The 66,835-nt window shown below is 44.8% G+C and overlaps 3 protein-coding genes and 1 long non-coding RNA gene across 4 annotated transcripts; all 4 read left to right on the top strand.

Moving 5' to 3' along the window:
- The first annotated feature begins 6,192 nt into the window (after positions 1–6,192).
- Positions 6,193–27,583, top strand: LOC115545320 (beta-galactoside-binding lectin-like). Its single transcript, XM_030358348.1, has 5 exons — positions 6,193–6,280; positions 15,995–16,069; positions 17,097–17,176; positions 26,648–26,816; positions 27,124–27,583. Exons 1-5 carry the CDS (start codon positions 6,269–6,271, stop codon positions 27,268–27,270), a joined length of 483 nt encoding a protein of 160 aa, XP_030214208.1. The 5' UTR covers positions 6,193–6,268; the 3' UTR covers positions 27,271–27,583.
- Positions 27,584–36,022: 8,439 nt separating this feature from the next.
- Positions 36,023–40,171, top strand: LOC115545324 (beta-galactoside-binding lectin). Its single transcript, XM_030358352.1, has 4 exons — positions 36,023–36,346; positions 37,513–37,592; positions 38,878–39,031; positions 39,247–40,171. The coding sequence occupies exons 1-4, from the start codon at positions 36,335–36,337 to the stop codon at positions 39,391–39,393; spliced, it is 393 nt and encodes a 130-aa protein (XP_030214212.1). The 5' UTR covers positions 36,023–36,334; the 3' UTR covers positions 39,394–40,171.
- A 7,538-nt stretch (positions 40,172–47,709) lies between these two features.
- LOC115545329 (uncharacterized) lies at positions 47,710–48,953 on the top strand. The gene is made up of 2 exons (XR_003977073.1): positions 47,710–47,786; positions 48,623–48,953. It is a non-coding gene; the product is annotated as an uncharacterized LOC115545329 (long non-coding RNA).
- An 8,862-nt stretch (positions 48,954–57,815) lies between these two features.
- On the top strand, positions 57,816–63,075 carry LOC115545314 (beta-galactoside-binding lectin). The gene is made up of 5 exons (XM_030358335.1): positions 57,816–57,965; positions 58,871–58,945; positions 60,394–60,473; positions 61,612–61,786; positions 62,883–63,075. The coding sequence occupies exons 1-5, from the start codon at positions 57,954–57,956 to the stop codon at positions 63,027–63,029; spliced, it is 489 nt and encodes a 162-aa protein (XP_030214195.1). The 5' UTR covers positions 57,816–57,953; the 3' UTR covers positions 63,030–63,075.
- The last annotated feature ends 3,760 nt before the right edge of the window (positions 63,076–66,835 follow it).

The following is a 66,835-nucleotide window of genomic DNA, read 5'->3' as shown; positions in this document are numbered from 1 at the left end:
CTTACCCAGCATGTCCAAGGCCCCACTCACTCCCATGGTCACACTCTTGACCTTATCATCACTAAGGGTCTCAGTGTCTCAATGACAATCAAAGATTTGGCCCTATCTGACCATTTCTGTTTATTTTCTGATATATCTATGTCCCCCTGTATTCAGAGTAGCTGCATAATGACTGGGAGGAGTATCATAAATGAAAACACAGCAGCTCTCTTTGAACAAGCTCTCATACAAACTCCAGTTTTCCCTACCTCTGGTGATTCTGTGAATGATCTATCGGAACTTTTTAATTCAAAAATGGAATCCATCATGAATAATGTTGCCCCTCTTAAACTTAAGTCAATTACCGGCAAACAGAAAGCCTCATGGTTAAATAGTCCAACCGTTAAACTCATGAGAAGAGAGTGTAGGTAAAGTGAAAGATAATGGAGGAAAAGTAAACTTCAAGTTAACCTACGGATCCATAAAGAGAATCTCCGCAAATACAATTTTGAGGTATGTAAGGCCAGACAATCTTATTTCTCAGATCTAATAAACAACAACATAAATAATACCCGTACATTATTCCTGATGGTTGGAAAGCTAACAGATCCTCCCTCCAAACTGTCCTCAGAACGGCTCTCAAGCAAGTCATGTGATGAATTTGCCTCATTTTTTAAAAGCAAAATTGAGAACATCAGATCAAACATTGGTTCTCAATTACAGTCCGCTCATTGTTCAGAACTAGCCATCCTAAGGGAAAACAATCCCCTCATGTCAGAGTTCAGTCTGATAGACACTAATACACTAGAAAAAACCTTAAAAAGCCTCAACTCCTCCACCTGCAGTCTAGACACAATCCCTACAAACTTTTTAAAAAATATTTTTCATCTATTATCGGACAGTGTACTCCAAATTGTGAACTTGTCACTTCAGTCAGGAATTTTCCCCGAATCCCTGAAAATGGCTGTTGTAAAGCCCCTGCTCAAGAAGAAAAGCCTAGACCCATCAGTATTAAATAACTACCGACCCGTATCCAACTTGCCCTTTATTGGGAAACTTATTGAGAAAGTGTTTTATAATCAGTTGAACGATTTTTTAACAGCAAATTGCTGCCTTGATCCGTTTCAGTCAGGCTTCCGGGCAAATCATAGTACTGAAACAGCTCTTATAAAGGTCCTGAATGACATACGTCTCAACTCAGACTCTGGTAAAACTTCAGTGCTTGTATTACTGGACCTCAGTGCAGCCTTTGATACAATTGATCATAGCATACTCCTACACCAATTAGAACATGGGGTTGGACTTTCAGGCAGAGTGATCAACTGGCTGAAGTCCTATCTGTAGGAGAGAACTTTCTTTGTTGCCCTTGGTAACTACACCTCAGCTCTAGCACCCTTGACGTCAGGTGTCCCACAAGGGTCAATCCTGGGGCCACTACTTTTTAATCTCTACATGCTCCCACTGGGTCAGATTATAAAGAACACTCAGGTTTCATATCACAGCTACGCAGACGACACACAACTTTATTTAGCCCTGTCACCCACTGATAAGGATCCCCTTGGCTCACTATGTGACTGCCTAGACCAAATAAATAGTTGGTTGTCACAAAACTTTTTACAACTGAACAAAGAGAAGACCGAAGTAATTTTATTTGGGAGGAAGGATGGAAAAGACAAAATGGCTACACTTTTTAGGGCAAAGGGGTTTGAAGTTAGGACTAAGGTCAGAAACCTTGGAGTCATAATCGATAGCGACCTCAACTTTCACAATCATATGAGAGCTGTAGGGATGTGTCGGTCGCGACTGATTCGTTACAACGAACGAATCCCGAACGTGAACGACAAGAACTGGTTCCCCAAAACAAGAAGAACTGGTTCTTTGATTATTTTTTTTAACATAAACCAAACATATGGTCACGTAAATAAAATATACAAACGAACAGAGCTCCGTCTCCCCGCGACTCATATTGATTGAATCTACAACTTCCTCAAAGATTCAGCCAATGAGAGGTAGCAATGGTGTTGGAATGGCACCTGGGTAAACCAATGACAAGGCGGTACCGTCGAATATGCGCGCTTTCTCTGTCTGACGTATCTTGGGTCATACCATTCGACGTGGGGCCACTCATATATCCCCCTACATTTTTTCGAAAATAGACTTGACCTCCAGCGTTTATTGGATAAACGCATTTCCCAATCCCAGGAGTCTTTGCTCCATTCTACGTCAATTTAAGAACAAACAAAGAAATTAAACTGTAGTTCGTATTTTTTATTTATGACCATGCAAGTTCTGTAATGCCTGAACAATGAAGAATTAAATGTAAAGTAAAATAAAATTATAAATGTAAAACCATGAATGAAATATAGAGAGTAAGTAAGTGGTATAAATATTGGTGGGACGTTCGATTTACTATATAGCAGGCATCTCCAAACGGCGGACTGCGGTCTTGACGGTCCTATCCGGACCCATGACCAATAAAAAATTATAGAAAAAAGTTTTTTTTATTTTTATTTTTTTTAAGATGTAATCTGACGTAACGAACGAATCAAAACGACCGAATCAAATAAACGAATCGTTATAGTGAACTGAACTGAAAGAACTAGTTCCCGGAAAAGAATCATTTTGCCCATCCCTAGAGAGCTGTAACTAGGACATCTTTTTATCACCTGAAAAATATTGCCAAGCTGAGAGACCTTATGTCTACCTGGAGTATGAAATGCGCTATATAAATAAATTGCCTTGCCTTGCCTTGCCTTGTATGTGTGTCTGTGTGTGTCTGTGTGTGTATATTTGTGCATGTTTCTTTGTCTGTGTGTGATTGTGTGTGATTGTGTGTGTGTGTGTGTGTGTGTGTGTGTGTGTGTGTGTGTGTGTGTGTGTGTGTGTGTGTGTGTGTGTGTGTGTGTGCATGTATATGTGTTTGTGTGCATGTGTGTGTGTGTGTGCGTGCCGGTGTGTGTGTGTGTTTGTGTGTACTTGTTTTTGCTACTTGGTGGGGACTTGAGCCTGATTGCACACCAAACCCGTGGGGACCTCGTGTGCGGTGGGGACCTGAGTCCAGGTCCCCAGAGGCACAAGCATTGCAAATGATAGAAAACACCATTTTAACATGCTTGGCAATGTACCCTTCAAAATCCCTGTAGGTCCATGTCGGGTAGGTTTCACCGGACTTAAAGTGTGTGTGTGTGTGTGTGTGTGTGTGTGTGTGTGTGTGTGTGTGTGTGTGTGTGTGTGTGTGTGTGTGTGTGTGTGTGTGTGTGAGTGCACCCCTAGTGGTCATTGCTAGAATAACTGTGTGAACTGTGTGTGCACCTGACATATCAGGTCCCCACCACACCCACCCCGCCCCCTTCCACGCCCACCCCTAACCCGCATCGACAACACAGACCGTACTACCCTCCCCCCTTTCTAGACCTCAGTCCCAACGTAATGTCGACCTTTGTCCTCGGCTATGGAATTGATGCAAACTAAGGAGGGCGCATGCTAACGGCAGGGGCCCTCCCCCCCCCTGCACGTGCTGCTGCCAGCAGACTTAAAATATGAAAAATAAGAAAAAATATGACTTAAAATAGTTAATCAATCTATTAGAAGTATGAAAATATCTTCCCGGTGGCGTAACAGGGCGAACAAGGTGTCCTTTGACATCTACGTTTCGAGGCGATTGCAACGGTGCCACACATGACCATATCTGAATATGTTTCGGGGTAGTAATTAGCTGTCGATTTTGGAGGCCTTTATCAATAATGACCAGCTATAGATTTGCTTCCCAAAGGAGATTTTTGACAAATGACATGTGGTTTAACATCTACACGTTGCGCTGAGTCCAATGAGACCAAGCTCGACCTTGTGCCACACCGAGATCATGTCCTAGACCATAGGTATACCATGTAAAATACATGTACCTTTTTGCTAGAGTGTCATGCTTGGTGCCATTGGACTCAACTCAACACGTAGATGCTAAATAACATGTCATTTGTCACAAATTTCTATCGGGAAGCAAATCAATAGCTGATCATTATTGATTAAGGCCTCAGATTTCGACAGCTAATTACTACCACTAAACATGTTCGAATATGCTCATGTGTGGCATCGTTGCAATCGCCTGGAAGCGTTGTTCGCCCTCTTACGCCACCGGGAAGATATTTACATACTTCTGATTGACTAATGAATTGATTCAGCTATTTTAAGAGACCGCTGTTGGGTCAGGCAGCAGCAGTCCAGGTGCAGGGGGGGAGGGGCCCTCCCCTTGATGGGCCATCAATTAAGGCTGAGCTGAAGGGAGAGATGCACCACAGTATTCTCCAGTGCTGAACTCTGACTCACAGGCCCAGTCCAGTGTTGAAAATACATAAATTGTATTGATATCATTATCACATATCATTATCAACCTGGGGATTTCAGCCCAACAAGAATTGACTCAGCAAGTGCTCCATCTCGTTGCACCTCACCCAGCGGCTCGCTTGCAAGATCTTGGCCTGAAGTTCTTCCCAGACCTACACCCTAGCCATCTAACATGCATATCTGAGAATCAGGCCTCTCTTTAATAATGACAAAAGGTTATGAAAGAAATACACATACATTTTTTGTTGTCTCATAAGCGGCGTGGTGCCGGCTCCTTTTGACCTTTTGACCCCAGACTTCAAAAACGTGGCCACAGGCCAGCTGTGTCTACACACCTTAAGCCACAAATGTACACCTCCATCCCACAAAAAATGGAGACCTCTGTCTTATGTACATTTACTATACTGTTGGAGGTCACGCCCCTTTTCCGGCCGTTTCGAGATAGCTAGGGATGCTATAATGTTTACACACATTTCGCGGGGCCCAGAGAACGACATATCCGAGATTTGGAGTTTTAGCCCTTAGAAAAAAAAATGTTTTCCCAAATGGACTGTCATTTGGGCAAAGCCCCTCAGAAGTGTTGCCTGCAAGACCTAATGGTTCAGAATGTGGTGGAAAACCTGTTTTTGAGATAGGAAGGTCCTACTGCCCTGAAATTTGAATACCTTATTCTAGGGCCTAACTGGGACCCCCGCACCGAAACTTGGCCCGGTCGGTCCCCGAGGGCAGGAAGGGGGGGCCTGCCCTCGGGGTCTGATCGGGCCAAGTTTCGGGCAGGAAAGACGTCGTTGAAACATGCGAACGAGCCGATAAAATCTTCCTAATAACTATAAAACTAAAGATCATACACAATCACTGACTGAAGATTATTCAAGGAAAAAGTAAATTTCTCGCTAGAAATGTCATTAGAAACACGTTTAATGGTGAATCTGTCCTAAAATATTGCATTTCCCATTCAGGTAAGAAAGATTAATAAAGATCATACACATTCACTTATTATGCAAGGAAAAGGTATATTTCTCGCTAGAAAGGTTATTAGAAACACGTTTAATGGTGTATCTGTCCTAAAATATTGCATTTTCATTCAGATAATAAAGATTAATATAGGCTACGTAACAATTTCACCAAATGCTAGGAGAACGTTTCGCCCCCGGTTGGTGCTATTCCTCCATTCATTTAGAATGGAGGAACGCGTGTTCAGGGTCAGGCAAAGCTTGACCCTGAACACGCCTTGCGATGTGGACCAACGTATCTATTTCACGCCTTGGCTTGGTACTGGGTTGGTGCATGTGTGTGTCCACTGCCCAACCCCGCGCATCCTCTGGTTTTTAATAGTTCTGACTGAGTTTTCAAGAAGATTATACAATACATATTACACCCCAACTGTTTCTGCGCTGGGTTTTGAATACCCAAGAAAACCGTTACCCGTACTGGCAGCGATGGGACGTTTCCAAATAATTATAAATCATGTATTGTAGGCCTATGTAACCAGGAATTGATGTATTTTATAACCTTGTTGGTTGTTCAATAAAATACGTTAAATGAAACGTTCCCCAAAAGGGAAATATGCCTTAATGACAATAATGTGATATACGTTGACATTTAACATATCTGGGATACGTTTCAACCAAACATAATCCCAGAGGTAAATAAATTGCAAAAAATTGGCTGAGAACGAACGTATTTGCGATACATTAAATAAAACGTTATCACGGACAAAATACATTTTTTGACAAACGTAATTGAGAATGCCGAATACATAATTTTGATGAGACAGGGTTGCGACACAGGTCGCTTGAATGTCTGCTGGGTAGGATTATTTTTTCTGAATATCTTCCTGAATACGTCACTCAGCGCGTCTCTCTATAAATACCCTCCCAGCAGGCAGGACTCTGATCTGCTGCCTCCTCTCCTCCCTGCGCGTAAACTCAACCGATAAGACGGCAACATGGGTGGAAATGTAAGTATAAAGAAACTAGCGTTTCCACTGATCCCTGCAGTGTTTCTCTGGACATCAGTTGTGTTTGTTTCACTCCGTGTGGTTTTACTGCTGCTCTGCTCTGAATGGAGTGACAGCTGTCATTACGTGTGTCATTACACCTGGTTTAAATGTGGGCACCTCTCCAGACGCGCGGATCAGAACCAATAGTTGTCTTTTGAGGTGATGGGATCACTACTCGGGGCATCATTCATAACTTTTCATAACCTGGTGTGCTTTTGTGAACTTGTTTTATTCCCTTATCGTCAAAGTATTTGCTGGCTTGGCAATTGATCGAGACATCCAATCTTATCATTGGTTCGACAGCTTAAACATGGGATATTAGATATTATGTATATTCACCTGAAAACTCTGAACACGTTTGTGCGACTCTTTAAAGATAGTTTGAGAAAGTTATATTTAAACTGTTACGTATTTTAAGTGAGTGTAGTTTTTATCTACCACTGTAAAAAACATGCCACACCTTTTCGTTCTCATGTCGATATGAAGGGGGTCGCCGGCCCTCCGCTGCGCGTCGGGGCCGGACAACGCCCCTTAACAGTGGTATAATGAGCACATACCACAGCCTGGCGTGATCTATTGCTTAACTATACAATACTAAATACTATCTCTGTACCTGTACTATAACTATACTATCTCTGACACAATGGACCTCCGATCATATTCTGTAAGTCAATTTATTTGAAGTGCTCTCTCTCTCTCTCTCTCTCTCTCTCTCTCTCTCTCTCTCTCTCTCTCTCTCTCTCTCTCTCTCTCTCTCTCTCTCTCTCTCTCTCTCTCTCTCTCTCTCTCTCTCTCTCTCTCTCTCTCTCTCTCTCTCTCTCTCTCTCTCTCTCTCTCTCTCTCGGACTATTCCATTGTATTCACGCATGTAGAAATTCTAAATCACATTTTTGCAAAACTCTAAGCTAAAATCTCCTCATTTAGCCCACTTGGTTCACCACGAGAACACTGGCCTTCCAAACGCCACACCCAATTACCAATTGGTCTCACTCAGCTCTCAACTATTCAAACTCAACTGGAAAAACACTGCAGTCATGTGGGAGAGCATGAAGAGGCCTCAGGTGAGCTCTGCTGGGTTGTAGATGAGCTCCTACTGATCAGGATCAGAGGTGGGATACAGACTGATGTACATGTAGACCTGTTTCACCTCATTGATATTCTTTTTTTTTTTTTTTTGGCCTACGAAAAGCTTTTTTTGCAGTCAGTTCAGCTGAACATTTTACTGTATTACAGTAACAAATAAACATTTGCTTTGTTACCGTTTTGGACTTGTGCAGTGAATTCATAATTACATCCCCCGAAAGAGAGTCTAAACATTTTATAACTGTTGGGTTTTTCATTTAACTTATCTGTCCAATTACTGTACTGTGAGTTTTGCCAACATAGGTGTCATTGGTATATTCTCAGAACTCCAACAATGTTGCAGTTTCAACTATAGGTGTACACAGTATGACTCTGGGAATCTGGGATCCTGAGTTTAGCCCATTGGAGCTCATTGGATTGACAAATAAGCATTGTAACCTATTCTGATATGATTGTCTCAATGCAATATTTATATGATATATTCACAGTATTGTGAGATTTTGCTCACTTTGCAAGAGATTCGTGGAGTTTTGACAAAATGGTAAACTTTTTTTAGTTAGTTTTGAGAAATTTAGCCATAGTTGCAGGAAACGTCTTTAAACGATTGAGAAAAACTGTAAAATATTACCCATAAAGATTTTACGTGAACTCAAATAGTAAACAACACACAACACTTTACAGTAACAACAAATACTGTAATTGTACCCTAAATGTGCAGTCATGATGATCTGCCGCATGTCCTGCCAAATAATCCAATGTCAGGCGAGGAAGAAACAGGTCTTCATGCCACCGAACATCGGCCTCCGCAGTGCCAGTGTAATCCTCAGCCCTCCCCTCCAGTGATTAAGTTATGATTGCCCATCTTATCTTAGCTCATCTTGTGTTATCTTAAAGACCATACGACAACATTGTTCTTACCACAGTTGCCACTACAGAGCGTTACACACGTTTTTTGCAAAACTTGTCTCATTGCGTCAAAACTCAACACACAAGCAAATAAGACACAACACTGTGAAAATACTATTCACATCTACTGTATGTCAAATTTAAACTCTGCTATCGAAACCCAACAATCCTTTGTCAAAATCTCACTCTGATGACAAAATGATCCACACTTGCATCATACGAATACACTTTCAGACCAGCAGCCACACACTAGTCTACTTTATATGACTTATGGGTGGTGAAGCAGTACCGGACCAGAACAGCCCAATGGAAACTAACCATCCCCCTCCCCTAACCCTAACCTTCCCCTCTCCCTTACTCTCTCTCTCTCTCTCTCTCTCTCTCTCTCTCTCTCTCTCTCTCTCTCTCTCTCTCTCTCTCTCTCTCTCTCTCTCTCTCTCTCTCTCTCTCTCTCTCTCTCTCTCTCTCTCTCTCTCTCTCTCTCTCTCTCTCTCTCTCTCTCTCTCTCTCTCTCTCTCTCCCTCTCTCTCCCCCCTCTCTCTCTCTCCCCCTCTCTCCCCCCCCCCCCCCTCCCCCTCCCCCTCCCCCTCTCCCTCTCTCTCTGGGGAATGGTCATTCGAGGACAACTTCTTTGAACTTTTAACCGAAAAGGATGACAATGTAATAACAGAACTTCATCAACCCAGCTCGTTATAATATGTCAATATTTCAGATTTTTTAAGCAGACCTTCTCAAAAACTCAGACGAATGTGCTCCACAGAACGTGCATTTCTCAGACAATTAACGTGCTCCACAAAACGAAACGAGAGAGAGAGAGAGAGAGAGAGAGAGAGAGAGAGAGAGAGAGAGAGAGAGAGAGAGAGAGAGAGAGAGAGAGAGAGAGAGAGAGAGAGAGAGAGAGAGAGAGAGAGAGAGAGAGAGAGAGAGAGAGAGAGAGAGAGGCTGCAGAATGGTTCGCGCAGACAGTACAGTACACCCTCTAGTTATTTATGTGTCAATATTTCCGATTTCTACGTGCGGATGCGCATCTAATATTTTTTAACTATCTGTCGACGCAACGGAGACGGCAAGGGCTGTGATAGGTCCCCTAACAAAATCATTTCCAGAATCACTCTTCATTACTTCGGAGGCTCGAGGGGTCTCCGTGGTTATGGAGTCAGAATACGGATTACTGACACCTGCACGTGCGCACCGATTGACCCCCCCCCCATAAATTCTTCGAATCTGCACGAACCACACAGGTCCCCAAAATGTATGATAACAAAGTGACTCGCGGCAAAAAGCGCTCCGCTTGCATGTCTGAATGTTGAGCTGGATAGATCTGTCTATAATATTTGTTTAGTTATTAATACTCTAAATCAAGCATTAATACTCTTCAACAAAAGACAAATGTCAGGGTATAAAGTGCAATATTCAAAACATTATTTTGTAGTAGGCCCTACATCTTCTTTAAAGAAGAACAACATTTTAATTTCATTTTTGGTCGCTTTATTGGGACCAAAACCCCCCCCAGTCCTGGCGGGTGCATGTTTCAGGGGTAAACTCATGGCTACTTGGATTTCTGTATCTGTGGTCTTGTAATTTGATCTCTTCACAGCAGCTGGAAAGAAGGAACAACAAAAAACTGATATTCATCTCAACAGAGCACGTCTTCTGATGATGGAGCATGTTTAGTCTGTCAACCCCCAAAACAAAGATTTCCTGCCATCGATAATCTTGTGCATGAAAACACCAGTACCAGGATGGGGAAGGGTGAGAAGTTTGACTGCCAAAATACACAAGGGTTTGTCAATAAGCCCCACAGAGGACACTCTTAATAATTCCATTTGAACTATAACATACGTTGACTAGTCTATGTACGTACAGGCTTGACTTTGAAATCTGTAATTAACTATTTGGAGCTTTATCAGCTGAAAAATAAAAACGGAATAATTTCTCACTAGAATTTTCTGCAATAGCGAAGATTGTTATGGAAGCCAGAAGCCAGTTCTCTCTCTCTCAGACCCACACTTTAGCCTGGAGCTGCCGTTTACTAAAGACCACTGTAGGCCTTATCTGTAGTTGGAGAGCGATGGGCGGTATCCCCCCCCCCCCCCCCCCATGAAGCCATTGTCACAGATACCACCGAGTCACCACTTGTTCATTTGAACAACACACTGGTGCTAGGCTCAGTGGACGAAGACACAGTCTCAACATCTAGGCCCCCAGCCTAAAGGGCTAACTGGTGCTAGGCTCAGTGGACGAAGACACAGTCTCAACATCGAGGCCCCCAGCCTAAAGGGCTAACTGGTGCTAGGCTCAGTGGACGAAGACACAGTCTCAACATCGAGGCCGCCAGCCTAAAGGGCTAACTGTTGGCTACATCAAGTCCATTTAGCTAGCAACATCAGAAACTATCACCGCTCTCGCTATGAATAATCACCGGAAAAATAGAAGAATGGGTCCCAAAATTAACTTCACAGGATTAATGCACGGAAATAGTGCTTTCCACCCGACTATTCACGTGTTTTATTTTCAACAACGCACAGCTAACATAGCATCCCTAGACGGGATGTTGCAAGTAGCTGCGTCCCTTTTCGGGTCTAAGCTAATGTTAGCGTGCTAGCTTTCCGAGCCATGCAATGATAGCAGCTACTGCAGTTGCTACACAGTTAAGTACTATAATACAATACAACACAATACAATACAGTGTACAATGGTGGCCAGAAGGGGGAGGGTGGCTATGCAAAGTCTAGGTGGACTCTGAACAGGTGAGTCTTGAGTCTTTTTCGGAAGATAGTGAGCAACTCTGTGGTCCTGAGAACGGCAGGGAGCTCGTTCCACCACTGAGGTCCCAAAAAGAGAAAAGTTGTGACTTTGCTGATCGACCTTTGCTAGTTCTTAGCGATGGCGGTACCAGGCGTCCAGCTGAGGTAGTTGAGTGGAGGGATCGAGCTGGGGTGTGTGGCTTTACCAATGCTTGGAGGTAGGCAGGGGCAGTTCCATCGACTGCATGGTATGCCAGAGCCATCGTCTTAATTTTGATGCGAGCTACTACAGGGAGCCAGTGGAGGTCCCGGAACAGGGGGGTCACATGGGAGAACTTCGGTAGGTTGAACACGAGGCGCGCTGCCACATTCTGGATGCGCTGCAAGGGTTTAATCGCAGAGGCAGGAAGTCCAGCCAGGAGTGAGTTGCAGTAGTCGAGGCAGGAGATGACCAGTGATTGGACTAGAAGCTGAGCTGCTTCCCTTGTGAGGAAGGGACGGATTCTGCGGATGTTGTAAAGTGCAAATCTGCAGGATCGGGCCACCGCAGTGATGTTTGCGGTGCAGCATAACTGATTGTCCAATACCACACCGAGGTTTCTGGCAGTAGGAGAAGGAGATACAGTGAGGTTCTCAACGGTGACCAGTAAGTCCATGTGTGGGCAATCTTTCTCTGAGATTAGGAGGAGCTCGGTTTTGTTGAGGTTAAGCCTCAGGTGATGGGCAGTTGTCCAGGTGCTAACGTCCGCCAGACCTTCCGATATGCGTGTTGCAATCAGGGCTTTATCAGATGAGGGGAAAGAGAGAAATAGCTGAGTGTCGTCAGCATAGCAGTGATAGCACTTTGTGATAGTGATAGCAGAAATAACACTTTTCAGGGCCGTGCAGCGACCCTTTAAGGGGCAGGGGCTCAAATTCAAAAAAGGGCGCATGCAAAAACCACTACTGTCAGAGACACTGAGACAGAGTAGACATGAAACGGATTTGTCATGTCCAGTGGCGGTTGGTGATCAAAAATGTTGGTTTGGCACAGTAATAGACTGGGGGTCTGTTACTGTGGGGGGTCTGTACCGGGATGACGTGCCCGGTACAAATTTGGTACCCGGTACAAATATGGTGTGACAGCGCCCTGGCGCCCTCTATTGACCCACCGCCACTGGCCATGTCATGTGGCCACGTAGTTACTACAGAGTAGCCTATACAGATTCAATATAACAATGTATGCTTTCCCTTTGCAATTTCAAAAGGTTTCCCAGATAGGTTTGCTGGTAGGCTATAGAAAATAAACCGAGTGGTAGCCACTTTCACAGTCAGTTAAAACGATGCTTGTTGAAAAGCTTTTGCTGGCAAACTTGGGCCTATACTTCAAAATGACGCTACAAAACGAGATAACTGTTACAGTTTATTTAGCATTATCAACTTAATGGTTTTGGAAACAACTGTCTGTGTCTGACTCTGTAGTGATCTTACCCTGCATTGTACCGTCTCTTAAAACAACAAGCGCATCGCGCAGGCAGGCAAAGGTGAAAAGTCACGTCACCCAGCGGCAGCTGCGCACTGAGCGCCGGTAAACGAGGCTACAAAGTACAAACTTTACTTCTCGATTATTACTTTTACACATTTTTATTCTCGAATAATTTATTCACATGTTAATGTTTAATTGTTCATGTGTAATTTTACAAAGCATTGACAATTTAAATGACCACTCAAAAGGGCACTTTGGTCCTTCAGAGGGAAAAGGGCAGGGGCTCGGGCACCCATAGCCCCCCCCTCTGCACGTGCCATAACACAATTCATGTGTAAAACATTACCGTTCACACTGATGTTACAAAGTTATATCTTTGTTAATTGAAACAGTGTTTATTCAGTAAACAGTTATTCAGTTAACACTGTCAAACAAGCTTTCCTCGCAATCACAATTTCCCTAGGCATGTTTTCATGTCGCGCACATGGTTGAAATAAAGTCACATTGTGACTCGACTTACATTAGACTTGTTGGATGCAGACATTTAGCTGTGAGTGTTTATTCAGTTACACCACTCTAAAATTAGTATTCCTTTAAGTCACCATTCCTCTAAGATTATGTTTTCATGTCGGCAAAAGCTTGTCATTAAGTCCTGTTGTGACTCGACGCCTAGTTGGCCTCGACACAGGTCGCATAAATGTTATCTGGGTAGGATTTTTTTTCTGAATATCTTCCTGAATACGTCACTCATTTTGGAAAACAACTGATGGCTACATCAAGTCCATTTAGCTAGCAACATCAGAAACTATCACCGCTCTCGCTATGAATAATCACCGGAAAAATAGAAGAATGGGTCCCAAAATTAACTTCACAGGATTAATGCACGGAAATAGTGCTTTCCACCCGACTATTCACGTGTTTTATTTTCAACAACGCACAGCTAACATAGCATCCCTAGACGGGATGTTGCAAGTAGCTGCGTCCCTTTTCGGGTCTAAGCTAATGTTAGCGTGCTAGCTTTCCGAGCCATGCAATGATAGCAGCTACTGCAGTTGCTACACAGTTAAGTACTATAATACAATACAACACAATACAATACAGTGTACAATGGTGGCCAGAAGGGGGAGGGTGGCTATGCAAAGTCTAGGTGGACTCTGAACAGGTGAGTCTTGAGTCTTTTTCGGAAGATAGTGAGCAACTCTGTGGTCCTGAGAACGGCAGGGAGCTCGTTCCACCACTGAGGTCCCAAAAAGAGAAAAGTTGTGACTTTGCTGATCGACCTTTGCTAGTTCTTAGCGATGGCGGTACCAGGCGTCCAGCTGAGGTAGTTGAGCGGAGGGATCGAGCTGGGGTGTGTGGCTTTACCAATGCTTGGAGGTAGGCAGGGGCAGTTCCATCGACTGCCTTGTATGCCAGTACCATCGTCTTAAATTTGATGCGAGCTACTACAGGGAGCCAGTGGAGGTCCCGGAAGAGGGGGATCACAGGGGAGAACTTCGGTAGGTTGAACACGAAGGGGCGCTGCCACATTCTGGATGCGCTGCAAGGGTTTAATCGCAGAGGCAGGAAGTCCAGCCAGGAGTGAGTTGCAGTAGTCGAGGCGGGAGATGACCAGTGATTGGACTAGAAGCTGAGCTGCTTCTCTTGTGAGGAAGGGCCGGATTCTGCGGATGTTGTAAAGTGCAAATCTGCAGGATCGGGCCACCGCAGTGATGTTTGCGGTGCAGCATAACTGATTGTCCAATACCACACCGAGGTTTCTGGCAGTTGGAGAAGGAAATACAGTGATATTCTCAACGGTGACCAGTAAGTCCATGTGTGGGCAATCTTTCCCTGGGATTAGGAGGAGCTCGGTTTTGTTGAGCTTAAGCCTCAGGTGATGGGCAGTTGTCCAGGTGCTGACGTCCGCCAGACATTCCGATATGCGTGTTGCAATCAGGGCTTTATCAGATGAGGGGAAAGAGAGAAATAGCTGAGTGTCGTCAGCATAGCAGTGATAGCACTTTGTGATAGTGATAGCAGAAATAACACTTTTCAATAACACAATTCATGTGTAAAACATTACCGTTCACACTGATGTAACAGTGTTATATCTTTGTTAATTTAAACAGTGTTTATTCTGTCACAACACTGTCAAACAAGCTTTCCTCGAAATCACAATTTCCCTAGGCATGTTTTTTCCTGTTGCGGACATGGTTGAAATAAAGTCACATTGTGACTCGACTTACATTAGACTTGTTGGATGCAGACATTTAGCTGGGAGTGTTTATTCGGTAAATTTTCCTTAAAGTCACCATTCCTCTAAGATTATGTTTCCATGTCGGCAAAGGCTCGAAATTAAGTCCAGTTGTGACTCGACGTCTAATGGACTTGTTGGCCTCGACACAGGCCCCTTATATGTTTGCTGGGTAGGATTTTTTTTCTGAATAGCTTCCTGAATACGTCACTCATTTTGGAAAACAGATGCGTAGCGCGTCTCTCCATAAATACCCTCCCAGCAGGCAGGACTCTGATCTGCTGCCTCCTCTCCTCCCTGAACCTAAACTCAACCGATCAGACGGCAACATGACTGTAAGTATAAAGAAACAAGCGTTTCCACTGATCCCTTCAGTGTTTCTCTGGACATCAGTTGTGGTTGTTTCACTTTGTGTGGTTTTACTGCTGCTCTGCTCTGAATGGAGTGACAGCTGTCATTACGCGTGTCATTACGCCTGGTTTAAATGTGGGCACCTCTCCAGACGCGCTGATCAGAACCAATAGTTTTCTCTTGCGGTGATGGGATCACTACTCCAGGCATCATTCAGAACTTTTCATAACCTGGTGTGCTTTTGAGCATTTGTTTTATTCCCTTTTATCGTCAAACTATTTGCTGGCTTGGCCATTGATCGCGACATCCAGTCTTATCATTTGTTAGACATCTTAAAAATGGGATATTAAATATTATGCATATTCACCTGGCCGGTGAAAACTCTGGACACATTTGTGAGACTTTTTAAAGAAAGTTTGAAGAAAGTTATATTTAAACTGTAACCTATTTAAAGTGAATGTAGGATTACTCTATCATTGTAAGAGACATGCCACACCTTTTCGTTCTCATGTCGATTTACTGACACACAATTTGTTAAATAATGCTTGTAAAAGTTAACCTTTTATAAAAATGTACAAACCTTAAACTTAACAGAAGGTGTCAACATCTTACTGAGACCAAACTACCTTCCTTCTTCCAGTTCAACCTGAGGAAGTGTGACCAGTAGAACTATAGATTAGCAGTAGTAGAATCAGGAGTAGTTTCAGTATTAGCAGGCCTCAGTTTAGAGGCCAGACCCCACGAGGGAAGCCAGCAGACGGACTGAGAGGGTCCATGTCTGCTGATGGAGAGCATATGTTGGTCTGAGGCGGTGGTGGACACAGGAAGTCTGCTGCTCAAACCATATCTCAACGGTAATAAACCAGTGTATTTATATCAAACAGCTCCTCCTCCTCCTCCTCCTCCTGCCTCCTCTTCTCCCTGCGAGTATGCTCAACCAATCGGACGACAACATGGCAGTAAGTATAAAGAAACGAGCGTTTCCACTGATCCCTGCAGTGTTTCTCTCGACATCAGTTGTGTTTGTATCATTCCGTGTGGTTTTACTGCTGCTCTGCTCTGAATGGAGTGACAGCTGTCATTACGGGTGTCATTAGGCCTGTCATTATGCGTTTCATGAAGCATGGTTTAAGTGTGGGCAAGTCTCCTGACGCACGGATCAGAACCAATAGTTGTCTCTTGCGGTGATGGGATCACTACTCCGGGCATCATTCATAACTTTTCATAACCTGTTGTGCTTTTGTGCATTTGTTCCCTTTTATCGTCAAACTATTTGCTGGCTTGGCCATTGATCAAGACATCCAGTCTTATCATTGGTTAGACAGCCTTAACATGGGATATTAGATATTAGATATATTCACCTGGCCGGTGTAAACTCTGGACACGTTTGTGCGACTTTTTAAAGATAGTTTGAGAAAGTTATATTTAAACTGTAACCTATTTAAAGTGAGTGTAGGATTACTCTATCATTGTAAGAGACATGCCACACCTTTTCGTTCTCATGTCGATTTACTGACACACAATTTGTTAAATAATGCTTGTAAAAGTTATCCTTTTATAAAAATGTACAAACCTTAAACTAAACAGAAGGTGCCAACATCTTACTGAGACCATACTACCGTCCTTCTTCCTATCGAAACCTAACAATCCTTTGTCAAAATCTCACTCTGATGACAAAATGATACACACTTACATCATATGAATACACTTTCACACCATCGGCCACACACTAGTCTACTTTATATGAAACACTTATGGGTGGTGAAGCAGTACCGGAGCAGAACAGCCCAATGGAAACCAACCCTCCCCTAACCTTCGTCCGTCTGTCTGTCTGTCTGTCTCTCCGTCTGTCTCTCCGTCTGTCTCTCCGTCTGTCTGTCTGTCTCTCCGTCTCTCCGTCTGTCTCTCCGTCTGTCTCTCCGTCTGTCTGTCTCTCCGTCCGTCTCTCCGTCTCCGTCTCCCCCTCCCTCCCCCCCTTCCTCACAGGAGATGATGGTGAAGAATATGCCCTTGAAGTTGGGCCACACGTTGACCGTAACCGGGATCCCCAATGCGGGTACAAATCAGTGAGTATCAGTGGATCCACCGTCCCGTCGCGTTAACACTTTCACCCACTAGGGGGCGGTGTCCTCCACGCGCAGATGGCCCATGAATCACTCCTCCTGTACCAGTGGTTCTCAACCTTTTTTGAGCAAACGGCCCCCTGAGCTTACCCCTGACTCTATGGCGCTGTCATGCCAAATTTGTACCGGCTGCCAAATTTGTACCGGGCGCGTCATCCATACGTAATCCACTCCAAATCTGCCTGGCAACAGATGATCGCGCGTCGAATGACGTGAACATTCGCGAACCTTCTATCTAGCGATCCGTTATCTGTATTGTGCTATTTCGTCCTTGACCTGCTTTAAACACTCAGGTTACTTGCAAAATTTGATTAAAGGTTGGGTAGGTGATTTGCGAAACGCCAGCAGATTTTGAAAATACACAACTCAAATGGTCCTACCCCCTCTCCTTCAACGCTGACTCTGACTCCACCCATTCGAAGTACCTGGACGCGCAATCATGCACGAGCGCGAACAGAGATGCGCGAGAGCGAGCCAGGCTAGCGTAGGTTTTCGTTTAACAACATGGCACTACATTCAGCTGTAAGTTGCACCCAGTACCGCGGGAAGTAGGAGTGCTGGGGGTGCTGCAACACCCCCTGTCCGAGGCCCTGTCTTATCACAGAAAACGATCATTTCTAAAAACTCGGGCCAAAGTGGAGATTTCTGAAAACGCCGGTTATGTGTTGTCGTGTCAACGGGGAGAAACGGGATTTTAGGTTCTGAAGCGTCACATTATGCACCAGGAAATGCTTAACGTCATGTGAGCGCCCGCTGTACCGTATTGGTCCGAATATAAACACAAACCCCATTGTAAGACGACCTATATTTGGAAAAAAGATTTGAAGACCAGGGCCCCGTTTCCCGAAAGCGTCGTTAGCCTAAGTGGATCGTGAAGTGCGTCGAAAGGGCATCGTAGAGTTTTCACCGCGTTTCCCGAAAGCATCGTGGGGAACGAACGTCTTGAAAACGCTCGTAGCTAACGAGTACTCCAGGGGTGCTCGTAGGTACTCGTAGGACTCTAAGAGAATCGTCAGCTATAGCCTCAGTGGCGACACCATCGGACATTCCGTCTATTGGATGCGTTTTAGTAAAACGCATTGCGCCTTTATGTTCTTAGTTTGGTAATTAATAAAGATTATTAATTAATTTATTAATAAAGATGTTAAAATGGCCAAAATAAAACGGGACAGTCCAGAAAATGTTGGCGCAGGCAGGGCACTCAAAATGTGTGAGAGAAAGTGGGGGGATTTGTGCAGACTGACATAGGCTACTCATAAAACGTAGCATAAAATAATGTACAAAATAAAATACAATTAAAAAAATTAAAAATAAAGAAATAAAATAAATTATAAAAAACAAGCAAAGGAGCAGGCAAAAGGCTGGGATATGGTGGGGATTGGTCACGTTGACGGGAATGTTTAGTGACATGTGGGAGGGTGGAGGGGGTTAAAAAAAAGTCTCAATCACTCTTCGACGCGCATGAAAACCAGCCGCGTAGTTATGAGGGAGGCCGTCCTCACACCGATCTTCCTCGTCGTCATCGTCCTCAGCGTCCTCCGGTTCAAGCAATGCCACCCCAGCCTTAGCTGCAATGTTGTGCAACATAGCCGTCACACATATCACGGCGCATGACTTGGCCGGCGAAAACTGGAGCCCTCCGCCTGACTTGTGAAGGCATCTAAAGCGCAACTTCCACCTCCCGATCGTGCGCTCAACGATGCACCGGGCCAGACGGTGGGCTTCGTTGTATTCCTCATCAATACATACCTTACCCTATTTCCGGAGGGGCTTTTATAGCCAATCAAATTATCAATCAAGGAAACCCTTATGCGGAATCAGATTAAGTCGGCTCTCTTTGCTGCGCAAAGCATGTTTCAGAAATCAGCCCATTAAGATAAATGTAGTTGTCACACAAGCTATTTTTAATTTTTTGTCATATGGAATTATTTCAGGGGGGAAAATGCCGTGAAACGCACAGTGCATTCAGGATTAGGACTGATATATGTCGGTTTAAGCCTAATCAATTGTGTTTTAATGTCTTTAGCATTCATATAATTGCAGTCTATTTTTTTCGTAGGCTACTCTGCTGTTGTCCTTGATGGGGATATATTTTAACCCTTTTTAACACAATTTTCCTGCGACATTCCTGCGTCTCCCCCTCCTACAGAGCCCATTTAAGCACCGTGTCAGTAGACAGTTACAATCCTACGACGTCGTGAGTGCAGCGAATGCGCGTTCACGTTAAGAGGAGTTTCGGGAAACGCTCCAAAGAAATTATCGATGGATCGCAAGATCCATCGGGAGAATGATCGTACGAGCGAAGATCCATCGTTATCGGGAAACGGGGCCCAGATCCGTTTTTTATGAATAAATAAATTGTATTCATTGAAATAATATACGAAAATAAAAAGGCATCGAATAAAACACTGCATTGCCACTAAACAGTAGTGCAAATAGGCCGTACTGATGTGTACACCAAAGACTATTCCTGACACTCCTCTGCCCCGCTGTGTTCGCTCTGGCTGTGGTCGCTCCGAACTGTTTCGGTCCGTGGCAAAGCGAGTCATCCTCGCTGCTGTCCAAGGCATTTTGAGACGCAGCATTTATTTAATGCTCATATGACCTAGTGCTGAAAAAAGGTTATATGAAAAAGTGTGAGGGTAGCGGTGGTGCGCTAAACTTGTTCTGTGAGCAGCTGGATGTGAACGATCGATTTTCAACTGTCCGCGCATGCACTGGTGTAATTGAGCTGCGCTGCTATACATCTTTTTTTATCAATGTAACGAGTTGCGAGTCTAGTGCAGAGTTTTTTTTTTTCCCAGCACCCCCTGCTGAGAATACGTTCTCGCTGCAATGGTTGGACCAGATGTTATAAACATTAAACGGTCACATAAATCATTACTATTTTTAGAAAATGTATGTTTGTTTCATATAATTGTATTGGAAGTCCTGGTTTTCACTAGGGTTGCCGCGGTGTGGACATTTTCACACCGAGTAATACACTCGTCTCCACACCGGTATTACCGAGTATAAACGGTATAAACTTTGAAACTAGGTCAACCGCCACACAAGCATCGGTTTTTAGACCCTTCTCGTCCTTCAGTTGCCGCCAACGTTCGAAAGCAGCGCCTAGGATTATTCTTGATTTCAGTTTTTCTCTTTCAGCGTTTTTATTATCAATTACTCTCTGAAAAAGAGTTTTCCTTCTCTTTGCTGGTGGTGGTGATGGTGGTGGGGATGGTGGCGTCTTGTCTGCCATGGAAATTGTCTTCTACTGCTAGGTCCAAATGTGGATTAACTAGTTCCAGTAGCTACCGCAGGATAACAACAAACAGGAGCTTGCTCTGGGTCACGAGCTCTGGGTCACGAGTACTGCACGAAGGGGTCGCGCGCGGGGCGCGGGGGAGGGGGAGTGCAGTACGACCGTTTGATTGACGTACTTACTGTCCAATGCAACTCGGTGGCAATGGAAATGATTGGCTGGAGTTTTTCGAGCCCTGCCCGTTCCACAGATGATTGACTTGTTTAATTTTCATGTCAGTACTTCTAACTCAGTGGCTGTAAGCGGGTTATGATAAGGATTTCAAGTAATTTTGCAAAAATGGCCAAAAAAGCAAATCACCTATACAACCTTTAAACAATTAAATACAATACAAATATAAAGTAAAAACAAGTGTTGTCTGTAATGATATCAACATCAGTTATTAGACCGTCACACGGAGCATGGATTGGCGCGCTGCATGTTGATGTCTGTTCCAAGATACATCGTGTGTTTATTAAGGAACCCAACAAAAAATTACATTATCTAGCGATCCGTTAACTGTATTATGTTATTTCCTCTTTGGGTCAGGGTTAGGGTTAGGGTTAATGAGCGCGAATGTTTTTTGAAACCTGCCCGGCAACGGACGACGCGATCATCTGCTGCCATGCAGGTTTGGAATGGATTACGTATGGATGACGCGCCCGGTACAAATTTGGCAGCCGGTACAAATTTGGCATGACAGCGCCCCCCATAATAAATAAGCTAACCGCACTCACACTCATGTTATATTGCTCAAAAGGTGTCATTGCATCGTTTTCATTGATTTTGTGATGGTCACTAATAGCAATGAATGAATGCACACCGAGTCTGTTGAATGAATATTCATGACATGCAAATAAATCACCGTTGATTGGCTAACAGCACTGTCAGAGAGAGAGAGAGAGAGAGAGAGAGAGAGAGAGAGAGAGAGAGAGAGAGAGAGAGAGAGAGAGAGAGAGAGAGAGAGAGAGAGAGAGAGAGAGAGAGAGAGAGAGAGAGAGAGAGAGAGAGAGAGAGAGAGAGAGAGAGAGAGAGAGAGAGAGAGAGAGAGAGAGAGAGAGAGAGAGAGAGAGAGAGAGAGAGAGAGAATTCACTCACCGTGACCGCGAAATTGTTCAATAGGGGGGTTATTTGTTTATGAACACGGCGGATGCGCGCTGTGGAATGTCTCGGTCAGGCAGTAATTACCACACGTTACGGTTTGTTGAAATCCAACTCGGGTAAAACGATTATCATACGGTGACTCCGTGAGCCATGAAAAAAGGGGTCAATGTTCTGGTCTCTCCGGGAGAGGGAGGTCGATCCCGTCGGGGCTCCGATCTACGGCGGTCGCGGTCCTTAGTCGGCGTGCGTCCTCCTTGGGATGTCCCGGGAACGGCTCAGTTAACTCCTGTCGTCCTCTCGTCCATACGGGGTTCTGGGGGTTCTCTGGTCCTCCCGTGTCTCCAGCTCTCGTTAAGGACAGGTGACACAGCCTTTTAAAGGGTACCTCCTCCTCCTCGTTACCCACCGCAGGTGTTCTCTATCTGGCCGATTAGGGTGACGTAATGGACGTCCTCTGGCTCCATCTGCTGGATATAGGCGGTACACGCCCTCCACAACCTCTCCCCTGGGCCGCCCAACCCGAGGGGTTGGGGACGTGTAGCCACCAGGCCCCCAGGATAGGCATATACTTCCGCAATCCACCCGTGCTCAGAGGCCAAGCCTGGTATTGCAGCTGTTTTAGCTGGGAGTGGACGGGGGTCCGTCATTTCATGTGGCCCAGAAGTAGATATCGCCGTCCACTCCAATACAAGTGGGGAACAGGATTGTGTCTCCGCAAAAAATGTCTGGATATCAATCAAAGGCTCATAATTATCTTTCTTCCCTGTTCTAAAAAAATGTAAGTTTTTTCTTTTCAAAACGCCTCCTCAAGCGTTTTATTAGCAGTTGATGTTGGGTGGGCAGCTGAAAGGAGCCGTAATGAAACAAACGGCTCCTTGCTATGGACCTATTTTGAAGTGCACGGCTCCATTAACTTCCGAATTAAATTAAATTCCGAATTAACTTCCATTAACTCAATGTGACAATGTGGTATTGGCATATATATTCCAGAATTTGAAAAAGGATATGGATATAGAGTGGGTGACTTTATCAGTATACTCAATCGAGATGGCCACAATAATAACCGCTCTTAGATGGGTTGTAGATACTAAGTTTTATAACAAATAATTCAATACGTGAAGATTTGGTGATAGAGGTAAAGCATCTTCTTTTAAATATTATAAGCCTTGGTTTAGTTATTCAGTTCTGTTGGATTCCAGCCCACCATGGAATATATGGCAATGAAATTGCTGATAAATTAGCTAAAAGATACTAACCTAATTAGAAGAATTTAACCTTAAGTATATATATTTTTTATTTTTATTTATTCATTTCTTTTGTTAGTTTGTTTTATTTTGTTTATTTTGTTTCGTTAGTTTGTTTTTTTCTTTGAATTTATTTGTATGATTTAAAGTATGATTTGCCAACGTCCTTGTCCTTGTCAACGTCCTTGTCACAAACTCCTGTATAGTAGTCCAGTAGGTCGCGGTATATGGGGAAAAACTATGATCCGCCACTAAACTAGAAGAAGAAGAAGATCTCTGCATCCGGTACGTCACGGACTAGGTCACGTGTCCTGGCCACATACCGCGGAAGCAAATCGCTCCTGTATGTTACCATGCGCCACTGAGCAGTTTGCATAGGAATGAATGGGCGGCCATTTTCCAGTCCGTGGTCCATCCTTTATTATGTCCATGGTAGCCACAGCGCGCAGAACGCTGTGTTGTTTGACCGGTTGCCATGGTTATCTCTGTGTGGTTAATTTTCAGTTACGGTGTTGTCAGCTTACTGTTCAATTAAACTGTATTCAGAAAACACATATGCTATCGAGTCGACCCTAGAGTATCTGTGGTATAAAGGCTGGGACGAATTTAAAATTATAAACATGTACACTTTATGTTGAAAGCATAGACCGTTGCGATTCCCATTGAAACGAATGGTGCAGTGACTAGTCTTCAAAACGAGAGTTGTTAAATTGTGAAAAATGAATTAAACTGTAATCAGACAACGCGGTTGTATGCTACAGACACTAGAGTATCTGTGGTGTAAAGGCAGAGACGAATTTAGAATTATAGATATGTACAATCCATAACGTTAGCTCTCTGGCTCATAGCTCAGCGGACTAGAATGCCTCCTAGAATCATTGCTTGTTGGCCAGAAACGGAAAGGGGGGCTGTTGACGTTTGGCTGTAGTCTTTTCGCTCGGTTCTCTGTCTCAACAGTAGGGCGCGAACCCTTCCCGTTTCCGGCCAACGAGCAATGAGTCTTCCAACAGAAATCAATGGGATTTACAAAATGTGCTAAATGAGCAATAAAACACGATATAAACTGTATTTTGCTACGATACTTGAATCAACAACTCTATTTCATCCTAGAAAAACCACAAAGGGGGCTCAATGTTCAAAATACAGAAAAGAAAAAAAATAGCTCACAGCAACATATTGAAAAAAATAAATAACTGTGAACTTAGTTCAAAATTTTGAATTATGAACGTTTAACTGAACTAGTTCATTTTAAAATTTGTGTACTGAACTTTGAACTAGTTCATGTAGAAAGTGAACTTTCCCAACACTGACCACGGGCACCCCGGGCAACGCGACCGTGGCCACGGCACCCCCGCGTTTTCACCGTAAAACAAAAAAACTCCCTTTCCAAGTTAATTAAGTCGAGTAGCCGAATCACAGGTTCTAATCAGAAAGGCCTGGACGAACTTTATCAGAAGCAGATGCTATAAAGGGTTGGATCTATCCTGTCAAATAGTTCTCATCCCCTACAGGCTGAATTTCCGATGTTGCCATCTGGATCACGCTTTAAACTCCCACGACTCAGAACCAACAGATATAAACACTCTTTAAACTCCCACGACTCAGAACCAACAGATATAAACACTCTTTAAACTCCCACGACTCAGAACCAACAGATATAAACACTCTTTAAACTCCCACGACTCAGAACCAACAGATATAAACACTCTTTAAACTCCCACGACTCAAAACCAACAGATATAAACATTCTTTAAACTCCCACGACTCAGAACCAACAGATATAAACACTCTTTAAACTCCCACGACTCAGAACCAACAGATATAAACACTCTTTAAACTCCCACGACTCAGAACCAACAGATATAAACACTCTTTAAACTCCCACGACTCAGAACCAACAGATATAAACACGCTTTAAACTCCCACGACTCTGAACCAACAGATATAAACACTCTTTAAACTCCCACGACTCAGAACCAACAGATATAAACACTCTTTAAACTCCCACGACTCAGAACCAACAGATATAAACACTCTTTAAACTCCCACGACTCAGAACCAACAGATATAAACACTCTTTAAACTCCCACGACTCAGAACCAACAGATATAAACACTCTTTAAACTCCCACGACCCAGAACCAACAGATATCAACACTCTTCCTGCAGCCACTCTAATTCTAAATTCCATAAAAAACCGTAAATAACACCTCCCCCCCCAACTCACACTTTTGGATATGCTGAGCCTCTGCCTTTCTATATACAGTATATATATATATATATATATATATATATATATATATATATATATATATATATATATATATATATATATATTATTTTTAATATAATTATTGACTACTATTTATTGATTGTATAGTGTTTTTTATTGTGTGTGTGTGTGACTGTGTGTGACTTGGATTTGTATACTATCGACTGCACAATGAATTGCCCCATTAGGGGACAATAAAGTATTTTGAACTTGAACTTGAACTGTTCCGCGACTCCCGCCGTGCCCCGTGAACCAATGAATGAATGAATGAATGAATGAACCAATGAATTAATGGCCCGGGAACCGCGGGCAGCGCGGCCCAGGCAATGCGGGCACCCCGAAAACAGATCGCAAGCTATATATTTTGTGTTTGAAATGCAACAGTCTTTTCGTGGAGACTACGCTCAGAGCAGCTCGAACTGAACAACAGCAAGAGGAAGGAGGAAAACGGGCCATGAAACAAAATTAGTTTGTTTTTTTTGCTTTCGGCCATGTTTGATTGTGTTGTGCTGGTTGTTGAGCTGTTAACCCGCGTACTAGGGTTATGTTTATCAGCGTTACCATAGATATCATGACGATAGCTGATGTAACGGGAGTCCGGGCATGTGCAGGACCGAACCGCGCTGTATGACCACCGTTACACTGAGCATAGGCTATTTATTTCAGGTAGCCTATTGTTGCACCAGAAAGATTTGAAAACCATGAAAGTTTAAAATCCCACCCAATCCCCCCAAAACTATAATAATCACGTTCCCAGTGCCCCCCCTAGGTTGTGCGAACGCCCCCGTTGAGAAACCATGTCCTAGACGTTTAAAACAAAAAGCTTGGAACATTTCCTTGTTTGATTCTTTGTCACTTTACTGAAGGAAGTTGAACTGCAATAGAAATCCTTCAAAGTCCAGTTCTAGAGTTCAGAGGTTAATCATGAGGGTGGGGCCGGGTGCAGGGGTCAAAGGTTAATCATGAGGGTGGGGGCCGGATTCAGGGGTCAAGGTAAATCATGACGGTCGGGCTGGGTGCAGGGGTCAAAGGGTAATGATGAGGGTGGGGGCTGGGTTCAGGGGCCAGCTGTAAAGGCTCCTCCCCTTCCGTTTGCCTCTCTATTTAACGCCTTGAGTTAGCCTAGCCCACACACAAGCACACCTGCTAGTCTGTTCTCCTGGGGTTGAATGTTATTTGAAGCTGTTCCGCTGTAATGATTCAGATGAAGAGAATCCCCAACCCTCACGATAATCTCTCCACAATCTTAAAGATGCTGTAAAGTAATATCAGCGTGGATGGATCGGGGTCTGAACCGGTGACTGGAGCAGCTTCAGTCCCGTGCGTGACACGGTTATTGTACTGCAGCTGTAGTGACTAATGAGTACCGGGTGGTCTTCCTCCTCCTCCTCCTCTCCCTCCTCTTGCTCCTCCTCCTCCTCCTCCTCCTCCTCCTCCTTCCCCTCCACCTCCTCCTCCTGCTCCTCCTCCTCTTCCTCTTCCTCCTCCTCCTCCCCCTCCTCCTGTCTCCAGCTTTGAGTTTTATATCAGCTCAGGGGATGACCTTGCGCTGTACATGGATGTGCGGTTCAACCACTACCAAGACACGAGGCAGGTGGTCTGCAACTCGCACCAGGCGGGGCGGTGGGGGGCCGAGGTCCACCAGGGTGGGTTCCCTTTCAAGTACAATGAGCTCTTCAAGGTGAGAGGGGGAGAGGGGGGGGGTGGGGAGGGGGGAGGGAGAGGGTTGGTGCATGAACATGTGTATGAACATAGATTTTCTTTCTGCTGCTCTCTCTCTCTCTCTCTCTCTCTCTCTCTCTCTCTCTCTCTCTCTCTCTCTCTCTCTCTCTCTCTCTCTCTCTCTCTCTCTCTCTCTCTCTCTCTCTCTCTCTCTCTCTCTCTCTCTCTCTCTCTCTCTCTCTCTCTCTCTCTCTCTCTCTCTCTCTCTCTCTCTCTCTCTCTCTCTCTCTCTCTCTCTCTCTCTCTCTCTCTCTCTCTCTCTCTAGTTCACCATCACCCTGACCCGTGAGGAGTTCTTGGTGCTCCTGAGCGATGGCTCTGAGATCCACTTCCCCAACCGCCTGGGGGCGACTGAGTACAAGGACTTCTCCTCCGACAAGGGCGTCCTCATCCACAGCTTTGAGATCAACTAACCCTGAGCTGGATCTCCTCCTTCAGTCTGGTGGCCTCTCCTCACACTAGACCGGTTCACAGGCAGACGAGAACCACTCACTAAATCAACCTCTGACATCCCTGTGTTAGATGTTCTTTACAAAGCTTTTTCTGCAATGGTACCACTGATTGATTTGTTTTGTTTAGGCCTTTGTATTCCTTTGAGAACATTGGCCATTGATGAATCGCTTCCTCCCTGGCCTGTCTTGGGCCATCTTCTCCATCTGTTGCCACGTCAGTCCTTCCTTCTTGAGTCGTAAAACTGATGTGCATTAAAAAATATTTCTTTAGCATTGATAATCAGCATCTGGTGATTTATTTATCAAGTTGTCCACCATTTTGTGTGCGTGTCTGTGTATGTGTGTCTGTGTGTGTATGTGTGTGCATGTATATGTGTGCGTGTGTGTGTGTGTGTGTGTGTGTGTGTGTGTGTGCGTGTGTGCGTGCTTGTGTGTGCGTGCCGGTGTGTGTGTGTGTTTGTGTGCGTGCATATGTGTGTGTGTGTGTAGTTTCTGTACCTAATGGCATCGAAAAATTTCCATTTTTCCTTAACTTAAGCTGCATATAAGGGAAAGTGTTCCTTAGTAGTATTAATACTTCTCACAGAATATATATTTGATGCAGTGCATGACCAGGCCTTTTGGGAATCGAACCCGCACCTTGGTGTTCATGCCCTAGCCTGGACTCCAGGCCTTGATACAACTCTATCTCACACGCTTGTCTGGCCTGCAAATAACATGATGACCATGCCATGAGAAATATTACCAATTATAATAGCTAGCTAATAATATAACTTCATAGTTTCATACTGTGTGTAATTCTGCAAGGATGATCTTTTTCATGATTGTGTTGTAGGGGAACAATACTATCTCAATACTAGACTATAAACGACAATACTATCTCAATATTTTACTATCTACTATACAATACAATACAATACTATACTATCTACTATACAATGCTATCTCAATACTGGCATATCTACTATACACTACAATACTATCCCAATACTATACTATTCACTATACAATACAATGCTATATACTATCTCAGTATCTAAACCATAATTATACTATCTCTGACACAACGGACAACCAATCATATTCTGCACTTGAATGCTCTCTCTCTCTCTCTCTCTCTCTCTCTCTCTCTCTCTCTTTCTAATTCTCTCTCTCTCTCTCTCTCTCTCTCTCTCTCTCTCTCTCTCTCTCTCTCTCTCTCTCTCTCTCTCTCTCTCTCTCTCTCTCTAAACGTACTTTGGATTTGAGCAAATAACATTTCATGTAATTTACAGTTTTTCTCGATGGATACACACAAAAAATTGAACTGTGCACACAATTCTGAAAACTTGAAGCTCATGTATCAACTACAAGACTCCAGACTGCTAAACTCTATACAGCAGCACAATTCCACTGTTTTCACACATATAGAAATTCTAAATCACATTTTTGCAAAACTCTAAACACAAATCTCGTCATCGTATAGCACACTTGGTTCACCTGGAAACACTGGCCTTCAAAATGCATCAACTAATTACCTATGATTTCTCAGGGGCCACTCACACTAGGGCCAGGGCCCCGTGCCCAAGCTCATTTGCATACTAAAGTCTAGAACGTTTGGCTAGTGTGACCACGCCATCCGTATTCCAGCACGGAACAGCCCCTTGGCCACGGCACACTTGGGAGAGGTGTGCCGTGGCCAAAGTACAGATGCTAATGATATGACACGCGCACACTCAAGGATACGCAACGTGAGCTGGATGCCGTAGTCCTTGAGCGACCCTTCTTTCTTTATAGGTCCATGCCCTTCTTCCCCACAACAATCATTTTATTTATTTTTTGAAGCATGGTTGTTATATTGCCACACTCCATACCAGTAGATGGCGGATATGCATCTTTAAGTTGTTTGCCTCCGCCAAAAAACAAGACACAAGAAGAGGAAGAAGACAAGTGGAGCTAGGGAAGCTAGGGATAGCAGAGGATAGGCAGGATCTGTGTGATCGCCTGGAAGCACGGTACTGCCTAAGGGAAAGAGATAGGTGGAATGTGTTGGACTGAATTGGACTGCATGCTAGAAGAGGTGGATGACCCTTTCCCCACCCGGGTGGTTTTGGTTACTAGGTAAATAAACCATCCCTTTGAACTGTTCACTCTGTGTTGTGTCGTTTTATCAGTCCATCTTGATGGCGTGGAAACCCCACACCCACTGTCCCGCTACAATATGTAAATGGTATTTTGAAAGTGTTTTTAATTGATCACACCAGTGTTTAATTGATGCTCTATAAGAGATATTCATTTGAAAGCAGTGTTTACTGTTTGGTGGAAAAAATCTGTTTTGAGACAAATTTGTGGAGTTTTGACAAGATGATTAACTCTTCTCTGGTTTGTGTTTAGAGTTTTGAGTGGGTGGTTTCTTCTTGTCTGCCACTTCCCCTTCTTCTTAACTGCCACTTTGGACAGCATTGTAGCAAGGAGGTTGCCACGTACATCCCAGACGCGCTGGAACTTTCATAGTCGCGCAGGTAGTACAGTGTATGAAGATAAGGATCTCTTGCTGGAATGCTTTAAAGGCCCACTATGCAACTTTTTTAGCCAAAATTACATTAAGTATGCAGGTTGAGAGTTATGCTGATGGTTCTGCATCCATTTCTGGGTCGATTGGTGGGCGTGTCATTTACCCATGTCGCCTCTCCAGTGAAAAAGCGCATATGCAACTTGATCTGTTCGGGCCGAGCCAATCCGGATGTGACGCAGCGGAAGTATCCTCGAAAATGTAGTCAGATTGTAGTTTCGAAAATGCTTTACGGCACAGACACACACCCAAACATGGCACCGGCTAGATATAAACAGCCAGTTGCGAGGCAATTGTTGCATTCATCATGGATCAATCGACTGATAAGGGCTTCGATTTACCTTAATATAACTGTTAAGGGAGCTGGAGGTGCAAGCAGGCAGGTAGGACCCAAACGCAGACGGTATTGAGGGAAACGGCACTTTAATCAAACCTAAAGGCTAAGGCACAGGAATCAGGGAACTCGGGAGACAACAGGGAACTCGAGAGGGAACACGGAACACGCAGGACTAACAACCAACACTAACCACAGCAAACCACAATGACAGCACACCGAACAAAGGAAAGACGAGGGCTTAAATAACAAACACAACGAGGAACAGCTGAGACACATTAGGGGAGGGAACAGTAATCAACACAGGAGGGAAACACAGGGAGACACCCACACCCTGACAATAACAGGCTAGGAGTCATTGCGATGGTTCCATTATACATTTTTGTTCGATTGTTCGTTGTTTCAACTCCCCCTTGCGCATCTTGGCGGAGAAAATGAATATGTTTCTGCCGCCGAGTCTCGGGTCTCGCGAAGTAACGAATTGCTTTGCGGCACAGACCCCCAAACACGGAACCGGCTCGATATAAACACAAGTAACTAAGGGATTGTTACATTCATCATAGATCAGCCGACTAAAAAGAGACAGAGAAACCCAATGTCGGAGGAACAGAAGAAGAGAATAGGGAGACTGACCGACAGAGAGGCCAGACACGAGTAAACGTTGGGCAAGCTTTTCAGGAATAGCGTGAACTGAAAGAAAAAGAAGACTTCAAATCAGACTCCGACTTGGCCGTGTTGCTTTTGAAATTGAAAGTACCCTTGGGTGAACTTTGTCCTCGTGGTATTCTTGATGTTGATAGTCTCTGTACAAATGTGTTTGCTCAACCATTTTGTTGTGAGCCCTGTAAAAATTGTTTTCTCGACCGTTTTGTTGTGAGCCCTGTATGTTTCTAGCTTGCTTGGTTGCAACCATATAAACACCTTTGTTTCCATTGGTGTTTTGCTGTTCGTCTGTCTCGTCCCCCAGACACAGACTGAATCCCCGAATCCATGTTCTTGTTTATTTAGATTATTATGTTGGCCAACACTCTCACACTGATTGTTCTGTTCAACCTAAGATAAAACAATTACAATCTAGGATATAAATTCTCCCCGTCAACTATAAAAAGGATGGCTTTATGTTTATGCAATACAAATACACCATTTTAAAAATGTATAACCTTGCCTACACTTTATGAACATTTACTTCAGACATGGCTCCACGCATTCGCCGGCTTCTTTGAAAACAAATGCACATGGCTCGCGTAGAAGTGCATGGGGAAGGGTCGTCAACGAGTTGTTACGACAGTGTTGTAAAATATCTACTACGAAGCTGTAGGGGGCGCTGTGTAGAGAAATGTGCGTGCCAAAACCAAGAAAACAGCGAATAAATTCCCGAAGTTGCATAGTGGGCCTTTAATACTGTTCGAGTATCTCCAGAATTTGGTGCAATCTCAATCAGAGGCAAAAAGCTACTGCCGAATACTCCAAATGCCGAGTTTCGGTATGGTGACCATGAAGCTTAAAGACAATGGCAACACACGCCACACACATATGCACACACACACGCACACAAGCGCGCGTTGAAAGACAACGGCAAGATTGATCCCTCGCCCGCAATGTCTTGCGATATTGATATCCCCTCCCGCTTAGTGGATTTAGTATCATCATTGGATAGCGCAAGGAGAGAACATCTGGAGAGGCCACGGTGTGCAAAGGTATGTCCAACCGCATTCAGAATGAGCTTCTCGATTGCATGCTTGATGTAATTCAGGGACGCATTATAAAGGATATGAAAAACACAGAATTCATGGCAGTGCAGGCCGCTGAAAGTACTGATGTTTCAACCCATTGCCAATTCGTTGTTGTGCTTCGTAACATAGACGAAGCCAACACATTGCAGGAGAGATTCTTTAGTTTCAAACAAATTGATGGAGGCAAGACCACAGAGACCAACTCTAATGTACTTTGCAACAGTTGGGTGTCGTTCGTTCAGCAGAGAATGAGGTGGACAGAGACAGGCTGATGATGGCACAAACATATGATCGAGCGAGTGTGATCCGTGGAGCAACAGGTGGAGTGAAGAGGAAGGTTCAGGACATTTATCCTGATGTCCATTTCCTACACTGTTACGCATACCAACTGAATTTGGTTAGGCAACAGGCCGTTTCCTCAATTACGGCTTCTTCCTAACAGCCACTTCCCCTTCTTCTTAACTGCCAGTTTGGACAGCATTGTAGCAAGGAGGTTGCCAAGCGCATCCCAGACGCGCTGGAATAGATTGTACTTCAGTCAGTACAATCTATGAGAATAAGGATCTCTTGCTGGAATACTTTAATACTATTCGAGTATCTCCAGAATTTGATGCAATCTCAATCAGAGAGGCAAAGGGCTACTGCCGAATGCTGGGTGACAAAGAATTCATTTTTTACCTTGAGCTGTTCTATGCCGTACTGCCCCGTGTAGATACACTCTTTTCACAGCTTCAGAGGATAAACATTGATGTGGTGCAAACTCAAAGGATCGTAGCAAACCTTGTCACCTCAATTTCAAAGGTTTGTGATTCAGTGGCTTCAATTTGTGCGCAATTCTGTCCTGACACGCCTTGACATGGTGGCGCTCCAATCTTGCAGAAAATTGGATCTGAAGTGTGTGACACTGTAGATGCCAATGCAAAGGATAGATTTACATTTACTGGACACTTGGCTGCGGCTGTACTGTTTGACAGTGAGCATTTTCCTGAATACGCAGACAGATTTCCCCACAGCAGCTCTCGGAAAGGCAGTTGATGCCTATCCAATGTTGAGCAAACCACGTCTGCAAACCGAGACTTCAGAGCATGCAGCAGCGCAATGGCATTATTTCAGCTTTTTAGTAAGAACAACTTAATGGAGGTGTTTTCTGAAACGTTTAAATTAATTTGCATTCTAATCACTACGCCCATGACTACAGCTGAGTCAGAGCAGCTTCTCATAAGCTTCTCATAAGCTATGTTCGTTTGTTAGATGTTGCCGAATTGCGTTCTGTATAGGCCTGGCTATAGCAGCTTATTTCTACTTTTGATGAATGTATTTGCAATGCACTTGCTAAGCCTATGTTGTCTATTGACAGAAAAAAGACATACGGATGGAATTGTTAAGACTTTTTAGCCTATTTATTTATTTTATTCAGCATGTGTTTGTATGTTCTTCAGCTGATTGTTGAAATAAAATGGGGGAATTAATTCCCTATAATGTCGAATTTGAATTTTTTGACTCAGTAGTTGGTGTTTCCATAGGCTAATCATCACCCGACATCATATGACAAGAGTTGCTGCTGACATTTCAAAAGCGCGAACAAGAGTAACATTAGGCCATTTGTTTATTCTTAATTCTTACTCATAATTAGTTTAGTTAACATGTTTTGATGTAGCTCAAAATATACATTAATACATAAATTGTGGGTGTAAAGTCAAGTCAAGTCAAGTTTATTTATATAGCACATTTTAAAACAACAGTAGTTGACCAAATTGCTGTACCCAAATACAATATAAAAACAAAACAAAAAACAAACACAAAACAAAAAACAAAAAGGCTTAAAATTGCATATTAGCAACAACAATGAATAAGATAAAATAAAATCCTAATCTGTATTAAACGCCAATGTCAAAAAGTGAGTCTTTAGTTGCGTTTTGAACTGGTCGATAGACTGGGCAGATCTCAGACTCAGGGGGAGACTGTTCCAGAGATTAGGAGCGGCCACAGCGAAGGCTCTGTCGCCTTTTGTCTTTTGTCTGCACCTGGGTACATCCAGCAGCATCTGCTGAGCTGACCGAATTTCTCTAGCTGGAGCATGGATGCAGACCAGCTCTGACATATATTTAGGTGCCAGCCCATGTAGAGATTTAAAAGTAAACAACAGGATTTTGAATTTAATTCTAAAAGCCACAGGAAGCCAGTGAAGAGAGGCCAGGACAGGGGTAATGTGGTCATATCGCCTTTTCCCAGTGAGGAGACGTGCAGCAGCATTTTGGACCAGTTGCAGGCGACGGAGCAGACATTGGTCCACACCAAAGTAAAGCGAATTACAGTAGTCTAGACGGGACATTATGAACAGGTGAATGACTCTTTCAAAGTCCTTTGGTGGGAGATACGGCTTTACTTTCGCTAGGAGTCGCATCTGGAAGGAGCTTGTCTTCACGACTGAGCTTATTTGCTTGTTAAATTTAAAACCATTGTCGAAAATAACTCTGAGGTTTCTGACAGAAGGGCGGCTGTAGGAGGCAAGGGGACCAAGAATACTGTCGATGCCATCCAGCAGGTCGGATTGGCCAAAAACAATTATTTCGGTTTTATTATTGTTTAGTGTTGGGAAGTTAAGTTCCAACCAGGTTTTCACATCTTTCAGACAGCTTGACAATGCATTTGTGGAGTCCTTGTTTGATTTTAATGGCAGGTAGATTTCTAGGTCATCTGCGAAGCAGTGGAACGAAATGTTGTGTTTTTTAAAGATGGAACCTAGGGACAGCAGATATAACGCAAAAATAATTGGAGATAAAATAGAGCCTTGGGGGACCCCACAGACTAGTGGGGCTGCAGCTGAGGAGTACTGGCCTTGATGAACAGAGAAGGTTCTCTTTGACCGATATGACTTGAACCATTTTAGGACATTTCCAGTAATACCAACACAGAGTTCCAGGCGGGATAAAATAATCTGGTGGTCGACTGTGTCAAAGGCAGCAGTCAAGTCTAAAAGCACGAGCGCAGCAGAGCTCCCCGAGTCGACAGTTAAAAGAAGATCATTAAAGATTTTTAAAAGTGCAGTTTCTGTGCTGTGGCGTGATTTAAAACCAGACTGAAACTTTTCTGTTATGTCATTAAGCTGGAGAGAACAGAGTGGTCGAGGTTGGGTTTTTTGATAATGGGCTGGACTATAGCATGTTTAAAAAACAGTTGGAACACAGCCTGAGGCTGTTATTTGCGCGTCAGTCGCTTAAAGACAACCAATCAGCGTTCAACCGGCAAACCATTCCCTGCAGTTCAGTCCGGAGTGAACCGTAGCATGGAGGAGAAAGGGATTGTTGCCGTTTGCGACTCCCGGTGTGGGTGTCAGATTGACTCGGCTGCCAGATCGACTCGGGTCCTAGATGCGCAATAATGATACGCACTTCCTGTAAACGCTGTCTTTTAAATGCCCATGCGCGTTTCATTCATTCCGATGTTATGCCCAAGTATTAACGATCTCCTTTTGTTTTCTAATCTATGAATAATAATCTAATGTACAAATTATTGTTGCCTATACTTGGGTTATATATAAAAGAAGAATGGGTTAACTCCATTCACTTAACAGCGCTCCCAACAGAGTCAATACAGCGACCCACACGCAGACACTTCCGTTCTCCTCCTTCAGAATAAGACTTTGTTGTGCGAAAGAGCGGGCTGTGTTCAATGAAATCAAAACCAAAACAGAATGAGCCTTCTTTTTATGTCCATGATAGAGCCCCGTTTATAAACAACCCTTCCGGGTCTGTCCGTTGGCTTGTGTTGATACGTCAAATGTCGATACGCCATCTTTAAGCGCAGGACCCCGAGTCGATCTGGCAGCCGAGTCAATCTGACACCCACACCGGCATTGCTGTGGTTACCGGTCTTGTGTGTTCCAACTGTTTATTAGCGTTGGTATCTAATAAATCACTGTCTAATCAATACTTCATTCACTGCCTCTTCCGTGGTCATTACAATATTATGAATAGACTGCATCGGGTTCTCCGACGTCTCTGGTACTTTCAAGACAACTCAACTTCCTCACAGATGCGTGACTAAAGTCACTGGATAAAACTTGCACAAATCACTACCGCAACGGATTATGATTTGTCCCGCAACAAAACTCATGCAACACTGCGACCAGGCAACAAATGTGGCGTTTGGTGTGAACGCACAGTAAGATTGTCTCCTCGCGAGACGTTTTCTGAGGCAGGCTGAATGCCTTTCAACAATACATGGTAGTACTACTAAAAGCGGAAGTCCCCATTATAATGTAGTAATGGGGTTACTACATTATTAGGAATTTATTACATTATCAGGTTCTACAAGCCTCTCTATAAATACCCTCCCAGCAGGCAGGACTCTGCTCTACTGCCTCCTCTCCTCCCTGCGCGTAAACTCAACCGATCAGACGGCAACATGGCTGGAACTGTAAGTATAAAGAAACGAGCGTTACCACTGATCCCTGCAGTGTTTCTCTGGACATCAGTTGTGTTTGTTTCACTCCGTGTGGTTTTACTGCTGCTCTGCTCTGAATGAGTGACAGCTGTCATTACCCGTGTCATTACGCCTGGTTTAAATGTGGGCACCTCTCCAGACGTGCGGATCAGAACCAAAAGTTGTCTCTTGCGGTGATGGGATCGCTACTCCGGGCATCATTCGTAACTTTTCATATCCTGTTGTGCTTTTGTGCATTCGTTTGATTCCCTTTTATCGTCAAACTATTTGCTAGCTTGGCCATTGATCGAGACATCCAGTCTAATCATTGGTTAGACAGCTTAAACCCAAATTTTCTCCCAAATTTCGATTTACCTGTACCTGTACCTGTACTTTGACAATAAAGATCATTCATTCATTCATTTAAACATGGGATATTAAATATTATATATATATATTCACCTGGCCGGTGAAAACTGTGAAAACTCTGAACACGTTTGCGCGACTTTTTAAAGATAGTTTGAAGAAAGTTATATTTAAACTGTAACCTATTTGAAGTGAGTGTAGGATTACTCTATCAATTGTAAGAAACATGCCACACCTACTCGTTCTCATGTCGATATACTGACAGACAATTTGTTAAATAATGTTTGTAAAAGTTATCCTTTTATAAAAATGTACAAATCCTAAACTAAACAAAAGCTGCATCATACTACCTTCCTTCTTCCAGTACAACCTGAGGATGTGTGACCAGTAGAACTATAGATTAGCAGTAGCAGAATCAGGAGTGAGTAGTTTCAGTATTAGCAGGCCTGACCCCACTGAGGGAAGCCAGCAGACGGACTGAGAGGGTCCATGTCTGCTAATGGAGAGCATATGTTGGTCTGAGGCGGTGGTGGACACAGGAAGTCTACTGCTCAAACCATGTTTTCTCTCTCTCTCTCTCTCTCTCTCTCTCTCTCTCTCTCTCTCTCTCTCTCTCTCTCTCTCTCTCTCTCTCTCTCTCTCTCTCTCTCTCTCTCTCTCTCTCTCTCTCTCTCTCTCTCTCTCTCTCTCTCTCTCTCTCTCTCTCTCTCTCTCTCTCTCTCTCTCTCTCTCTCTCTCTCTCTCTCTCTCTCTCTCTCTCTCTCTCTCTCTCTCCCTTCCCCCCCCCCTAACAGGATATGTGGGTGAAGAACAGGCCCCTGAAGGTGGGCCACACGTTGACCATCAGCGGGATCCCCAAGACTGGTGTTCAACGGTGAGCATCACTGGATCCACCGTCCTGTCGCGCTAACACACGCTCAACCACTAGGGGGCGGTGTCCTCCACGCGCAGATGGTCCATGAATCTGTCCTCCTATACGATTAAAGCAAAAAGCTTGGAACGTTTCCTTGTTTAATTTTGTGACTTTACTGAAGGAAGTTGAACTGCAATAGAAATCCTTCAAAGTCCAGTTCTGGAGTTCAGAGGTTAATCATGAGGGTGGGGGCCGGGTGCAGGGGCCAAAGGTTAATCATGAGGGTGGGGGCCGGGTGCAGGGGCCAAAGGTTAATCATGAGGGTGGGGGCTGGGTTCAGGGGCCAGCTGTAAAGGCTCCTCCCCTTTAGTTTGCCTCTATTTAAAGCCTTGAGTTAGCCTAGCCTACACACAAGCACACCTGCTAGTCTGTTCTCCTGGGGTTGAATGTTATTGGAAGCTGTTCCGCTGTAATGATTCAGATGAAGAGAATCCCCAACCCTCACGATAATCTCTCCACAATCTTAAAGATGCTGTAAAGTAACGTCAGGGTGAAGTCGATGAGTCGACTCATCGATGGATCGGGGTCTGAACCGGTGACTTGAGCAGCTTCAGTCCCGTGCGTGACGCGGTTATTGTACTGCAGCTGTAGTGACTAATGAGTACCGGGTGGTCTTCCTCCTCCTCCTCTCCCTCCTCTTCCTCCTTCTCCTCCTCCTCTCCCTCCTCTTCCTCCTTCTCCTCCTCCTCCTCCTCTCCCTCCTCTTCCTCCTTCTCCTCCTCCTCTCTCTCCTCCTCCTCCTCCCCCTCCTCCTCCTCCTCCTCTCCTCCTCTCCCTCCTCCTCCTCCTCCTCCTCCTCCTCCTCTCCCTCCTCCTCCTCCTCTCCTCCTCCTCCTCCTCCCCCTCCTCCTCCTCTCCTCCTCCTCCTCCTCCTCCTCCTCCTCCTCCTCCTCCTCCTCTCCTCTCCCTCCTCCTCCTCCTCCTCCTCCTCCTCCTCTCCTCCTCCTCCTCCTCCTCCTCCTCCTCCTCCTCCTCCTCTCCCTCCTCCTCTTCCTCCTCTCCTCCCCTCCTCCTCTTCCTCCTCCTCCTCCTCCTCCTCCTCCTCCTCCTCCTCCTCCTCTTCCTCCTCTCCCTCCTCCTCTCCCTCCTCCTCCTCCTCCTCCTCCTCCTCCTCCTCTCCCTCCTCCTCCTCCTCCTCTTCCTCCTCCTCCTCCTCCTCCTCCTCCTCCTGATCCTCCTCCTCTTCCTCCTCTCCCTCCTCCTCTCCCTCCTCCTCTCCCTCCTCCTCCTCCTCCTCCTCCTCCAGCTTTGTGGTGAACATCAGCTCCGGGGTCGACCATGCGCTCCACATGAGCGTGCAGTTCCACGGCGCGGTGATCTACAACTCGTACCAGGGGGGGGTCTGGGGGGACGAGGTCCGCCACGGGGGGTGCCCCTTCAAATACGACAAGCTCTTCAAGGTGAGGGGGGGAGGGAGGGGGGGGGGGGAGGGGAAGAGAGGGAGGGAGGAGGGAGAGGGTTGAGGGAGAGGGTTGAGGGAGAGGGGGAGTGGGAGAGGGGAGGGACGGGGATGTATGAACATACATTCTCTTCATGGTGCTTTCTCTCTTGCTTCCTCTCTCTCTCTCTCTATCTCTCTCTCTCTCTCTCTCTCTCCCTCTCTCTCTCTCTGTAGTTCACCGTCACCCTGACCCGTGAGGAGTTCCTGGTGGTTCTGAGCGATGGCTCTGAGGTCCACTTCCCCAACCGCCTGGGGGCGTCTGAGTACAAGGACTTCTCCTTCGACGAGGGCGTCCTCATCCGCAGCTTTGAGATCAACTGACACAGGATATTTTTCTGTGAAAATGGCGGACACCATATTCTGCACTTCAATGTATTCGAGGTGCTCTCTCTCTCTCTCTCTCTCTCTCTCTCTCTCTCTCTCTCTCTCTCTCTCTCTCTCTCTCTCTCTCTCTCTCTCTCTCTCTCTCTCTCTCTCTCTCTCTCTCTCTCTCTCTGTCTCTGTCTCTCTCTAAGTACTTTGGATTTGAGCAAATAACAATACTTGTAATTTACGGTTTTTCTCGATTGTGTACACACAAAAAATGGAACCATGCACACAATTCTGAAAACTCGAAACTCATGTATCAACTGCAAGACTCCAGACTGCTAAACTCTAAGCACAATTCCACGCATGTTTTTTTCACACTTATCGAAATTCTAAATTCCATTTTTGCAAAACTCTAAGCACAAATCTCCTCATTTAGCACACTTGCTTCACCTGAAAAACACTGGCCTTCAAAACGCCAAACCCAATTACCAATTGGTCTGACTCAATTCTCACCTCTTTCAACTCAACTGGCAGAACACTTCAGTCATGTGTGAGAGCATAAAAGAGGCCCCAGGTGAGCTCTGCCGGGTTGTAGATGAGCTCCTCTGGCTTGATCAGGATCGGAGGTGGGATTCAGACTGATTTACATGTAGACCTGTTTCACCGCATTTAGATTCTTTGTTTTATTTTTTGTTGGCCTACGAACAACATAAAAAATATATATTTTCTTTGTTACTTTTTTGTATTGGTGCACTGATTTCCTCATTACATCCCCTGAAGACAATCTGAACATTTTCTGACTGTAGTGTTTTTCATTTTTGTTATCAATGCAAAATAGGTAACATTGGTGCATTTTAAGAGCTGTGCTGCAGTATCAACTTAACCAACTTTAGCCTATTGGAGCTAATGGGATAGACAAATATGCATTGTATCCTATTCTGATACGATTGTGTCAATGCAATATTCCATATGATATATTCACAGTATTGTATTACAATATGGCTTCATCTTTATACTGTATGTAAAACATATTTGCAACTTTAAAAAAGGAAGATATTTCTAGACAATTTTATACATTTGAATATGTAACATGGCCTCATGAAGCCAAAACATATGTTAATAGTATATTGATGGAAGTGTTTTACATTTTTCACACCAGTGTTTAATTGATATATACTAGAGCTGTCAGTTAAACGCGTTATTAACGGCGTTAACGCAAACCAAATTTAACGGCGCTAAAAAATTTATCGCGCGATTAACGCAATTATTTTAGATAAAAAAAAAAAAAAACTTTTTTTTTTTTTTTCTTTGGCTCAAAACAAAGAAGCAGTAGCCTGACTGCTATGTTCAAATGACATTTGTTCAAAGCAGTCGTTTAATTGCACTATAGGCTCTTTTTTTGTATCGTCCTGTTTTGATCAGTGTATATGCCAATGTTGTTATCAATAAAAAATCATTTGCACAAGGCAAGCCGATGCACTTCACCATGTTGATAAGAGAATTAAAATGAGAAGAATTATGGGACAAAAAAATCAAGGGATATTTAGCATAGAAAAAGAATTTGCGATTAATCGCGATTAATTAGTGTTAACTATGACATTAATGCGATTAATCACGATTAAATATTTTAATCGCTTGACAGCTCTAATATATACATCTATATATATATATATACATCTATATATATATATATATATATATATATATATATATATATATATATATAGATATAGATATGTTTTGAGAAGAGAGAACATAGTTTTGCGTGCAGTGTTTCATATTGAAAGTGATTTGTGGAGCACATGCGTAGGCTAGGGGAGGCTGCGGTGGTAAGCCTGGTATGTGTAGGCCTATGAGTGTGTTTGAAGACATGCCGGTTAAAGGTGTTGGAGCACTAGGCAACCCTGTATCCTCTTCCACACGTGAACACACTGATACACATCCCTCCGCACCGCACATGCACACGTTGGGGGATGCTTCAGACATCGGGAGCGGTGTTAGTCCAGTGGGTCGCCCTGTGTTCTCATACACTCACACGCACACAGATGAACATTCCCCACTTCAGCCAGTGTCTAGTCCAGATGTAAGTCCTTCAGACCTAGGGAATCTCATCTCACAATTAGCTCACCAAAACATTGCTAGCCAGCTAAAGAGATATGTTGGTTAAAATTGTTCAAAGATTGCATCTGTCGAGTTCAAGGCAATCAAAAATATACCCAGACAATCAGGACATCTGTGTTAAGTGTGGAGGCACACCCTGCCACTTGACTCATGTTTGGGTCATGCCCCAAACTTGAACATTACTGGATCTCCATCTTTAAAGTCCTCTTAGAAACTTTAGGTTAACTTTGGAACCGTGCCCTCTTGTGGCCATATTAGGTGTTTCACTCACCCCACACGTCCTCAGCAAGACCCATGCAAATGTTGTGGCATTCGCCATCCTGCAGGCTAGGCGTAGAGTTCTACTCAAGTGGAAATCCCCACGTCCCCCTCTTGTGTCCGTCTGGTTGACAGACCTCATGTCTTATTGTAAATTAGAGAAAGTCCAATTCACTCTACGCGGGGACACAAGCAGATGTTTCAAGCTGTTTTATACAATACTTTACTGACTTAAATTATATTCTATTATATACTCCTTCTACCTGGCATAGTATTTATAGGACATATATCTATTCTTCTAAATTCTAACTGTTAACTCTTCCAAACCTCCACTTTGGGGCCTCTATGTCTCTGTTGTTATGCCATTATCACCAACACACCCTAACTGTGGCTGTTCTGCAGCCAACCACCAACAATCTGTCCACCATGTTTTTTATTTATTTTTTGGCTTTACTGTGCTTATGATTTGTGTGTCTGTGATGTATTTGGGTGTCTGTTTTGTCAAGGGAGGGTTAGGGTGGGTGTGTGGGAGGGTTTGGGGTGGTGGGAGTTTGTGCTCTTTGACTTTCGGATTAATATTTGTAATGTACAATTTTTGATTTGGGCTTTAAAAATTGATAAACCAAAAAGTTTTCTTGTATTGTCTGATGTTTTATCACACTAAACAGCCCAGATTTGTTTTCTTTTCTTTATTTTTTAATACTATTAGATAGCAGTCCGTATTTGTATTGACTGACAGAGGCTGATTCTCATTGAAGATGTAAATCTGAATGTGTGCTCTCTGTGATATTAGACAGAAAGGGCCTAAGAGAAGGTCAGCGTCCTGTTCTCAGTGCACCGGTACAACGCAGCAGTCGGCAACGGGCAGACCGAGCCGGCTACATAAACTGTACTCTAATCACTGAGAAGTAGAATTGCTAAACGTGTTTAAGGATAACAACAGCAGTGTTTATCAACTGGAAAATAACTCTGTTGCAACTGCTACTCAAAACCAACTGAGTCCTGCAGTATTGTCTGTGTTGTTGTTCTGCCAAGCAGAGGGAGGTATCTCGACAGTTGACTTTCTTGATTCTTTAAAAATGTTTTAATCATGAGTAACCTAATGAGTTTGTTATTTTCTTTATTATAGTGGCCTACACCTGGTTTACTTGTGTATGATTTGAATTTACTTGTCTATTGCCTTTTATGCTTTCTTTCATTGATTTAGTTAATTATTAATGGGTCACCAGAAAATACACTGAATTCTCTTTTTGTGGGTGATCTTTAAACTATGTTTAGTATGATCAAGAGGGAGGAATGTAGAATGTTGGTGTATTTTAGTGTCTCTCTGTTGTTCACATTTCTAGTCTAGGAACAGGCAAGGGCCTCTCATACTGATACAAGGTGTCTGCCATTGTTATGTCTCAACAAGGTTGAACCGACCGGGTCCTCCGGGACATAGCCAGGGCCAAATACCTTATCAAGGCTGAGAGTGCGTCTGTTCACGTGTTATTCATCTATCCCCTTTTTGTATAATACTCGCCCCAACCCTTTGGTTCGACGAGTAGAGGGTTTCGACAGCCAAGGAACAAGTCATCGACCACCGGGTCCACTATAGATTATTCAACCTAAGTCTGTATCTCGCTGTATTCCTGGAAAATAAACCATCTATTCCACCCTCTAATCCAACCTGTCAAGCTGCTTTGATTTCGACTTCAAGAATTACTACTACGACTGAAAATACACAACGCAGAGTCTGTCCGAACAGTTTAGAAATAAGCTGAAATCTAACAACTGGTTCCAACAGAATCAAAGTCATTCGCGTGCATATTTCATAAGTCGAAAATATGTTTTTTTGATGAATTTGTTGGGTGTTTCGCTGTGCAAAGGGTCTGATGTGTGTTAATTGTGTGTGTGGTTGTGCTAATTGTGTGTAGTGTTTTGAAAAAACGGGACTTGTTTTGAACTTTGCTTAAGCAATTTGAAAAAACTGGAAGTATCAGATGAGCAAAGAAATCTGACAGGAGATTGATGGATGTGTTTCTGTTATAGCCTACCGGCATGATGTGATGTTATCATGTTCCCAGGAAAAGAGTGACTCATGGAATTTTCTTCAGAATATCAGCTAGAATGCTCTGGAAGGGTGTCTGTCAGGCCGGCATAACCTGATGTTATCATGTTCGCAGGAAAAGAGTCCCAACTAGGATTTTTCTTCGGAATATCTCTGCTTCAGAATCTGAATATCTCGCTGAAGATGTCAATCCAAGGGCGTAGGTCTCTGAGGGCAGCAGGCCTCAGAAGCCTAGCCATTTCCACATATCAGCAAGCAGAGCAGCACAATTGAAGGAATTCTGTGAGTCTGTGAGTTTGTGGAGGTGGGGGAATGCAACCTGCTGCGGCATGTTGTCACCAGGTGGTTGTCCCTGCTGCCATCCATTGACAGAATCCTGAAATATTGAAAGGCCTTGACCAGCTACGTCCAGAGTGAGGGTGAGGAGGAATGTGCCAGAATTGTTTGGAGATGTTTTGGAGAAGAAAGAAATGAGGTATCAGAGACATATTGTCTGTTTCTCAGCCATGTTCTTAAGGTGTTCTCTGACACGATCGAAGCACTTGAGTCAAAATCCTTCAGCATATCATCGGTGTTTAAGGTAATGACTGAACTAAAACAAATGCTGGAAAGAAGAATGAAGGACAGGTTCTTTGGGTTTACAGTCAACACCAAACTGAAGCAGCTGCCCCCTTGCCAGTCAAAAAAATGTGAGGCAGATTTTCTGCTTTTTTATGAAAGAGCAAAGAAATACATCAGTTAAAGAAATGTCTGATTCAAACGTTCATAGCAAAGTGGCCAAGCTTGGCCTCACAACTGCTGTGCCATTTGAAGACTACAGTGCTGCTGTCCAGGCCTGCAATCTGGACATTGATATGGATGGACTGTATGAGGAATATGCCAGGGTGGAAGGTTCGTTCAGTTCACCAGAAATGGAAGGTTGCCACAGTGAGGAACGATATTTAAAACTGTTCTCCAAAGCAGATGTACCACTTGTGAATCTCAGGAAGGTCAGCGCCTAGATATTTTCTCCATCCCATGCAGCAATGCACACACAGAACGTGTCTTTTCAATAATGACAACTGCATGGACAAATGAGAGGAATCGTCTTGATGTGGACAATGTCAAGGCTGAGCTGCAAGTGTGTGTCAATTGCACTTATCCCCACACTGAAATGTACAAGAAGTTCACTGGAAACAAAAAACTCTTGGATGCAGCCATGAAAGAACAGAAGTATTGCAGATAGACAATCAACTATTTTGGTGAGCACACTAATCTTAGGATTTCACTGATGGGCTACATGCAATATTTATAATATTATTGGGTTGAAAACAATGCAGATTTTGGAAGGTTGATAACTATGTTGTTGCTCTGTTGTTATTTGTCTCTGCAGGATGTAAAAAGGCCCAGGGCAGTGGAGGCTTGGAAGCCATGATGACAGAGGGGCTGTGGATCCTGAGCTGCTACAGAGGGTGAATGTGGAGTTGCCTAAAGACAGGTCTGCTGCACACACACAGACGCTGAAGACAAGTCCCCAAAAGACTGAAGCACTTTAGAAATGCTATACTTTTTGAGCAGTTGAATGTATATTTTTTTTTACAATCTCTTTTGTTGTTTACATAAATGGTTATTTAGGCTTTTTTAAAAAGCATTTTTTTTAGTATGTATGTTACCTGTTAATTGTTTTGTACATTTAAGTCCACACATGTTATGCTTTGTGGCACTATTCAGTTTAAAAGATGAATCTTAGTGGTCCCTTTTTGAACACCACACAATGTATTGAATAAATACAAATACTTTGAACAAACACTTTTTGACTTTTCATTAATATTTTTTCCTATTCAGCTACACAAACATCATCTATAAACCACTCAAAGTTGTCGTATAAATGAGAGTATACCAGAGTCCTATGTACACCGTAGTAATTTATTGATATGCCGCATAATGTCCTCCTTTTTGGTGTTTTGGAAATGGTCACCCTATATCACCTACTGCCCATGCGTTGGAGGCCAAAGGGATTACTTGTTGGGTTTACGTGTTAGTGGGCAATGACAGTTTTTTTCCTACATCGAACTCGAGGTAATCCTGTAATAAAACATTTTAGCCCCTACATTGGCTATATACAACCATACCATCAACCATCAACCATCAACTTAGGGTGACCAGGCATCCGGCTTTAGGCCGGACAATCTGGATTATCAATGCCATTCATGTGTAAAACATTACCGTTCACAGTTACAAAGTTATATCTTTGTTAATTTAAAAACAGTGTTTATTCAGTCACAACAGTGTCAAACAAGCTTTCCTCGAAATCACCATTTCTCTAGGCATGTTTTCATGTCGCGCACATGGTTGAAATAAAGTCACATTGTGACTCGACTTACATTAGACTTGTTGGATGCAGACATTTAGCTGGGAGCGTTTATTCGGTTACACCACTCTAATATTAGTATTCCTTTAAGTCACCATTCCTCTAAGATTATGTTTTTCGTGTCGGCAAAAGCTTGAAATTAAGACCTGTTGTGACTCGACATCTAATTGACTTGTTGGCCTCGACACAGGTTGCTTAAATGTTTGCTGGGTAGGATTTTTTTTCTGAATATCTTCCTGAACACGTCACTCATTTTGGAAAATAGAAGCGTAGCGCGTCTCTCTATAAATACCCTCCCAGCAGGCAGGACTCTCATCTGCAGTCTCCTCTCCTCCCTGCGCGTAAACTCAACCGATCAGACGGCAACATGGCTGTAAGTATAAAGAAACAAGCGTTTCAACTGATCCATGCAGTGTTTCCCTGGACATCAGTTGTGTTTGGTTCACTTTGTGTTGTTTGACTGCTGCTCTGCTCTGAATGAGTGACAGCTGTCATTACGCGTGTCATCACGCCTGGTTTAAATGTGGGCGACTCTCCAGACGTGCGGATCAGAACCAATAGTTGTCTCTTGCGGTGATGGGATCACTACTCCGGGCATCATTCATAACTTTTCATAACCTGGTGTGCTTTTGTGCATTTGTTTTATTCCCTTTTATCGTCAAACTATTTGCTGGCTTGGCCATTGATCGAGACATCCAGTCTTATCATTGGTCAGACAGCGTAAACATATATTCACCTGGCCGGTGAAAACTCAGAACACGTTTGTGCGACTCTTTAAGATAGTTTGAGAAAGTTGTATTGAAACTGTTACTTATTTTAAGTGAGTGTAGTTTTTTCTCTATCACTGTAAAAAACATGCCACGCCTTTTCGTTCTCATGTCGATTTACTGACAAACAATTTGTCAAATGTTTGTAAAAGTTTTCCTTTCATAAAAATGTACTCATCTTAAACCACAAAAAAGGTGCCAACATCCGACTGAGATCATACTACCTTCCTTCTTTCCAGTTCAACCTGAGGAAGTGTGACCAGTAGAAAGATTAGCAGTTGTAGTATCAGGAGTGATTAGTTTCAGTATTAGCAGGCCTCAGTTTAGAGGCCAGACCCCACCGAGGGAAGCCAGCAGACGGACTGAGAGGGTCCATTTCTGCTGATGGAGAGCATATGTTGGTCTGAGGCGGTGGTGGACACAGGAAGTCTGCTGCTCAAACCATGTCTCAACGGTAACAAACCAGTGTATTTATATCAAACAGCTCAACTGTCCCTCGCTCTCCCACTCTCACTCTCTCATTCTCCTGATTGATTATTCTCTCACCCCTTCTCTCTCACCCATTCTCTCTCTCTCACCCATTCTCTCTCTCTCACCCATTCTCTCTCTCTCTCTCTCTCTCTCTCTCTCTCTCTCTCTCTCTCTCTCTCTCTCTCTCTCTCTCTCTCTCTCTCTCTCTCTCTCTCTCTCTCTCTCTCTCTCTCTCTCTCTCTCTCTCTCTCTCTCTCTCTCTCTCTCTCTCTCTCTCTCTCTCTCTCTCTCTCTCTCTCTCTCTCTCTCTGATGATGGTGAAGAACAGGCCCCTGAAGGTGGGCCACACGTTGACCGTCACCGGGTTCCCCAAGGCGGATTCTAAACGGTGAGTATCAGTGGATCCACCATCCCGTCGCGCTAACACTTTCACCCACTAGGGGGCGGTGTCCTCCACGCGCAGGTGGCCCATGAATCTGTCCTCCATACGTTTAAAACAAAGGGCTCGGAACGTTTCCTTGTTTGTTTTTGTCATTTTACTGAAGGAAGTTGAACTGCAATAGAAATCCTTCAAAGTCCAGTTCTGGAGTTCAGAGGTTAATCATGAGGGTGGGGGCCGGGTGCAGGGGCCAAAGGTTACAGGACAGTTGCCTCCAGAACAACCCGGTTAAAAAACAGTTTCATCCCAACTGCAATACACTTTCTGAACTCTGAACGTTAAGGATTAAGCACGGCCCTTATGTATTGTGTAGTGTGTATTTCTGTGTTATATGTTTTGTAAGTTGGAACCTGTACCAAGCTGACAACAAATTCCACAGCCTGGCAGTGTGGTCATTAAAAATAATCAATCAATCAATCAATCACAAAAGCACACCTGCTAGTCTGTTCTCCTGGGGTTGAATGTTATTTGAAGCTGTTCCGCTGTAATGATTCAGATAAAGAGAATCCCCAACCCTCACGACAATCTGTCTACAATCTTAAAGATGCTGTAAAGTAATATCGCGTGAAGTCGATGAGTTGACTCATCGATGGATCGGGGTCTGAACCGGTGACTGAAGCAGCTTCAGTCCCGTGCATGACGCGGTTATTGTACTGCAGCTGTAGTGACTAATGAGTACCGGGTGGTCTCCCTCCTCCTCCTCCTCCTCTCCCTCCTCTTCCTCCTCCTCCTCTTCCTCCTCCTCCTCCTCATCTCCCTCCTCCTCCTCCTCCTCCTCCCTCCAGCTTTATAATGAACATCGACTCCGGGGACGACATCGCGTTCCACATGAGCGTGTGGTGGAATGCAGTGGTGGTCTACAATACAAGAGGGGGGGCAGGGAGAGGGGGAGGGGAGGGGTAAGGGAGGGTTAGGGAGGGGGAGGGAGATGGGGGGAGGGAGGGGGAGGGAGATGGGGGGTGATTGAACATACATTAAGTAAATGAACATACATTTTCTTCCTGTTGCGCTCGCTCTCTCTCTCTCTCTCTCTCTCTCTCTCTCTCTCTCTCTCTCTCTCTCTCTCTCTCTCTCTCTCTCTCTCTCTCTCTCTCTCTCTCTCTCTCTCTCTCTCTCTCTCTCTCTCTCTCTCTCTCTCTCTCTCTCTCTCTCTCTCTCTCTCACTCTCTGTAGTTCACCGTCACCCTGACCCGTGAGGAGTTCCTGGTGATCCTGAGCGATGGCTCTGAGGTCCACTTCCCCAACCGCCTGGGGGCGTGTGAATACCTGGACTTCTCCTTCGACGAGGGCGTCCTCATCCGCAGCTTTGAGATCAACTAACCCTGAGCTGGATCTCCTCCTTCAGTCTGGTGGCCTCTCCTTACAGCAGACCGGTTCCCAGCGAGATGAGAACCACTCACTACATCAACCTCTGACATCCCTGTGTTAGATGTTCTTTACAAAGCTTTTTCTGCAATGGTAAAACTGATTGATTTGTTTTGTTTAGGCCTTTGTATTCCTTTGGGAACATCGGCCATTGATGAATCGCTTCCTACATGGCCTGTCTTGGGCCATCATCACCAGTTGTTGCCACGTCAGCCCTTCCTCCTTGAATTGTAAAACTGATGTGGATTAAAAAACGATATTTTTAGCTATGATAATCAGCATCTGGTGATTTATTTATCAAGTTGTCGCTGTCTAACATTTTGTGTGTGTATGTGTGTGTGTGTGTGTGTATGTGTTTGTGTGTACATGTAAATGTGTGTATGTGTGTGCGTTCGTGTGTGTGTGTGTGTGTGTGTGTGTGTGTGTGTGTGTGTGTGTGTGTGTGTGTGTATGCGTGTGTTTGTGTTTGTGTGTACATGTAAATGTGTGTATGCGTGTGTGTTCGTGTGTGTGTGTGTGTGTCGTTTCTGTAGCTAATGGAATGGAAAAATAAGCATTTCCATTGGCGAGGCAGTTAATATTCCATATTTCCTTAACTTAAGCTTCATACAAGGGAAAGTGTTCCTTAGTAGTATTAATACTTCTCACAGAATAAATATTTGATGCAGTGCATGAGTTGGCCTTTTGGGAATCGATCCCGCACCTTGGTGTTCATGCCTGGACTCCATGCCTTGATACAACTCTATCTCACACGCTAGTCTGGCCTGAAATTAACATGATGACAATAACTAGGAAATTATACAAATTATAATAGCTAGCTAATAATATAACTTCATAGTTTCATACTGTGTATAATTCTGCAAGGATGATCTTTTCAACGATTGTGTTGTAGGGGAACAATACCATCTCAATACTATACTATCTATACAATACAATCTCAATACTAAACTATCTACTATACAATACAATACTATATGCTATCTCTGTATCTATACATAACTCTATCTCTGACACACGGACCTCCAATTATATTATGCACTTCACAATGTATTTGAAATGCTCTCTCTCTCTCTTTCTCTCTCTGTTCCCCTCCCTCTCTCTCTCTTTCTCTCTCTCTGTTCCCCTCCCTCTCTCTCTCTCTCTTTCTCTCCCTCTCTCTCTCTGTTCCCCTCCCTCTCTCTCTCTCTTTCTCTCTCTCTCTCTGTTCCCCTTCCTCTCCCTCTCTGTTCTCTCTCTCTCTCTCTCTCCCTCTCTGTTCTCTCTCTCTCTCTCTCCCTCTCTGTTCTCTTCTCTCTCTCTCCCTCTCTGTTCCCCTCTCTCTCTCTCTCTCTCTCTCTCTCTCTCTCGCTCTCTCTCGCTCTCTCTCGCTCTGTTCCTCTTTCTCTGTTCCTCTTTCTCTGTTCTTCTCTCTCTGTTCTTCTCTCTCTGTTCTTCTCTCTCTGTTCCTCTCTCTCACTGTTCCTCTCTCTCACTGTTCCTCTCTCTCGCTCTCTCGCTCTCTCGCTCTCTCGCTCGCTCGCTCTCGCTCGCTCTCGCTCGCTCTCTCTCGCTCTCTCTCGCTCTCGCTCGCTCTCGCTCGCTCTCTCTCGCTCGCTCTCGCTCGCTCTCGCTCGCTCTCGCTCGCTCTCGCTCGCTCTCGCTCGCTCTCGCTCGCTCTCTCTCGCTCTCTCTCTCTGGGTGCATGCTGGGAGTTTGGTGGTGGAGAGCGTGGTGAGTGTGAGTGAGAGTTTGTGATTTACTCCCACTTTCTTTTCTTTTTCCTACTGTGTATTGTATGATTGTTTCGTAGTGATTATATGGTTGTTGTTGGTGTAGTTAGGTGAATATCTAGCGGGGTGTTTTTGGTGAACGGGGGGGCCGTGTTTCACGGCGGGGATGGCGTCCTCGGAGACGTCTATCCGACATGGAGTGCAGGTTCAGTACTTCTCGGTTCTTTGGGAGACCGTGTTGGACACGCCAACCTGTCACATGCCTCCAGAATGAATAAAGGAGTGGTTGTGTTTTTGAAAGAGGAGCGTTTTGTGGCTGAGCTAATAGAGAGCGGCGTCTCTTTGAACGGCGTCTATCTGCAGGTTTCCCCGCTCGCCGTGCCCACCGCCCGTTTCCGATTCCCCCGTTCAGTCCCAACGAGGCGTTGGAGCAGGAACTCCAGCGCTTCGGGAAGATGGCGAGTGGCTTTAGGACTGTGGCTTTAGGTTGCAAGAGTGATAAGCTGAAGCATGTCCAGTCGTTTAGGAGACAGGTGTTATGTTCCTGAACTGTCCAGCGCAGACGTTAGATGTTTCCTTCAGAGTGAAACACGGGGAGGGGCATTACATGGTTTACGCCAGTACAGGCAGCATGAAATGTTTTGAGTGAGGGGATGAGGGGCACAGGCGGACGGCTTGTCCTCACAGGCAGGCTGAGGGGCGCCCGGAGCCGGGGCCCAGCGGGCCGGCGGAGGAGCGCACTCACACCGGCGCACCGCCCGACGAGGAGCCGGCGGAGACCACCGCTCCGCGAGAAATTAAAATGAGTAGGATAGGCCACAGTTCTGCTCTGTGCGGAAGAGAATTGTCGCGCCGAGAATTGTCGCGCTTCCTTACAAGACCGGTAACCATAGCAACGCCGGTAGATGAACCCCGTGAAGCCCAATCCCTACGTAAACTCCCCGCGCTACGGCCATCCGGAGGCGCGCAGAGCTTTTGGCCGTGATATTATGATATACATTTTTTTATTATCCTAATATATATAGAACGTTATAAGACGCCGAGAATTGGCGCGCTGCCAGCCAGAGTTGACGGAGAAGATGGCGGTTGACCTAGTTACAAAGTTAACACCGTTTATACCGGTAATACCGGTGTTGACACAAACGTATTACTCGGTGTGAAAATGTCCACAGCGCGGTAACCCTATAAGGCACATATACAAATTTTCTGTCAGCAATACACAAGTCATTCCAAAGTGATAGTCAAAAGGGTAATTCGGGATCTAGAGGAAGAGATCTGGGGTTTGGAGATCAGTCTGCTCACTCACAGCAGCACGGACAGTGGCAGGCTTCAACAAAAGAAACAAGAATTAGGTATTTTTTACGTGAGAGAGTTAAAGTTGGTCAGGTCAAGGTTTACCAGTGTTAGAGACATGGATGCTCCCACCTCTTTCTTTTTTAACCTGGAGAAGTCTGTCTCTCGGATCAAACAAATGGTCTGTCTCCGCCTCCCTGATGGTACGGTAACGACTGACCCGGGCGAGATGAGGCAGCATGCCGTTGAGTTCTACAGCGCCCTCTTCAGGAAGGAGGGCTGTAACAGAGAGTTTGCGGACGAGCTGCTGCAGGGGCTTCCTCAGCTGAGCTCCGAGGAAAATGCTGTCCTGGATGCCAACATCTCCCTGGAGGAGCTCACTGCTGCTGTGGGTCAAATGGCTCCTGGTAGAGCTCCTGGGCTGGACGGACTGCCCGTGGATTTATGGGCACTTCTGGAAGTGTTTGGGAGCCGACCTGTGGGAGGTGCTGCAGGAATGTTGGCAGACAGGACTGTTAGCGGCATCCTGTCGGCGGGCGGTTCTTTCGCTGTTACCCAAAAAAGGAGATTTGGCTGTACTCAAGAACTGGAGACCAGTGGCCTTGCTATGCACGGACTACAAACTTTTTTTTAAAAGTGCTTTCCAACAGGCTTAAAGATTGTCTGGAACTAATAATAAGAGACCAGTCATATTGTGTATCAGACAGATCTATTACGGACAATATCTTTCTTATGAGAGACCTACTTGATCAATTGTACAGTATTGATGTTGGTATTATTTCATTAGATCAAGAGAAAGTGTTTGATAGGGTTGACCATGGTTTTATTTTTTCCACTTTAAGAGCTTTTGGTTTTGGAGAAGGTTTTGTGGCACTGCTGGGTTTGTTAGATAAGGAAGCTTTTTGTTTGGTGAAAGTGGGTGGTGGGCTGAGCTGTCCAGTACAGGTTCAGAGAGGCATTAGACAGGGATGTCCTATCTCTGGACAGCTGTACTCTTTGGCTATTGAGCCTCTTCTGAATAGGTTAAGATCCAGGCTGTCAGGGCTTATGTTACCAGGGTTGGCGGCCCTCGTTGGTGGTGTCGGCTTATGCTGATGACATCAATGTAATTGTCAGATATGATACTATCGGAAAGCCATGATGACACCAGGGATGTGGCTTTTTGAGGAGCCCCTGTTTGGGAACAATTTCATTACTTCTCAGGTTCTGTGTTCTGTCAGCCTGAGGTCCAGACTGAGAGAGGCTGGCTGTGTTAAGCTGGGTCATCTTATGAAGACCTCCATCCCTCATCTGGCTGAACGGACGAACATCAGATCTAATAGACTGCTGCGCAGGTTGGTGGAGGAGGTTTGTGCTTCCCCGCCAGAAGTCCTCAGAGCGTTCGCTGAAGACCGCACTGTATCTGATCAATGGGATGATGAGTATGAGTCAGCTTTCCTTCCCTGACTGTCTCTCCTGCTGTGGGACAGTGGCAGGATGAGGAGGACATCCTGCTGTCTCTAAAGACCCCAGAGTTGGGAGACTTTGATTCTCTGGAGAAAAAAGCGATGTATCATATCAGCGTGAAGGTTGCAAACTTACGCTCCCTGGTGGGGGTGAAGGTGTCGAGGTGGACCGAGGCAACAGATTTTTTTTTGGCAACGGATCATCCCGGAGGGGCTGTTGGCGGTCCCTGTACAAACCCCCTGTCGACAAAAGGACAGGCGACCTCCAGTGGAGGATTGTACATGGGGCCATAGCTACATACAGGTATCTGGTGCACCTCGATCCTGGTACAGGGGACGGCTGTCCTTTTTGCTCACAGACACAAACAATATACCATCTATTTATTCAGTGTTCCAGACTGGCTAGACTATTCAGACAATTGAAGTCATGGTTTCAGGGCTTAGGAGACCTTTTCTTTTTGTCTTTTCATCTATAGTCCACAGTACTCGGCAAAGAAAAAGAATGTACACACACTTATAAATTTCATGTCAGGTCTGGCCAAATGAGCTATTTGGAAAACAAGGAAAAATCGTGTGAGGGGTGCAGGGTCAGAGGAAGTGGTTATGATGCTGTCCGGGCTGCTGGCAGCTCGGCTCAGGGTGGAGCTTGAGCTTTACAGACTGACAAAAAAGACAGAAGTCTTTGGGAACATTTGGGGTGTGCGAAATGTGCTGTGTTCAGTGAGAGAGAACGCTTTGTTTCTAAATTTCTGATCTATTTCCCTTAGTTTTTCTGGTTTGAGTTTTTGTATGAACTTGCTTTGATGTAATTTTGTTTGATAATGGCGAAAAAAGCTGTAAACAGAATGAACTAGGAATAAAGGTCCTTTTAAAAATCAAAAAAATCTCTCTCTCTCTTTCTGTCCCTCTCGGTCCCTCTGTCTCTCTCTCTCTGTCTGTCTCTATATCTCTCTCTGTCTACCCCTCTCTCTCTCTCTCTACCCCTCTCTCTCTCTCTCTCTCTCTCTCTCTCTCTCTCTCTCTCTCTCTCTCTCTCTCTCTCTCTCTCTCTCTCTCTCTCTCTCTCTCTCTCTCTCTCTCTCTCTCTCTCTCTCTCTCTCTCTCTCTCTCTCTCTCTCTCTCCGTCACTCTCTCTCTGTCCCTCTCCCTCTCTGTCTATCTCTCTCTCATGTGGAGAAAGTTAAGTTTTGTCGTGTGCTATGAACCATACAAGAAAATACAAGGAAAGTGACTCGGTGAGGTTGAAGGATCGAAGACATAAAGCAAGTAGCCTGGTCCACCAGACTCTCGTACTTCATTTCGTGTGCACAGAGAGTCTGGACCCACTCAATTTACTAAAGTCAACTCACTTGAAGGCGGACCTGTTGAAGTTTAAAACTATTGGATCTGCCCAGTGCCACTCTGGATCTGACATAACCAATCGATAACGTTTGGTCGTGGCGTATGTCATGCGCCGGGACCAGCCGGGAATTACGTTGTGCATAGGCTGTAAAAAACAACAACATCGTGCGTAAAGATGTCCGTCAACGAGAGCTGACTTTAACGTCATTGTTCTCAGCCACTCCCTCTGTTCGCTGATTGTATGCACAGAATTTGGACGGAGAAAACCCGTGAATATACAGCAAACCCAGACGTAGGACCGAAGGGAAATGAACATTTTGCGGAAGTACTCAGGCGGGCGGAGGCAGGCTATAAAGCAACATGATCAACATAGACGTCGATCAGCTGTCTAATCAACGTTGGTCATGGAGGTCGATACAACGCCTAGTTGAGGGGCTGATATGAACATTTTTCTGGCGTCGGTATTTCGACACTCTTCGTTTCAATAAGACACAGACAAAATCAATCCAGTTGTTTCAACGTTGTACAGACGAAATTAATTCAACCTGCATGAAATTAACTTTTAAGCCAAGTCACTAAATACTCAGATAAAGTCGGACATTGACACAACCACCAAACCCACAACAGGCACAGATTTTGTACTGAATGTAGGTAAGTAAATATTTCTCAATGTTGTAATCATTTACAACCATTGGACTTTACTTCTCAATTCCAGCAAACATTTCCTCAAACTGCATCATCAACAGGACCAATAGACCAAGGCACATACACACACATGTGATAAAATATGTGGTTCAAATGCTAAACACCTAGATCATTTGATATGATATGACTGCGTAATATCCTATTAACATGAGAAGGGAGTCTCGGGTCTCGCAAAGTAACGAATTGCTTTACGGCACAAACCCCCAAACACGGAACCGGCTCGATATAAACACAAGTAACTAAGGGATTGTTACATTCATCATAGATCAGCCGACTAAAAAGAGACAGAAACCCAATGTCGGAGGAACAGAAGAAGAGAAAAGGGAGACTGACCGACAGAGAGGCCAGACACGAGTAAACGCTGGGCAAGCTTTTCAGGAATAGCGTGAACTGAAAGAAAAAGAAGACTGCAAATCAGACGCCGACTTGGCCGTGTTGCTTTTGAAATTGAAAGTACCCTTGGGTGAACTTTGTCTTCGTGGTATTCTTGATATTGATAGTCTCTGTAATAATGTGTTTGCTCAACCATTTTGTTGTGAGCCCTGTAAAAATTGTTTTCTCGACCGTTATGTTGTGAGCCCTGTATGTTTCTAGCTTGCTTGGTTGCAACCATATAAACACCTTTGTTTCCATGGGTGTTTTGCTGTTCGTCTGTCTCGTCCCGCAGATACAGACTGAGGCCCCGTCCACACGAAGCCGAAACAGTTACGGTTTCGATCTATCCGGTTTCGGAGTATCTCCGTAAAGACGGAGTCAAGCGAAACCGGGTACATCTGTAGAAACGCTGTAGTACACATTCCAGGCCCATAAGGGGCACTGCTTCTGCTACAGCAATCCAGAAGGAAAATAAATAAGAAGAAGAGGCGAGCATGCGCATAAAGGGTGAGACACCGCGGGCTTAACAGTCATGGGCTAGAGCGTCGAGGGGTGGGGCGATGACGTCATGGTTTACTGTTTCAGTCGGCTTCAGGCGTCCACACGAATCCAAAACGAAACCGGGTAGATTTGAAACCACCTCCGAGGGTGGTTTCAGAAGTTTGCGGTTTCGGTCAGCGGATTCGCTGGCTTCGTGTGGACGGAAGGCCGAACCGTACAATACCTTTGCGGTTTCGCCATGAAATCGGCTTCGTGTGGACGGGGCCTGAATCCCCGAATCCAGGTTCTTGTTTATTTAGATTATTATGTTGGCCAACACTCTTACACTGATTGTTCTGTTCAACCTAAGATAAAACAATTATAATCTAAGATATAAATTCTCCCCGTCAACTATAAAAAAGGATGGATATATGTTTATAGCAATACAAAAACACCATTTTAAAAATGTATAACCTTGCCTACACTTTATGAACATCTACTTCGCATTCGCCGGCTTCTTTGAAAACAAATGCACATGGCTCGCGTAGAAGTGCATGGGGAAGGGTCGTCAACGAGTTGTTACGACAGTGTTGTAAAATATCTACTACGAAGCTGTAGGGGGCGCTGTGTAGAGAAATGTGCGTGCCAAAACCAAGAAAACAGCGAAGAAATGCCCGAAGTGCCGAACTTGACGGCGAACTGATATCACAGTTTGCCCATGCGTTGGAGGCCAAAGGGATTACTTGCAGGGATTACGTGTTGGTGGGAAATGACAATTTTTTTCCTACATGCAACTCGAGGTAATGCTCGAGTTATAGCCCCTATATTGGCTATAAACCATACCACAAACCATACGTTTGAAATAAATAACACTTTTCAATAACACAATTCATGTGTAAAACAACACTGTTCAGACTCATGTTACGAAGTTGTATCTTTGTTAATTTAAACAGTGTTTATTCAGTCACAACACTGTTTTCCTCGAAATCACCTTTTCCCAAGGCATGTTTTCATGTCGCGCACATGGTTGAAATAAAGTCACATTGTGACTCGACTTTCATTAGACTTGTTGGATGCAGACATTTAGCTGGGAGTGTTTATTCGGTTGCACCACTCTAAAATTAATTTTCCTTTAAGTCACCATTCCTCTAAGATTATGTTTTCATGTCGCCAAAATCTCGAAATTAAGTCCCGTTGTGACTCGACGTCTAATGGACTGGTTGGCCTCCCTCGACACAGGTCGCTTAAATGTTTGCTGGTTAGGATTCTTTTTCCTGAATATCTCCCTGAATAAGTCACTCATTTTGGAAAACAGAAGCGGAGCGCGTCTCTATAAATACCCTCCCAGCAGACAGAACTCTCATCTGCTGCCTCCTCTCCTCCCTGCGCGTAAACTCGGCAACATGGCTGGAACTGTAAGTATAAAGAAACAAGCATTACCACTGATCCCTGCAGTGTTTCTCTGGACATCAGTTGTGTTTGTTTCACTCCGTGTGGTTTTACTGCTGCTCTGCTCTGAATGGAGTGACAGCTGTCATTACGCGTGTCATTACGCCTGGTTTAAATGTGGGCACCTCTCCAAACGCGCGGATCAGAACCAATAGTTGTCTCTTGCGGTGATGGGATCACTACTCCGGGCATCATTCATAACTTTTCATAACCTGTTTTGCTTTTGTGCATTTGTTTTATTCCCTTTTATCGTCAAACTATTTGCTGGCTTGGCCATTGATCGAGACATCCAGTCTTATCATTGGTTAGACAGCTTAAACATGGGATATTAAATATTATATAAATTCACCTGGCCAGTGAAAACTCTGGACACGTTTGTGCGACTTTTTAAATATAGTTTGAAGAAAGTTATATTTAAACTGTAACCTATTTGAAGTGAGTGTAGGATAACTCTATCATTGTAAGAGACATGACACACCTTTTCGTTCTCATGTCGATTTGCTGACACACAATTTGTTGAATAATGCCTGTAAAAGTTATCCTTTTATAAAAAAATTCTAATCTTGAACTAAACAGAAGGTGCCAACATCTGACTGAGACCATACTACCTTCCTTCTTCCAGTTAAACCTGAGGAAGTGTGACCAGTAGAACTATAGATTAGCAGTAGCAGAATCAGGAGTGAGTAGTTTCAGTATTAGCAGGCCTCAGTTTAGAGGCCAGACCCCACGAGGGAAGCCAGCAGACGGACTGAGAGGGTCCATGTCTGCTGATGGAGAGCATATGTTGGTCTGAGGCGGTGGTGGACACAGGACGTCTGCTGCTCAAACCATGTCTCAACCTGTAATAAACCAGTGTATTTATATCAAACAGCTCCTCCTCCTCCTCCTCCTCCTGCCTCCTCTCCTCCCTGCGAGTCAACCCAACCGATCGTTCAGCTACATAACTGTAAGTATAAAGAAAAGAACGTTTCCACTGATTCCACTGATACAAGTGGTTTAAAAACGGGCTATGGCAAGTCAACCCCGCCAGAAAACGGGGTATGCTTTTTACGCTCTTGAAGGACTTCATTGCGGCGTAAAAAGCGGCATTCTTTGCGCAATACGGTGTAAAAAACACAGTTTTTTCACATTGTGTTTTTTACACCGTAATGAAGGTGATACGTGACTGAATGAAGTCGTTTTCTGGCGGGGATGGCTTGCCATACATGGGCACCTCTCCTGACGCGCGGATCAGAACCAATAGTTTTCCCTTGCGGTGATGGGATCACTACTCCGGGCATCATTCATAACCTTTCATAACCTGGTGTGCTTTTGTGCATTTGTTTTATTCCCTTTTATCGTCAAACTATTTGCTGGCTTGGCCATTGATCGAGACATCCAGTCTTATCATTGGTTTGACAGCTTAAACATGGGATATTAAACATTACATATATTCACCTGGCCGGTGAAAACTCTGAACACGTTTGTGCGACTTTTTAAAAATAGTTTGAAGAAAGTTATTGTCAAACTGTAACCTATTTGAAGTGAGTGTAGGATTAATCTATCAATTGTAAGAAAGATGCCACACCTATTCGTTCTCATGTCGATTTTACTGAAACACAATTTGTTAAATACTGTTTGTAAAAGTTATGTACAAATCGTAAACTGCCAACATCTGACTGAGACCATACTACCTTCCTTCTTCCGGTTCAACCTGAGGAAGTGTGACCAGTAGAACTATAGATTAGCAGTAGTAGCATCAGGAGTGAGTAGTTTCAGTATTAGCAGGCCTCAGTTTAGAGGCCAGACCCCACGAGGGAAGCCAGCAGACGGACTGAGAGGGTCCATGTCTGCTGATGGAGAGCATATGTTGGTCTGAGGCGGTGGTGGACACAGGAAGTCTGCTGCTCAAACCATGTTTCTCTCTCTCTCTCTCTCCCTCTCCCTTTCTCTCCCTCTCCCTCTCCCTTTCTCTCTCTCTCTCTCTCTCTCTCTCTCTCTCTCTCTCTCTCTCTTCTTGATTATTCTCTCTCTCTCTCTCTCTCTCTCTCTCTCTCTCTCTCTCTCTCTCTCTCTCTCTCTCTCTCTCTCTCTCTCTCTCTCTCTCTCTCTCTCTCTCTCTCTCTCTCTCTCTCTTTATCTCTCTCTCTCTCTCTCTCTCTCTTTTTATCCCTCTCTTTTTCTCTCTCTCTCTCTCTCTCTTTCTCTCTTTTTCTCTCTCTCTCGCTCTCTTCTGGATTATTCTCTCTATCCCTCTTCTTGATCATTCTCTCTCTCTCTCTCTCTCTCTCTCTCTCTCTCTCTCTCTCTCTCTCTCTCTCTCTCTCTCTCTCTCTCTCTCTCTCTCTCTCTCTCTCTCTCTCTCTCTCTCTCTCTCTCTCTCTCTCTCTCTCTCTCTCTCCCCCTCCCTAACAGGACATGGTGGTGAATAACCTGCCCCTGAAGGTGGGCCACACGTTGACAATCACCGGGATCCCAAAGACTGGTGTTCGACGGTGAGTATCAGTGGATCCACCGTCCCGTCGCGCTAACACTTTCACCCACTAGGGGGCGGTGTCCTCCACGCGCAGGTGGCCCATGAATCTGTCCTCCTATATATTTAGAACAAAAAGCTTGGAACGTTTCCTTGTTGGATTTTGTCACTTTACTGAAGGAAGTTGAACTGCAATAGGAATCCTTCCAAGTCCAGTTCTGGAGTTCAGAGGTTAATCATGAGGGTGGGGGCCGAGTGCAGGGGCCAAAGGTTAATCATGAGGGTCGGGGCGGGTTCAGGGGTCAAAGGTTTATCATGAGGGTGGGGGCCGGGTGCAAAGGTTAATCATGAGGGTGGGGGCCGGGTGCAGGGGTCAAAGGTTAATCATGAGGGAGGGGGGCTGGGTTCAGGGGCCAAAGGTAATCATGAGGGTGGGGGCCGGGTGCAGGGGTCAAAGGTTAATCATGAGGGTGGGGGCTGGGTTCAGGGGCCAGCTGTATAGGCTCCTCCCCTTTAGTTTGCCTCTCTATTTAAAGCCTTGAGTTAGCCTAGCCCACACACAAGCACACCTGCTAGTCTGTTCTCCTGGGGTTGAATGTTATTTGAAGCTGTTCCGCTGTAAGGATTCAGATAAAGAGAATCCCCAACCCTCACGATAATCTCTCCACAATCTTAAAGATGCAGTTAAGTAACATCAGCGTGAAGTCGATGAGTCGACTCATCGATGGATCGGGGTCTGAACCGGTGACTTGAGCAGTTTCAGTCCCATGCGTGACGCGGTTATTGTACTGCAGCTGTAGTGACTAATGAGTACCGGGTGGTCTTCCTCCTCCTCCTCTTCCTCCTCCTCATCTCCCTCCTCCTCCTCCTCCTCCTCTCCCTCTTCCTCCTCCTCCTCCTCTTCCTCCTCCTCATCTCCCTCCTCCTCCTCCTCCTCTCCCTCCTCCTCTCCCTCCCCCTCCTCCTCCTCCTCCTCCTCCTCCCCCTCCCCCTCCTCTTCCTCCTCCTCTCCCTCCTCTCCCTCCTCCTCCTCCTCCTCCTCTCCCTCCCCCTCCTCCTCCTCCTCCTCCTCCTCTCCCTCTTCCTCCTCCCCCTCCCCCTCCTCTTCCTCCTCCTCATCTCCCTCCTCCTCCTCCTCCTCCTCCTCCTCCTCCCTCCAGCTTCCTAATGAACATCGACTACGGGGCCGACATCGCGTTCCACATGAGCGTGTGGTTGAACACAACATCAGTGCGCTACAAGGACTTGGTGGTCTACAACACGTACCAGGGCGGGAGATGGAGGCAGGAGATCAAACACGGGTTGTTCCCCTTCAAACAAAAAGAGCTCTTCAAGGTGAGGGGGGAAGAGGGGGGAGGGAAGGGAATAGGGGGGGGGGGGGAGAAAGGGGGGGAAGGGTGAGAGGGGGTTCACCTTCAACTACAACAATCTCTTCAAAGTAAGGGGGGAGAGGGGGGAGGGAGGGGTGAGTCAGAGGGGGAGAGGGGTGAGGGTGGGAGAGGGCGGGTTCCCCTTAAACTACGATGAGTCGTTCAAGGTGAGAGGGGGATGGAGGGGGGAGCTAGAGGAGGGGGAGGGAGAGGGGGAAGGGAGGGGTGAGGGAGGGGGGTAGGAAGGGCGAGGGAGATGGGGGTTGTATAAACATACATTAAGGGGCCACTCACACTAGGGCCGCGGCACCGTGCCAGAGCTCATTTGCATAATAAAGTCTGGAACGTTTGCCTAGTGTGACCAAGCTGTATTCCAGCACGGAACAGCCCCCTTGGCCACGGCACACTTCGGGAGGTGTGCCGTGGTCAAAGTACAGATGCTAATGAGATGACACGCGTTCACACGCGGATACGCAACGTGAGCTGGATGACGTAGTCCTTGCGCGACCCTTCTTTCTTTATAGGTCCATGCCCTTCTTCCCCACAACAATCATTTTAAACAATGGCGGCAAGCGGTTCACAAGTGGGTTTACGTTGGTGCGATAGTGAAGTCAAGTGTTTACTTGAAATTTGACGACAGCATTCACGTTGTTGTTCTCCATTGTTGTTATGGCGGCGAGGACGCTTGGTGATGACGTATTTATCGTATTACGACGTGATGACGTATGTATGAAGGAGCAATCGTGCCCAGGCCACGGCCTTTGGGAGCAGTGTGACCACGGGCCAGCTGGGGGAGTGGGGAGGGGGGGAATCATGCTGAATCTTCCTGCAGCACGGAACAGGCAAACTTGCCTAGTGTGAGTGCGCCCTGAGTGTATGAACATACATTTTCTCTCTCTCTCTCTCTCTCTCTCTCTCTCTCTCTCTCTCTCTCTCTCTCTCTCTCTCTCTCTCTCTCTCTCTCTCTCTCTCTCTCTCTCTCTCTCTCTCTCTCTCTCTCTCTCTCTCTCTCTCTCTCTCTCTCTCTCTCTCTCTCTCTCTCTCTCTCTCTCTCTCTCTAGTTCACCGTCACCCTGACCCATGAGGAGTTCTTGGTGATCCTGAGCGATGGCTCTGAGGTCCACTTCCCCAACCGCCTGGGGGCGACTGAGTACAAGGACTTCTCCTTCGACAAGGGCGTCCTCATCCGCAGCTTTGAGATCAACTAACCCTGAGCTGGATCTCCTCCTTCAGTCTGGTGGCCTCTCCTCACAGAAGACCGGTTCACAGGCAGATGAGAACCACTCACTGCATCAACCTCTGACATCCCTGTGTTAGATGTTCTTTACAATGCTTTTTCTGCAATGGTAAAACTGATTGATTTGTTTTGTTTATGCCCTGTTTACACCTACCCGATAGTGGGCCCCGATGGTGCCCGATGGCTAAATCAGCAGCTATCGTTATTACATCGGCAAATAGCGTGGTTGCATCGGGAAACACCGTTACTCTTCCCGGGAACATCGTTAGACAACGGGAAGAAACGGGAAGAAATGCTCAATGATCGGGCAACAACGGGCAACATCGGCAAAGAACGAAGAATTTTGGGTCAATCGGGGTAGAATCGGTTACCAGGTGTTGCTATGGGCTAATCGGCTATAATCGGGAATAGAACGGGAGTATAACGTAAGACATCGCAAATCGTTCGGGAATTTTCCTGGGCACATCGGCTATATTCGTTAATCTTCCGCGCTTTATCGTGTTTTATCGTCTTTATATCGGCAACCTCAACACACGAAAGACCCTCGAGAACCCTAGACAAATAACGATTGTGAGTGACCAGATTGTGTTAAGGAAGACCCTCAATCTGCCACTTGTGTATAAATAGGGGGTGATGGATGGATGTCCTACTTTTATAATTACAGGGTACTTCGCCCATTTAGAACCGGCGTTCTATTATTATAAAATCGCTATTGTAATATAAATAAATATATGAATAAATATCAGTCTAAACCAGTCTCCCCTTTGCCTTCTCCCGAAATGACGCCAAATGACGCCAAACGCGTCATTTGACGTGTTTGGCGTCATTCGAAATGACGTCAAATGACGCTAAACGCACTTCGGGTGTCTTCCCTGGCATACATCGTTATGTTATCGTTATAACATCGGGTATGTGTAAATGCTACCCCGATAAATTGACCCGATCATACATTTTTAGCCCGATGTCACCCGAATCACCCCGACTTCCACATCGGTGGTCCATCAGCCATTAGCGGCCATTAGCGGGATGGTGTAAACGGGGCATTAGGCCTTTGTATTCCTTTGAGAACATCGGCCATTGATGAATCGCTTCCTCCCTGGCCTGTCTTGGGCCATCATCACCAGTTGTTGCCACGTCAGCCCTTCCTCCTTGAATCGTAAAACTGATGTGGATTAAAAAAAGATTTCTTTAGCAATGATAATCAGCATCTGGTGATTTATTTATGAAGTTGTCGTTGTCCACCATTTTGTGTGTCTGTGTGTGTGTGTGTGTGTGTGACTACCTCCGTCGGTCACTCAGCCATTTCCGATGGAGTCGGCGACCCCACCGCAGCCTGCAGCTACCGCAGCCCGCAGCCTGCAGCCTCCACCGCCCCCTACTCTCCCAAACCTTTGCCGCTAGCGCCTCCCACCGTTTCGCTCAGAGACACGTTCCCTTATCGTCGAACATCCCCGTGATGATCGGACACAGAAGGACTGTGACGCGCACAGCTCGCAATGTGAATCTCTCAAACCTGCTCTCCACATCATTTCAGCTGCAAAATAACTCACAAGAGTCGGCCCCGGCTCGCACTGTGAAGCTAGCTCTCTTGAATGTTACATCACTTGCAAATAAGTCATTTCTGATGAATGATCTCATCTCCACACATGACCTTGATTTCCTGCTATTAAATGAAGCAAATAGTGCTGTCACCCTCATTGAGTCCGCTCCTCCTAACTACGATTTTCTGTCGTCTTTTAGAGAATCAAAAAAGGGGGGAGGTTTAGCCACAATATTCAAAACTTTGTTTCAATGTAAACAGTTATGTCATGGTCAATTTTCATCATTTGAGTATATGTGTGTCCAAATTAAGGGTTCCCCTCGGATTCTTACGGTGACAATCTATAGACCCCCCAAACAGTCTGAAAGAGCTTTTATAGATGAATTTAGTGATCTCCTGTCAATCATATGTGTTGAATTTGACTGTCTAATCATCTCAGGAGATTTCAATTTGCATGTGGACAAATCAGACAACCTATACACCAAAGATTTCCTTGCTCTATTGGACACTTTCAGTCTTACCCAGCATGTCCAAGGCCCCACTCACTCCCATGGTCACACTCTTGACCTTATCATCACTAAGGGTCTCAGTGTCTCAATGACAATCAAAGATTTGGCCCTATCTGACCATTTCTGTTTATTTTCTGATATATCTATGTCCCCCTGTATTCAGAGTAGCTGCATAATGACTGGGAGGAGTATCATAAATGAAAACACAGCAGCTCTCTTTGAACAAGCTCTCATACAAACTCCAGTTTTCCCTACCTCTGGTGATTCTGTGAATGATCTATCGGAACTTTTTAATTCAAAAATGGAATCCATCATGAATAATGTTGCCCCTCTTAAACTTAAGTCAATTACCGGCAAACAGAAAGCCTCATGGTTAAATAGTCCAACCGTTAAACTCATGAGAAGAGAGTGTAGGTAAAGTGAAAGATAATGGAGGAAAAGTAAACTTCAAGTTAACCTACGGATCCATAAAGAGAATCTCCGCAAATACAATTTTGAGGTATGTAAGGCCAGACAATCTTATTTCTCAGATCTAATAAACAACAACATAAATAATACCCGTACATTATTCCTGATGGTTGGAAAGCTAACAGATCCTCCCTCCAAACTGTCCTCAGAACGGCTCTCAAGCAAGTCATGTGATGAATTTGCCTCATTTTTTAAAAGCAAAATTGAGAACATCAGATCAAACATTGGTTCTCAATTACAGTCCGCTCATTGTTCAGAACTAGCCATCCTAAGGGAAAACAATCCCCTCATGTCAGAGTTCAGTCTGATAGACACTAATACACTAGAAAAAACCTTAAAAAGCCTCAACTCCTCCACCTGCAGTCTAGACACAATCCCTACAAACTTTTTAAAAAATATTTTTCATCTATTATCGGACAGTGTACTCCAAATTGTGAACTTGTCACTTCAGTCAGGAATTTTCCCCGAATCCCTGAAAATGGCTGTTGTAAAGCCCCTGCTCAAGAAGAAAAGCCTAGACCCATCAGTATTAAATAACTACCGACCCGTATCCAACTTGCCCTTTATTGGGAAACTTATTGAGAAAGTGTTTTTTAATCAGTTGAACGATTTTTTAACAGCAAATTGCTGCCTTGATCCGTTTCAGTCAGGCTTCCGGGCAAATCATAGTACTGAAACAGCTCTTATAAAGGTCCTGAATGACATACGTCTCAACTCAGACTCTGGTAAAACTTCAGTGCTTGTATTACTGGACCTCAGTGCAGCCTTTGATACAATTGATCATAGCATACTCCTACACCAATTAGAACATGGGGTTGGACTTTCAGGCAGAGTGATCAACTGGCTGAAGTCCTATCTGTAGGAGAGAACTTTCTTTGTTGCCCTTGGTAACTACACCTCAGCTCTAGCACCCTTGACGTCAGGTGTCCCACAAGGGTCAATCCTGGGGCCACTACTTTTTAATCTCTACATGCTCCCACTGGGTCAGATTATAAAGAACACTCAGGTTTCATATCACAGCTACGCAGACGACACACAACTTTATTTAGCCCTGTCACCCACTGATAAGGATCCCCTTGGCTCACTATGTGACTGCCTAGACCAAATAAATAGTTGGTTGTCACAAAACTTTTTACAACTGAACAAAGAGAAGACCGAAGTAATTTTATTTGGGAGGAAGGATGGAAAAGACAAAATGGCTACACTTTTTAGGGCAAAGGGGTTTGAAGTTAGGACTAAGGTCAGAAACCTTGGAGTCAT

Source organism: Gadus morhua, chromosome 6 (genome assembly GCF_902167405.1).
Source record: "Gadus morhua chromosome 6, gadMor3.0, whole genome shotgun sequence".
NCBI classification, from domain to species: domain Eukaryota; kingdom Metazoa; phylum Chordata; class Actinopteri; order Gadiformes; family Gadidae; genus Gadus; species Gadus morhua.
Note: the sequence above shows the minus strand (reverse complement) of the source record. Positions and strands in the feature narration are given on the sequence as shown.

What these genes read in the sequence shown, in the direction of transcription:
- LOC115545320 (XM_030358348.1), top strand. An exon ending in CCCAATGCGGGTACAAATCA is followed by an intron (nt 17,177 to 26,647) that starts GTGAGTATCAGT and finishes TCCTGTCTCCAG; the next exon opens with CTTTGAGTTTTATATCAGCT. An exon ending in AGTACAATGAGCTCTTCAAG is followed by an intron (nt 26,817 to 27,123) that starts GTGAGAGGGGGA and finishes CTCTCTCTCTAG; the next exon opens with TTCACCATCACCCTGACCCG.
- LOC115545324 (XM_030358352.1), top strand. An exon ending in CCCAAGACTGGTGTTCAACG is followed by an intron (nt 37,593 to 38,877) that starts GTGAGCATCACT and finishes CTCCTCCTCCAG; the next exon opens with CTTTGTGGTGAACATCAGCT. An exon ending in AATACGACAAGCTCTTCAAG is followed by an intron (nt 39,032 to 39,246) that starts GTGAGGGGGGGA and finishes CTCTCTCTGTAG; the next exon opens with TTCACCGTCACCCTGACCCG.
- LOC115545314 (XM_030358335.1), top strand. An exon ending in GATCGTTCAGCTACATAACT is followed by an intron (nt 58,946 to 60,393) that starts GTAAGTATAAAG and finishes CCTCCCTAACAG; the next exon opens with GACATGGTGGTGAATAACCT. An exon ending in CCAAAGACTGGTGTTCGACG is followed by an intron (nt 60,474 to 61,611) that starts GTGAGTATCAGT and finishes TCCTCCCTCCAG; the next exon opens with CTTCCTAATGAACATCGACT.